This window comes from Rhinichthys klamathensis, unplaced genomic scaffold, assembly GCF_029890125.1.
Source record: "Rhinichthys klamathensis goyatoka isolate OS25496 unplaced genomic scaffold, OSU_Roscu_1.1 h1tg000665l_1, whole genome shotgun sequence".
Classification (NCBI taxonomy): Eukaryota; Metazoa; Chordata; class Actinopteri; order Cypriniformes; family Leuciscidae; genus Rhinichthys; species Rhinichthys klamathensis.
Window position 1 is genome coordinate 41,726 of NW_026607104.1, and position 71,629 is coordinate 113,354.

Sequence of the window (71,629 nt, forward strand, 5' to 3'; positions counted from 1 at the left end):
CCAGGCTTAATAGGACTACCAAATAGCCTATCACAATTTTTGGGAAAGATGCAAGTAAATCACGTGACATGTTCCTGTTGGATCCATTCCATCGCGCGACCAAGATCAGAATAAAGAAGCAGTTTTTGTGCTCATTCAAACTGCTTTAAGGTAAAGTTAAGTATCTAGTAAAATATACTATCAGATATTATTCACTGAATGTCATTATAGGAAGATTACTACAGAAGATTAGCTTAAATAGCTAGAACTTGAATTTACTTACTAGCTAAAAAGTGACGTGCACTGTCTAGTAATGCGTGGATCGCAGTTATATCCATGGGCGCGGGCGCTGTGGATAATCCGCGGGCGGGTGGGCTAAGGTTAACGGTGTTGTGCCGAATTTCGACCCCCTGCCAAATTATTACCCCCCAAGTCAGTACCTGATTGCCTAATCGTAACCCCTCCCCTAATCCTAACCCCTCCCCATAGCTAATCCTGAACCTACCAATGCTAGTGGGGGGGGGGGGGGGGGTCGAAATTCCAGTAGCACCTCAATGCAGTACATAAGATCCACGGGGAGGAGTCGGATCAAGATCCAAGGGGTGGAGATGGGTAGGATTAGGGGTGGGTTTAGGGATTAGGGGTGTGTTTAAGGATCAGGGGGCGGAGATGGGTAGGTTTAGGTATATGTAAGGTGGGAGGAGTTGGATCTGGATCCGACTCCTCCCCGTGGATTTCATGTTCTGCAGTGAGGACCATCTCCGAAATTCGGCACAACAACTGTTCGTTAGGCCTAATAAAAAAATAACATTCTGATGGGTCCGCGGGTGGATGGGATAAATCATTAATGATGGCAATATTAAAACAACGTGTAGGCCTAACGTTACATGTAGGATATGCGGCGTGTTGCTGAAATCTGAGCAGTTGATGAACTGCTGTTTGGGGAACTGCCAGAAACTCAAAATTGTGTAAAAATTCCCACCTTGAAGAATATTCAAGTAAACACAGTCGGTCGTGTCTTAAACTGCACAAAATATACAGACAGACTGAATGAATTCGCCACCTAGTGGCAGGCGTGATCTTTCATTAGAACCGTTCGCTCTCACGTGTGAGAGAAGTTCATTCTTGCTGTCTCGCCAATAATCCCTGTTAAAAGCGCATCTTTTTGTGTATTTTCAAATTCAAATTACTTGTATTTTAATTAAATAACTTTTTCACAGCTGTATTTTGTATTTAATTTAAATACATTTGATGAGTAAGTATTTGTAATTTGTAAATAAATACTTTTTGATGTATTTGTCCCCATCTCTGCTAGTTACAAATAATTTGCATTGAAGTTCATATTCCTGCTCAGCCAAACACTAGAGAAATTACAAGTACAGTCCTGTTGCTGTGTTACACTGAAGTCATGGTTATTATCTTCTATTTAATATCTGTACTTATGTCAATTTTTATTTATTTTTTGCCTATAAAGACAAAACTCTTACTGACCCCAAACTTTTGAACGTTAGTGTCAAGCCATTCTTACTCCCAAGGCGTCAAAAACTGAAGCAAGGTCATGTGCCGTTCGCGTCACAATTAGGACGCTAAAGGACCCCTAGGAACAGGGAACTCTCAATGAGAACCTTTGGCGTCATACATGGGAATGTTATATTGTCATTATTAAACTGTATATATGGTCATAATTTTCCTAATATGAAATGTTGGGTTGTGACTCCCAATTTAATCCACCAGCATAATTTTATTTACACTATTTAGACATGTTTGAACACTGAAGGATTACAAATTTATTAAAATGTTTAATTTAGGATCCAATACAATAGTATATCAACCGAGAAACGTTCTGTACATTGAATTTAGCATTTAAGGTTAGGATGGTGATTATATCCGGCCAATCCTGTTTTTCTGTAGTTGTCAGATTACTGAAACTCTTAAATGGCTCTTTCCTGGCAGTCCTGTTCTCTCTATTGTAAGTTAAATGAGTCAAATTACTGAGACTCAAAACTGAGACATATGAAATGTTGGGTTGTGACTCCCAATTTAGTCCGCCAGCATAATTTTATTTACACTATTTAGACATGTTTGAACACGTTACCCAACCCCACCCCTAAAACGACCCATTTGCCGATTATATGACATAAAACACAGGATATAACAGGCAGATACAACTACATGCACAATCTATTTAAAAAGAATAAATATTCAAAGTGTTTAGTGAGTTGAAACGAGTGAGTCATGAGATACACTTACAGTACAGTTCAGTAAAATGTTTTTGTTTGTTTTTTTAAACAGAGAAAGAATTGAGAAAGTTAGTGATGTTTCTCAAACATCAGACTTCACTACATAAATAGATGTTGTTGTTTTTTAAATGGTTTTTAACAGCAGAAAAACTGCATATTCGAGGAGCCAACAGGAGTAGAGAAGGAAAAATGAAAACTAACACCAGAAACATCAGGCTGAAATGGCCATGAATCAGAGTGGTAATAACTGGAGACTCACTGTCTGTCGGCTCGGACTCGAGCGCATCTGTGCCGGCTGTCGGCTCTACACTGGATGTGTGTGGATGAACCTGTGATGACTCCTGCTCAGACACAAAGGGACACACTTCGGTTTTGAGGGTTTGGAGGCAACGTTTCACAGCCTTCAATCCTCTCCTGAAGATGTTCCTCCCTTTTGCCTGTTTTTCTGCAAACAACAAATATTGATTAGAAACATTGTTTTATTAGCACAGATAACAGCTGAATGATTCACTAGTTCATGTTCCAAGAACACTAGAGAAACGGGCTAGTTGCATATGGCCGCCATGTTGGATTTCCGATCTAGCGAGTTTGTCCAGACGCCAGTGCGGAGAGCCGGAGAAACCAGAGAATGATCTTTAATAGTTGTTTATACATTATGATACATCACTTAAAAGAATACTAAGATCTACATGAGTACATGACATTTAAATGCACGCATGTTTAAATCCGGTGAATGAAATACACTTTCATTAAATACACTCTGTCCATGAAGAGTAAATGGACTCTTACTCATGGTGCGTGAACATACGCATGTCTTTTTTCCCGACCCATTATGCTTACTGTAAATATTAAAATATGTAAATATAACTACATTTAAAAAATAAACTATAGCACAGAAATATATTAAAGGGCATATTGCAGGTTAGAGGACCCAACGAGTCAATGTATAGAAAAACAATGTAGTAATTAGATTTTCGTTAAAATATACTTATAAATACGTTACATTGGCTTCTGGAGTCGTTTTTGTGAGAGAATTTTACTTCCGCATCTGAAAATGGGCGTGACGGGCGTGACGTAACGGGCGGGAGAGCGGTCGATTCAAACCATTCAAACAACAGGAAAACAATGGATCGCAATGACATTTCGGACTTACTCGTATGACAGACCACAGACGACAGCCTTACAATTATGAGCCTGCTATGCTGCCGAGAGAGCAGGGACAGGCCAGGATTAATGTTAGACAGAACAACGGTCAGAGGAGACACACATTATTGCAAAAGTATTATTATAAAAAAACTTGTGTGGAGTGAGTGTACGCAGCCGCAGTTTATTGCATCACTTAATCGCGCATATTTTTGATTAGCCTAGCTGTCAGATACTGAGTAAACGTTAAAAGAACAGGCCTATTCAATCTTCCCTGGATGTTTTTTTAACGAAGAAATTAAATAATAGCAATCAGGACAGGAGAATGGAAGCAGCAATAAAAAATGAGGACTGTAGTGCTGTTGGCAAAACATTATTGCAATAAAAACTGCACTGCAACAAAAAGGTAAGGCATATGTGTTTTTATATTTAATGCTGTTCACTGTGAGTTTTAATTAATAGTGTAATAGTTAATAGTGCATCGTTCATTCTGTTTGGTAAAATGTGAGGTGTATATCGATTATTACCATCGTATATCAGTTAATAGCAAAGCTATTATTGGTCATCTAGGAGTATTGGAATTTACCAATAACAGAATAAACTATATTGATCAGGCGCGTACGTCATGCTCATTAGCCTAATATCCGTCCAGACACGTTACGTGATATAACTTAGCGGTTTCTCATCGAGAGACAGATAGATATTTTTATTCCTGATATACACGTTTTTGTTCCTCAGATCTGGTGTACGCTACACACGATCGCGTTTTTCGAAGCCGATGCGGAAGAGAAATCCTGTCTCTACAGCTGCACAAACCGCACACAGGCACGAAAGATATACAGCACCGTCCCTTGTTAGGAAACCTGTGGACTCGATGTCCTGACAGGCCGGAGTTTTTGCAACCTCCACAAACACAATAATTTACCATGATGACGATGATAAATTAAAATACAAAAACTACCGAAAACACTGATTCACGACCGCTCTTACTGACTTTTTTTTTAAATTCGATGCCACAAGAACATGTACATATTCACAATATCACATTAACATTAGCTGCCAGGAAATAAAAAATACAAAAAAAGTTTGGAATAAAATCCAGTGCTTTCAAAGCATTACATGTTTTCATTGCTTTTTTGTTTTTGTTTGTTCCAAAAGATGTACATATAATGTGAAGTCATTTATAAAACGTGAAAAAAATAAAAATTAAAAATTCTTTTTATGTATATGGTATTTTCCTAATAAAACAAATAACTGTATAATATGTTGTTCTTTACATTCCAAATTGTCATTCTGAGTATAAAGCACATTTACCCGCTTGTACTGAATACAAACCTATCTGCGCTGCTGATGCTCCCTCCCTCTGGTGACGTAAAATGACGCGATGTTGAAAAAAAAAACGGTTTTTACGAGCAGTCAAAGAAACGCTCACTTTATCTACTAAATTTGTGCCCTTATGTCGTTTTAAAACATTTTAAATCCTCCATTACCTTTTCATATGGTATTTTCATACAAGGTTATATATTCATTTAGATATTTTTTTTACCTGCAATATGCTCTTTAAACAAAAATTAAATATCCATTTAAAGAATCCTAAAAGACTTCAATCTTTTGATTTCTGATCTGCTGCAAATCAGCTGCAAGAAGTTACTTTACGTGATGTCAGAGTGTCAGAATTATAGCCTAGTAGAAAAGTAGAAAATAACAGATGGCTGAATATCATGAAACAAAGGTAATAATGACTCACTGTCATCCAGATCACAACTGGAGGGATCTGGCACAGGCGGCAGCTCAGGATCGACAGGATCTGCATGCTGTGTTTTCTTAATCTTGGATGGACCTGGCACACACAGATCTTCACAGACCTGGCCTGGCAGGCACATCATCATCTCATGATCCACAGGATTTGTGTCCGGCGTTTGCTCAATCTCGGAGGGACCTGCCATAAAAGAGGATGTGTTTTTATCTCAGAATATCTTAAAGAATAGTGGAGTATTGCAATACGTCATCATCACATCATCATCATCACATCATCATCATCACTCATCACTCATCTTAAAATGGTATGATTTTCAGCAGTTTTGAAAGGATGACAACAAAGCTTGTCTCTTATTTAATAAAAATGTACAAAAAGCAGGGACTGATTAAAGCACGGGCATCCCGTTTAATATTTTATAAAACAGTTTAATATTTTAATCATCATTAAAACGTCTCTGGTTACTTGCGTAACCTATGTTCTCTGAATAGGGAACGAGACGCTGCGGAAAGCGCAGTGGGATATTCTCTGAATGTGCCGATTGTCTGAAGCCTTATAGAATCACGCCAATTCATTGGCTGATGGCGTCCGCGCGATATGGCTCCGCCCCGACGCTCTTACGTCACACCATTACATATTCGCGCGCGCGCCATCTGCTCCTCAGATTTCTCTGCCGAAAAGAAACTGTCAGCAGCGCGAGGAGCTTGGCCGCTAACGCAGCGTCTCGTTCCCTATTCAGAGAACATAGGTTACGCAAGTAACCAGAGACGTTCTCTTTCATAGGTTCACTCAACGCTGCGGAAAGCGCAGTGGGAACGGACTACCAAACTCGCCAAGCTAGAGCGCTTTTATAACTGGTAGATAAAAGAGACAACGACCGAAATGAGTTCAAACAGAAAGAACCTGGGAACCCGGGGTCATGTCAAGATCCAAGCTATAGAACCTTACAAAAGTGTGCGGAGAGGACCAGCCTGCCGCAACACAAATATCCTCCAAAAGTGCTCCTCTGAAAAGAGCTTGAGAAGATGCTACACTTCTGGTGGAATGTGCTTTAATGCTAAGAGGTGAAGGCAAGCCACGCACCCCGTAAGCCAACGAGATAGCCTCTGTGACCCAGTGAGAAATCCTCTGCTGTGATGCAGCAAGCCCACGTCGGCTAGCACCGAAGCAAACCAGAAGCTGGTTAGATTTCCTCCAACCGCCTGAGCGGTCTACATATATCTTAAGAGAACGAACTGGGCAGAGCAAGTTAAGCTTCCTATCTTCCTCAGACGAAAATGGAGGAGGGTGGAAAGCGTTAAGGTTAACTACCTGTGAGCGGAAAGTTGAGGAAAGAACCTTGGGGACATACCCTGGTCTCGGCCTCAAGGAAACTTTGACCAGGCCAGGGGCAAAGTCCAAGCAAGACTCGCTAACAGAAAGAGCTTGTAAGTCTCCCACCCGCTTTAATGAGGACAAAGCTAACAAAAGAGAAACCTTGAGAGTCAGAATCCTCTCCGGAGCTGACTCCAAGGGCTCAAAGGGGGCTTTCGTCAAACCCTCTAAGACAACAGAAAGATCCCATGGGGGAACTCTAGGGGAGCGAGCCGGTTTCAGGCGCTTCACCCCACGCATGAAGGCAGAAACTAACCTTAATTTGCCCAGGGGAATCTCATCCGATTCCCTATGCGCTGCAATAGCCGCGACATAAACTCTGAGAGTGGTAGCGGCTGCTCCAGCAGCAAACTTCTCCTGCAGGAATTCCAGTACTGAACCAGCAGGGCAGTTAACTGGGCTCCTATCATGTGCTAAGCACCAAGTCTCAAACACCCTCCATTTGGAAGAATATAATCTCCTTGTAGAAGGGGCTCTAGCACTCGCAATGGTCTCCTGAACGTTAGTTGGGAGACCAGAGCTTAATGCCGACGGCCTCTGATCGGCCAAACATACAGCTTCCACATGTCTGGGCGAGGATGCCATATCCTGCCCTGTAGCTGGGACAGAAGATCTTCCCTGACCGGGATCCTCCAGGGGGAAGATTCCAGTAGAGGAATTAGCTCCGAAAACCATGGCTGAGATGGCCAGAACGGAGCTACCAGGAGGAGGCGGACTCCGCTCTCTCTCACTCTGGCCAAGACCGCCTGGATCAGTTTGATGGGCGGGAAGGCATAGAGTTTCTGCGTTGGCCAAGGGTGAGCGAACGCATCTATCCCCAATGGGGCCGGGGGACTCAGGGAGAACCAAAGCGGGCATTGGGATGACTCTTGAGATGCAAAGAGGTCCACCTCCGCCTCTCCAAAAACCTCCCAGATCAGGGCCATCGTCTGGCGGTTCAACATCCATTCCCCCGATCTCGGTTTCTGTCTCGACAGAAAATCTGCCGCGAGGTTCAGAACCCCTGGGACATAAACCGCTCTTAGAGATAGGAATCTGCTCTGAGACCACAGGAGAAGGTGACGCGCATGCCTGTCTAGGGTGCGCGACCGAGAACCTCCCTGCCGGTTCACATGAGACACCACTGCCATGTTGTCTGTTCTGACAATGACATGGTGACCCTCCAGAAGAGGGAGGAAATGATGCAGAGCCAGAAAAACGGCTCTTAACTCCAGGCAATTTATGTGCCAAGAGAGAGCCTCTCCGGTCCAGACCCCACACGCTGGTCTGCCCTCGAAAACCGCTCCCCAGCCGGTGAGAGAGGCATCCATCGTAATCATCTGGCGACGAGATACCGCACCCATGCTGACCCCTTTCCGAAGAAAAAGAGGGTCCCGCCAAACTGACAGGGCTCGAAAGCAACTGCGCGATACCTTCAGTAAGCGAAGGGTTGACCCGGAGGGTCGAACCCCTGAGAGTTTCACCCACCACATGAAGGGTCTCATGTGGAGTAGGCCCAGCGGTAGCACGGAGGAGGCCGCGGCCATAAGGCCCAGCATCCTGCGGCAGGTGCCCACAGACACATGATGGCCTAGCAAAAAACGAGCCAAGCATGTCATCAGGCTGGAAATCCGTGCAGGGGCCAAGCGGGCCTGCATGAGAACGGAATCCATGTGCACCCCCAAGAAAACGGTGCTTTGAGCCGGAGCAAGAACACTCTTCTCCGAGTTCAACCTCAAACCGAGAGACTGGATATGACTCAGAACGATGTCTCTGTGGTGGGCCACTAGGTTCCTGGACTGGGCTAAAATGAGCCAATCGTCTAGGTAATTTAGAACACGGATGCCCTGGAGCCGCAATGGGGCCAGAGCTGCATCCATGCACTTTGTAAATGTCCTCGGGGCCAGAGATAGGCCGAAGGGAAGGACCCTGTACTGGAACGCCCTTCCTCCAACGGTGAACCTGAGGAACTGCCTGTGTCGCTGTACAACCTGGATGTGAAAATAAGCATCCTTTAGGTCTATCGTCACGAACCAATCCCCTGGCCGAATCTGAGATATGATAGCTTTCAGCGTCAATATTTTGAATTTCCCTTTGTAAAGGGCGAAGTTCAGTCGGCGGAGGTCCAGTATGGGACGCAAACCGCCGCCCTTCTTCGGGACCAGGAAGTAACGGCTGTAAAAGCCCCGCTCGGTTTCCCCTGGAATAATCTCCTCTATTGCTCCTTTGAGAAGGAGGGAAGAGATTTCCTGCTGAAGTACAGAAGCCTGAGTGGCGCTGTCTACTACAGTAGGAAACACCCCGTTGAAACAGGGGGGATTGCGGCAAAACTGAAGAGTGTAGCCGAGCCGAATTGTGCGAAGAACCCAAGACGATACCCCTGGTAAGCGCTCCCACTCTGGAAGGAAATGTGATAGAGGAGGAGGGATGTTGTAATGCAGACGACATACCTGAGTGAGGGTGCCGTGCTGACGCTCCTGGAGTAAAGAGGTTGACTGTCCAGGAGGGCCATCGGCGTCCTGGCACGTGATGGGAGGCATCAATGCTGGGGTCATGGTGACCAGATCCGCCTGCTCCGGAGGAAAACGGAAAGTGCCTCCGAGGATGCGGCCGGTAGTTATAGAGAGTGTGGGGGGTGAGGGGAGAAAGCAGAAAGCGTCTCCTTCCTCCCGCACCAGACTGAGTAGAGAAGGTGAAATATGACCTGCACTTTGAGACACTCAGAGTGGCGAAGGTGACAGGGCAAGGAAAGGAGAGCTGGGAGGTGGGCAGAAACGCTTGTGCGGTCTGACCCAACCTTGAGGAAGCAGAGGAGCTCTCCTTTTTCTGACCGGAAGGTCAGGAACGGCTCTGGGCCGCCGGAGCATTCGGTTTGTAGGACCGCCTCAACTGGAGGCGCTTGTGAGGCCGTTGACGGGGAAACGGGCGACCGCGGGCTCCCCAAACCGTGGTAGGTGGGAGATGCCCTGGTTCGCTTCTTCTGGAAGAGAAATCCGGTCTATGAGAGGGACGTTCTCTGGGTCGCACCGGGGCGGGAGCAGAAGGTTCCCTAGCCCTCCTGGGCATGAACTGTCTGAACGCGGCCGATTGGGATTTGGAGGAGCGGAATTTCTCAACCACTGTGTTGACCGCCTCACCAAACAACCCCGTTTGAGAAATGGGGGCGTCCAAGAGGAAAACCTTCTCTTTGTCACGGATCTCCGTGAGATTAAGCCACAAGTGGCGCTCCACCGCAACAGAACCAGCCATAGAGCGACCTATAGCGCGTGCGGTATGCTTGGTGGCTCTTAAGGCTAAATCCGTAGCCTTACGAAGCTCCTTGACCACTTCAGGAGTCACGCCGTCGCCCTCGTCCATTTCCTTCAGGACGTCCGCCTGGTAGGCCTGGAGAATGGCCATAGTGTGCAGGGTCATGCCTGCCTGCCCAGCCGCCATGAATTAGGAATTAAGAATTAGGGCCACTGAGAAGCCTTTCGTCGAGTTTCGACGACTGAGACTCACGTGGCTCGTCGGGCCAATCAATAGTGAGCTTCTCCGTAGCGCGCGAAAGCACGTCAACGAGCTCCGCATAGGCCGCAGTAGGCCGCGCTTCCTGGCCGCTCGGCGGGATAACCTCGTCGGCGAGAGTAGGCCCGAAATCCTCGGAGTCGGAAGCCTCGGTAAAAAGTATATCCTCCAGCCCGAAAGAAACCGCGTCGCGTGCTCCCGGGCTGGGGCGCAAATAATCGTGTGAAAATTCGACTGGCATGCCTCGCGCGTGCCGAGGGGAGGGAGGGAGGGAGAGAAAGAGCGGGGCTCGTCTGCTCGAACTCCACATCCTCAAGCTCTACATCCAAACCCCATGTCGCGGATCCTCAAGAGGCCTCGGGAGCGCGACAGGGGGAGACGAATGATTCCCTCTCAAAGACCGCGAGCCGCGATTTGAGGGTTTTGAGCAACAAATTTTCACAGAATTTGCATTTAGACGATCCTATAACTGCCTCACGTGCATGTGAAAAACCCAAACACTTAACGCACTTACTGTGTGGGTCGTCGTTAGCGATGTAACGAGCACATGGCGGAGTACAGCGTCTGTAATCCATGGCAACTTCACCGTAAGGAGAAACAGAGTTCCGCTTGAACAGTCGCAGAAGCGCCGAGAATAATCCAGATGTATTTGTAGCTCAGAAAAATCACGAGCGAAGGGCAACGTGACCGCTTCGCTCTGAAGGTAGAGAAATCTGAGGAGCAGATGGCGCGTGCGCGAATATGTAATGATGCGACATAAGAGCGTCGGGGCGGAGCCATATCGCGCGGACGCCATCAGCCAATGAATTGGCGTGATTCTATAAGGCTTCAGACAATCGGCACATTCAGAGAATATCCCACTGCGCTTTCCGCAGCGTTGAGTGAACCTATGAAAGAGAACTGTATTTGAATGCAAGGATTTGAAAAACTCACGGCAAATACTGTCCAGTTTTTTTTTTTTTTTTATTACGCAAATGAGAGGTTTTACAACCATTCTATGAATGTTCTTCTGAAGGGAACTGACTGCCTTGAGAAAAGTTTTGATGGCATTTTCTCTTCATCTTCCCTCCGTGTAACGTGTAGTCAATGTCATCAAAACGAGTTTTACCCAATAATAGTGACGATATTCAGCAGACACTCCTAGTGTTTGCTGGGTAGCAAAGCCAGGATTGAACACAAAATCATACATAAACCTCTAAAAAAACGACACAATAATGAGTGTGATGTGAACGAGTGCAAACTCTATGACTGAAATGAGTAAAGCGTGATCGCAAATCAATCGCCCTCTGCCTTATCCAGAAATCAGAGCTTTGTCAATAATAGCCTATCAAATAAATACTTGAAAATACTACATCCTGCACATTTTCAACAATTCGTTTGTCAAGAGCCTAATCTCAACTATAAGCTACTGAATCATACAAATTCACACTACTTGAATTGTCTATTTGAATGTTTTAAACCTTGCACTATACAGTATGATAGTATATGTTTGATGTCACAGTCTCTCCCAGAGCTGGCAAACGTTACGGCCTATTCATTTATATTCATTTGTTGTTTTATTTAACATGTAGTAGGCTATTATTGTTTTAAGTGGAAGATATTTTAATATATTTTGTTTTGTTATTAGGAGGGGTTTTTTTTCTTAGTTTTTGTTATTTCACACCATAAGACACATTTACGATACAGATCAGTAAAAATGTAAAGGTGCCCTAGAATGGTCTCCACTTTGGCCGGAGTTTTTAGAAATAATCGTTTTCTGTGATAAAAACGGGGTTTTCGTGTAAATGAGAGGCCAAACCGCAGGGAAATATCTGCGTTCTCTTACGAGAGGTTCTCTCGTATTGCGTAAGCTAGCTTACGCTACGGGAAAGATTCATCTTTTCTGAGAAATTGAAGCCAAAAATTATCCTATAATTTTGTATCTATTCACAATGCAGTTCAGCTGCAGCAGAGCATGAGCAGGCTAGCTAGCAGCTCATTGGCTCGCTCACAGGGAACTGCTTAAGCCTATGAGGAGACACGAATGAACTCTCTGCCAATGAGAGTCTGACCTGCTCTCATTGCGTCAGAGCCCGCCGAAACGGGCGTGGCCAGAGAGTATAAATTCGCCTCTCAGGCTGTAAATTCTGATTTTTCATATCTTCAGCGAGGCTACACGCATCTGCTGATCCTGAGAGAAGCCGCCGTCGTGGAAAAGGCACCTTCTAGCGAGCATCTGGGAGTCTGAGGAAGCCGGCTGTCTTCGCCACCTTCAGCCGTCCTGCAAGCTAGCGCCATCTGACGGATTCATATCCTTTACCAAAAAAGCTTCTTGTATTGTGTGTGTGTATCTAAAAGAGCAGCGAGCGTATTTTTTAAGATGCCTCGCACACCTGCGGCTCATACCGCGTCCCTCTCAGCGCCAGAGCCCGCCTTCTTCTGCGCTCTCTGCCTGGGACTGGGACACGCAGAGTTTTCTCTCGCCAACGGCGGATGTTTCCTCTGCGATTGGGCTTCTGTTGTTGACCCTGCGGGCTCGACTCGAAGCGTTACGCCGCCTCCCCCTCTCACCGCCTACGAGCGCTGAATGGGGGACGAGCCGCTTACAGCTGTGCCAACCGCGGCTAGCTTTCTTTACTTTACAAGAGAGCTAGCCCGGCCCCATGCATACACCGGCAAGTGGGTTTATAGTGCGTTAGTTCCGTCGAGGCCGAACTAGTCGCTGCTATCACACCCTCTTATCTGCTCGCGCTATTAAGCCTGTGTCTTCCCCCTAGCTCAGTGGTGGAACACAAAGCTTTTCGCGCCAGAGACCCGTGTTCGATTCCGGCTCTCGCAGATAATTTTTTAAGCAGCTCTGAGCTCTCGGCTAGCTTTCTTACGTTACAGAAAGCGGCCGCGCTCTCCCGCCTGCATATAACGCCGCTACATAAAGGGTTTATAGTGTATCAGTTCCGCTGAGGCCGAACCTGTTTCTGCTATCACGCCCTCTTATCTGCTCGCGCTGTTATGTTTGTGTCTTTACCCCTGGCTCAGTGGTGGAACACAAAGCTTTTCGCGCCAGAGATCCGTGTTCGATTCCGGCTCTCGCAGATAATCTTTATGCAGCTCTGAGCTCGCGCCCAGCTCTCTTACGTGACAGAAAGCGGCCGCGCTCTCCCGCGCTCATGAGAAACGTTCTCATTTCCGAGCATAAAGCTGGACAAATGGGTTATAGTGTGTTAGTTCCGCTGAGGCCGAACCTGTTACTGCTATCACGCCCTCTTATCTGCTCGCGCTACTGTGCTTGTGTCATTACCCCTGTGGCTCAGTGGTGTATCACAAAGCTTTTCGCGCCAGAGACCCGCGTTCGATTCCGGCTCTCGCAGATAATTTTTATGCCGTCACAAGTCCAGCCTCTGTAGGCTAAAAATAGTCTCGTGCCCGCTTGCAGCGCTCACGTTTCTAACACGCACTTGCACGCGACGCGCGTCACAAGTGCAGCCGATTTCAGGCTATATATATATCCCGCTGCAGGCCGCTCACGTGACCAGCCTCAGCTGAGAAAAGGACGGCTATTTCTCACCATGGCTAAACCGCCATCAAGGTTTCGCCCTCTGTCAGTCCCCGTTCACACGGCTACTGCAGCAGTGTACACCGCCATCAACAAGCCGGTCTCTTTTCCCGCTTGCATGTGCACAAACGCCGTTTTCACCGCGTCCCAGTGAAATCCAAAAAAAAAAAAAAAAAAAAAAAAGTGCATAAAAGCCTCTTGGGTAGAAAATTAGCCCACAACACTGTGTTCACTCATACACAAAACACTGCATGTGCACAAACACCGTTTTCACGGCGACCCAGAGATATCTCAAAAAGAGCATAAAAACCTATTGTGTAGATAATGTGCCCACAACACTGTGTTCACTCATACACAAAAGCTTTTCAGTTCCCGTTTGTCTCACAGAGCCCACTCTCATAAAGCGGTTCCAACCCGCTCGAGTTTCAGAGTGCATAAGCGCGCACACGGGCTCCCACCTCTGCTCACTCTGTTACACGGCCCTTAAACTCCTCTCTGAGTGTAAGTCCCGCTGTCATAAACACTATGAGCGCGCCCGCGCGGCCCGCTGTGTGCAGCAACGGGGACCATGTAGCCATTCACCCCTTAGCGTTACGCTTCAAGCGTGGGAAGCTATTCCGGGAATTTCCCAGTGGGTGCTAAACACAATAAGGCTAGGCTATCGCTTACAGTTCCACCGCCGCCCTCCAGGTTTCCGAACGCGGCTAGAAACTATTGTGAACCCAGAAGCAGTGACTCTGCTCCGTTCAGAGATAGCAAAACTATTGTGCAAAAGGGCTATAGAGAGAGTTCCTCTATCTATGAGCGAGTCGGGGTTTTACGTCCGTTATTTTCTGGTTCCAAAGAAAGACGGCGGCCTCAGACCAATCTTAGACCTCAGATTTCTGAACAAAGTTCTCATGAAGAGACCGTTCAAAATGCTCACTATCAGAAAACTCCTCGCGCATGTGCGCCAGGGGGACTGGTTCATTTCACTAGATCTGAAAGATGCCTACTTTCAGATTCAGATAAATCCCCTTCACAGGCCATTCGTACGTTTCGCCTTCGAAGGCCAGGTTTATCAATACACCGTCCTCCCGTTCGGCCTATCCCTAGCACCCCGCACGTTTACGAGGTGCATGGATGCGACGCTCGCCCCCCTGCGGAGTCAGGGGCTGCGAATACTGAACTATTTGGACGACTGGCTGATTTTGGCACAATCACAGAGGGAGCTACTGTCTCATCGTACAGTTCTCCTCGACCATCTGAAAAGTTTGGGCCTCTCTGTCAACTGGACAAAGAGCGCACTTCAACCCAGTCAGACTATCTCCTTCTTGGGTATAGAGCTAGACTCGGTCTCAATGACGGCTTGTCTGTCTACACAGCGCGCGCGCCGTGTGCAGCGTCTCGCCGCATCTTTTCAGATGAACAGACTCACACCTCTGAAAACTTTTCATAACTACATAAACATAACTACACGTAGCTAAAAGTTAAAATAACAATTATACATGCCACTGTAGACATGTACAAATGTATCTGAATGCATTTTTAGGAAATGTTCTGTGTTACATATTTTTACCGATTTATGACGTCTGGCCGCAACTATTTTTGGCCAGGGACACGACGTTGCCGTCGGACCAATGTTTGCTGGGGTTAGACTTATTTTTATTGCGCTGATAGTGGGATCTTTATTTGTAAAGGACAGCACATCAGAACAGAGCAGCCAAACAAACTCCCTCGTCTGAAAAGTGGGACGGGAGCAGCAGCTCATTAGCATTTAAAGGGAAACACTAAAATGGTGCGTTTTTGCACAAGCCAAAATTTGGCAATTTTAAAATGCTATAAAAAATTATCTGTGGGGTATTTTGAGCTAAGACTTCCCATACACACTCTGGGGACATCAAATAATTGTTTCACATCTTGTGAAAAGGGGCATAATAGGTAGCCTGGTCCCACCAGACTCTCGTACATTTCATTTCATTTGTACATAGAGTCTGGCACCGCTCCATTGACAATCGTTAACTTCCTTGTAGGCGGGTACTCTATTGAAGTCTAAAACTATGGATCTACTCAGAGTCACTCTGGATCTGCCATAACCAATCACTAACGTTTGGTCGTGACGTATGTCATCCGAACATCATGGCCATCAACAAAACTAAGCAAAGACTGTTCTTGCTCCGGCTTTAACTTCTTGATATTCGGCAGCGTTGCCACAACGGACCGAATGACTTCGCTCGCATCTTTCTCCGCTGCCATTACTGAACTACAACTCAAAATAACCCACAACGTCATCGTTCTCAGCCACTCCCTCTGTTTGCTGATTGGCCCGGTAAAAAATTAATCGGAGAAAACCAAAGTCTACAGCAGAATCCCAGACGTAGTACTGAAGGAAAATGAAAATTGAGCGGAAGTACGTAGGAGGGCGGAGTTAGGCTACACAATAGGTCCCCTGTAAGACTAACACCAGAAACATCAGGCTGAAGTGGCCATGAAGTGGTAATAACTGGAGACTCACTGTCTGTCGGCTCTACGCTGGATGTGTGTGGATGAACCTGTGATGACTCCTGCTCAGACACAAAGGGACACACTTTGGTTTTGAGGGTTTGGAAGGGACGTTTCACAGCCGTCAATCCTCTCCTGAAGATGCTCCTCCCTTTCGCCTGTTTTTCTGCAAACAACAAATATTGATTAGAAACATTGTTTTATTAGCACAGATTACAGCTGAATGATTCTCTTGCAAAAAATTGGCGAACTTGACCTTTAAAAATAAGACAGCATAATTTTGTCCATTTAACTGAACATGACTTTAAAGTCCTGACTTGTAGCTATTGCCATATGGACAATTCTTTGTTGTGTCACAGTTTGAGTCACAGTTACTTCTGGCAGATTAAAGGATATTTTGCGATTGTAACCTTGAACATGCATTTTCTGTAAAGCTGCTTTGAAACGATATGTATTGTGAAAAGCACTAGATCTATGAGTAAAACTGAATACATGTTATTTTTTTGTTCCAACCATGATTCAACTATAGTTATAGGCTATTGCAGTAAACCTAAAAGCAGTGGCGGCTTGTCCATAGGGGGCGCTGGGGCGCCGCCCCCATCAACATTTCAGAAATTAACATGTGTAAAAACATTATATATATAAAAATAGTTTACTCATGTGTCGGCTCGTAGTAAGAGCCTCAGAATTTAATAAAAACTGTGTTTAATTGATTAAATATTTACTATGTTTTTCAATACGTTTCATGGGCGAGGGATGCCGGACACATGGGTGTCTATGTGAGAACACAAATTCTCGGGCAGCATGTGACCTGAAGCTGGTCTCTGATTGGTTTCTTAAAGATCCTCCTCGGGGCGCAAGTCGTTGCGTCCCTGGCCAATCATAATTGGATACATGTTATTTTATCCAATCTGATTGGTTCTCGTCACCTGTCATTCAACCATGGGCGTAGATTACGCGGGGGACGCCCACTTTTTATAAAATGTAAATTCGTCCCCCGCACTTTTTCATAGGGCAAGTGTGTATACAACAAGCTGAGGTTTTCGCGGGTGTGTGTAGCCTACATCGAGATTTAAAATCCAAAGAGTCAAGGATAGTCTATCTACATACGTGACTTTCACGTTTCCATGGTAATCATTCACTCGTGCATTAGCCTACGACACGCCCATGCTCGCGCGCCGAATCCATCAGTATCAGTTCAAAACGGCAAAAACTCTTCACTCGTTTTTCACGAAAAAGTCAAGCACTGTAAGTTGTCATGTGGTATCCGAATTGTGTTGCACAATGATGAATAACTCTGCCTATTTCTCTTGTTGAATTAAGAAGTTTTGTTGTAAATTGAAAATATTCACTACCCGCAAAAATGTGCACTATTTTCAATCTTTTTATATTCGTAATGTCTTTTATGTTCACAGATATGTTATCAAAGCCCTTCAAATTAGAATAAACATGGTGATTGTTAATGCTGAATTTGTATTTTCCTGCAATAACAGCCACGATCTGCTTGAATCAGGCAGCGTTGTAACATTTACATGATGTTTACCATAATTCGGTAACACTTTACATTTAGATAAAAAAGTTATAGACAAACTTTAAGTTCTCTTGAAAAAGCCTAATAGAAAGTTTTAAGTAGTTTTAAAAGCTTGAAGCTACTAGGCTGATCACTTTTTATTACGCAATGGCAGCAGTTAATCCAAATTCTGTTATTTATTTACAAAAAACCCTTTCTCAAGACTTTCGCTTGAAGAAAAAAATAAAGATTAAGGATCTCGGACCGGAACAACCAGATTTACACATCCAGCAGCAGGCAAGTGACAGAGGACGAAGCTACAAACGGAGCTTTACCCGTGCTTGTTACGAGAAACGGAGCTGGGAACATCTATTTAAGGGAACATCTAAAACAGAACAAGCTTCTGGACTGTATGTTATCTGTTACAAGAGAAGAAATAATCAAAGAAGTCCAGACAAGTAGTTTTTTTATCAATCCAGGCAGATGAAACCACAGATATTGCCACACTGGCCCAGCTTGTGCTTGTTTTGCGCTACATCGACGACAAAAATAACGTGCAGGAAAGATTTTTTGAGTTCATCCCTCTGCAGTCAGCTACAGCTGAGTCCATTGCTACTGCACTAAAAGAGCGTCTTGCTTCTATCCTCCCCGAGGATCAGAAAAGTAAGCTCATCTGCCAGGCATATGATGGAGCCAGCGTGATGAGGGGTGCCACTGCAGGTGTACAGAGAAAAGTACAAGATGTGTATCCAAATGCCCACTATATCCACTGCTACGCTCATCAGCTCAACCTGATTATGCAGCAGGCCACGTCTCACATATCCAAGACGAGAATTTTTTTTTCTAACATTGGTGGATTTGCCAGCTTTTTTTCTAAGTCACCCAAGCGGACATGTTTTCTGGATAAAGTGGTTGCCCATAGACTGCCAAGATCCAGCAATGTCAGATGGAACTTTCATAGCCGTGCCATTAATACAGTTTGAGCACAGAGAGGATCTCATTCACTGTTTTGAGAGCATACAAGACTCCGGTGACTTTGACCCCAATACTGTCAGAGAAGCAGGTGCCCTGGCCATGCTACTGGAGGATGATGATTTTAAGTTCTTTCTGGAACTTTATCACCACATCATGCCACATGTAGACTTCCTCTATGCCAAGCTCCAGAAGAAGAACATTGATTCGGTCCATATCAAAGTGAGCATCCAACAGTTCCAACAGGAAATACAAAAGATCAGGTAACTGTATTCCTGTAATATGATTATTATTTGGTTTCTCTTTCATTATTAACTCTCTCTCTTTTGCCAATATTATAATAAATTAGCTTTGTCCTTTGCAGAAACTCTCTCCACTCCATTGGTGAACATAACAGTGGTTCTCAGCCAACAAAGAGACGCCGGGTGCTCAGTCCGGAAGAACGTGAAAGGATTGCAGCAGAGGTGAGTTTGTTATAGAAATCAGTCAAAATACTATTTTACGATATTGTTGTGCTGCAGAAATGTCCTGCCTGCATATCATATTCTACAGACTCAAGAAAACTATTTTAGTTTGGTATAAATCCTTACAAAAATCATCATTTTAATATTATACAACAGCATCCCAAAAATTATAAATTGGCAACATAAATATAAATGATCAAATTAGGGATGCAAGTTATCGATTAATTCATTAATCTTTAGTTGATTGACCTTATCGATCGATTAACGATTAACTGATAAGTGGCTGTTTTCCTGAGAATGTAAATTTCTCACGGTATCAATCTTCTAAATATCTTCCTTTCTGTTTAGCAGAAGAAATTAATTCATACAGGTTTGAAAAAAACATGAGGGTGAGTATATGATGCCTGGCTACTACCTTACATTTATATATTGTTTAATTATCTCTATAGGTCTGTGACACAATCCTGGGACACACTAGGGAGCGTTTCTCCTTCACAGACCACCTTGTCTGTGCCACCTTGTTGCAGGGGGACAGGTTTGACGAGTACAAGGATACCTTTCCTGCCGATGCATTGAGCAGCACCATCAGAGCGTACCCGATGCTCAATGGAAGCAAGCTCAAGACAGAGCTCAGTCTTATCTACAGCAAGCAAGAGTTCTGTGCCTGCCGTGGTGCTGTGGACCTATTCCAGCTGTTTATGGAGAATAATCTCGAAGAAGTCTTTTCCGAAACCGTGACTCTCCTAAAAGTTATCAAACCACACCCATGACCACGACTGAAGCTGAGAGGTGCTTTTCAACCTTGAAAAGAATTAAAACCTTTCTCAGAAACACCATGACCCAGGAGAGGCTGAATGCACTGGCATTGCTGTCCATGGAAAAGAGACTTGTCACAGCGATGACTGACTTTAATCAGAGAGTAGGCTAATTGAGAAATTTGCTGGCCAGAAAGAGAGAAGAGCTAAATTTATGTTCAAGTAGGAAAGATGCTTTTTGGTCCTGATTTGTTGATCTGAAATGTATATAAAGAAGAGCATTGTTTTATGTTCAAGTAGGAAACATGCTTTTTGTTGCTGCTTTGTTGGTCTGAAATGTACAGACCCTTTCGTCGGAGATAACGAGAATTCACTTAAAGGGATAGTTCACTTTGAAATAATTTTTGATATGTTTTAGCTTACCTCCAGTGCATCCAAGATGTAGGTGTCTTTGTTTCCACAGTATCTTCAATTTTGATAATTTTAGGTAAAACCGTTGTTGTCTGTCAGTCATACAATGGAGGTGAAGGGGGTCCTCCTCAAAGAGCAGTCCAAATTAAACATTATTTAATGACTCGTAAATGTAAGTACACATTGATGCCCTAAGACACGAAACGAGTGGTTTTTGTGAGAAAACGAACAGTATTTATATTGTTTTTACCTCTTGTAACCACAGCCATGCCCAAGTTATCTGAGGGCGCGGACGCTTCCGTGTGTGACGTGTACGCAGACTGGTGCATAGATATATATACCCTAGATGTCGCCTTGGCTAAGGTTTCGTTCCATTGAACTGCCGTCGCCAAGGCGACGTCTAGTTTATCTATGCACCAGTCTGCGTACACGTCACACACGGAAGCGTCCGCGCCCTCAGATCACTTGGACGTGGCTGTGTTTACAAGAGGTAAAAACTATATAAATACTGTTCGTTTTCTCACAAAAACCGCTCGTTTCGTGTCTTAGGGCATCAATGTGTACTTACATTTACGAGTCATTAAATAATGTTTAATTTTGACTGCTCTTTGAGGAGGACCCCCTTCACCTCCATTGTATGACTGACAGACAACAACGGTTTTACCTAAAATTATCAAAATTGAAGATACTGTGGAAACAAAGACACCTACATCTTGGATGCACTGGAGGTAAGCTAAAACATATCAAAAATTAATTTCAAAGTGAACTATCCCTTTAAGAGACCTACAGACCCTTTCCAAAAAAATAGAATATCAGGGAAAAGTTAACTGTTTCAGGAATTCAACTTCAAATGTGAAACTAATATATTATATAGGCTCATTGCTTGCAAAGTGAGAGATTTCAAGCCTTTATTTGTTATAATTTTGATGATTATGGCTTACAGCTTATGAAACCCACAAAATCTAAATGTCATAAAGCTTTCCCAGATAGCACACGTACATCGCGGAGACGTCTGTGAAAGATCGTGGCATCTGGTAAACATCGCATTCGAACGACCGTTTTTAATAGTTAATGAGCCGTCTTCCTTACCTCTATACGATGTCTATACGATGATTCTTCAACATTTGAAATTGCATGCTGCCAGATCAGATCAGCCGACACGGCCGCGATGGGTCTCGTGGCTTCCGCATTGTGCATGATCGCATTCAGTGTAAACGAAAATATATACATATCTTTTTAAATAATTATATCAAATAAATACATTGATTCCTAATTGTTCGTAGTTGATCAGCACACAATTTGACAAGCATTTAAACCCATTGTTGCATTTTTCCCTTACCAGTAGGCCTACATGTGAAAAAAAAACAGTAGTTTTACCTTCATTAAGAGATTTTGCATTGGTTAATACAGTTTCACTGATCCATTTTGTCTGACTACATCAGTGTTTCTCAACCTCTCCTGCAGGGACCCCCTGACAGGCCATGTTTCTGTTTTAACCCTGAAATGGCACACCTGATTCAAGTCATTAAAGGCTTAATGAGTAGTTGACTAATTGATTAATTGAACTATTCCTACTCTAATTACTCATTAAGCCTTTAATTACTTGAATCAGGTGTGCCATTTCAGAGTTAAAACAAAAACATGGCCTGTCAGGGGGTCCCTGCAGGAGAGGTTGAGAAACACTGGACTACATTAATATTTACTCGGGACATATTCATTTTTTTTTTTTTTTTGCTTTCAGTACAGAATAAAATATTAGCATAAATATAACACATGGATTTATTTAAAAAATGCTTTCAATGACTTAAGGGCAACTTGATCCTCTTACTGGATACAAATCAGAATATATTAATAAAAATAATGTTAAAAAAACAACACATGAACACTTTCTGGAACCCATCATGCACAACAGCCTTTAAATTTGCTAGTTTGCTTGATCCCTCCATTGAAAAAAAATACATGCAAGGAGGTTTACCTCAAATGTACAACTTGGCTGCATTTTTTGCAAGTCAACTGGAAGTCTACCTGCTGATTATAGGTGTGGTTCATAATTTCTTCTTGCATCTTGCAGAAAGCATAAATTAGACCCTTCTAGACTACCATGCTTGGCTGCTGCTTAGAATGGAAAGTGTAGAACAAGCTTGATAATTTGATTAACAATTTAATTTATTCCATGATCCACGGCTTTGTCATTCACGGACATTTCTTAATGTCTTGTTTTTTCTTTCATGTGTCAGGTGGTTCTTTGACTACGCCATGCACAGAAATAGTTTAACACACACCAAGCCATTTTCATATTTTGTTCCAAATAATGATGCTTACAAACTCCCAATGAGCAAGGCAACGGGCAATGGTAAAGAAAACCCTTGTAGATGTATAAGGAAGAAGCCTTAGGAGGAAACAATATAAAAATGTTAATTTGATTCATATTACCACAAAGATTTAATACCATTTACTTTCCAGAGAATTGATTCAACTTTAAAACCATCTTTAAATATATATTTTTTTTAAATGACAATTTAATGTAGTAACTGCTGAGAGCATAAAGGTGAATATATAGTCACAAATAAGGTCCCGTAACAACTCTGGCTTCCGCGGATGACCTGGTGCTGATCGGAGGATCTTGGAGCAATATGACCCACAACTCACTCCCGCTGGACGAGTTCTGTCAGAACACCGGCCTACACGACAGCTCCCTTCCCTAGGAAGTGTTGCAGCTACCATAATACCAGTCTCATAGATTATAATGAGCTTTAATAGAACAATCCAACACATTTGCAATGAACAGATCGTGCATGGCAGACACTGGTTATGGACTGCATATTTATTATTTTATTGCATATTTTAAAATTTAATGAAGACATTGATGGCCAGGTGGGTGTGGGAATGAAGGTGGACTAGAGGTAGATCTGTGCATCTTAGGATGAACCATCTCCAAAGCTGTTAGGTGGAGAAAAGAAATTTAAAAAAGATATTAGAGCATTCTATAAGGAAAGTTACTGTGGGTTAAAATACTTATTTCTCACAAACAATATTGGGCAGTGAACACCATGTAAAATGTAGAAACATGAACACAATACTGTCAACAACCTCCTTGAAAGATACTACACTGTCGCATTGAAATCAGATTGAACGTGCACTCAAAAAAATGAAATATGGCTGTTGTTGATCCAAATAATGTAACTGTTCAAATTAAATAATGCTTTTATGTGCATTAAAACTAAAATAGTTGTGTTGACAGAATTAGAAAAAGTAATTTCTCAAATTTACACAACTCACTTAAGTTAAATGAACGAAATGCAGTTGTGTTAAACTGCAGTACCGCACTTTGGTCAACACGCGTCGCTCATCTTTTAGCACTCGTTCTCCCATTTTGTGGGAATCAAACCATGCTCAAAAGGAGGATGCAATATCTATCTGGACAAACAGGTGAGTTATTTTACTTCACATATTTAATGAGCATATTGCAGGTAAAATTTTTTTTTTCTAAATTAATATATAACCTTGTATGAAAATACCATATGAAAAGTTAATGCAGGATTTCAAATGTTTTAAAACGACATAAGGGCACCAATTTATTTATTATTTATTTCTCGCCTTAAACTTCATTGAGAATTTTTTCTTGAAAACTGTGAATGCTAGATGAAGCAAATGACAAATGAAGCAAATGACATCATTAAGAACAAAGTTTGGAGTTTGTAATGGGAATTAGAAATAGCTTGCCAAAGCGAACATTTCGGAAAAATTCACTCTGGCTGGTAAACACTTTCAAACTATTGGTCCATGGCAATTACGTAACAGGTTGGTGTGATATGTGGCTCCGCCTTCTTTGACAGGGGAATCTTCTCTGGTTCATTTCTTCTGTTTAGTCGAGGTCAGATACTAGTAAAAAATGAACACACTGGAGAGATGTAGAAATTGAAGTTGCACTTCTAAGTAAAAGTGACACTGACACTATTTTTTGTGTTTAACACGGTAAAGCTGCTTACTTAAAAGCAATATTGTATAAAATGCTATATAAATAAACGTGACATGACTTGACTGGTGCAAACCTGCTTGCCAAACTGGTGCAAACATATCCTCGTCGCTGTGATCAGATGCTTTCTTACCTGCTGTTTTCACACCACTGTCATTTTTGTTGTGTTTTTGTTATTTAGAGGAAAGCGTGTAGCACATATTTACATAAAAATACCTCTGCCTCGATTGTACCTGTACATCAATGCGGGGTGCAGATTGGTGTATGGGGACAGAAGCCAGTGAAATGGCAGCATTCTGTGCAAAAAGATGGTAGAGACATCTGATTATTACCTAAAACGTAATACCTGCTCTCTTTGAATGCATTATTCACATGACTATCTTTTGTTACTTTGTTTTCTTTTGTATGATACTTAATTACAGGTAATCTTTGTGGAAATGAAGATTTCACCTTGTGACAAGCCATATTTGGTCCACAGGTTCTTCTTGGGCATCTGTAGGTTGGGACTGTCTGGATAGTACCCGTACATCAATGCGGGTTGAGCATTGGTGTGTGGCGACAGGGAGTTCTGATGCTGGGGAGGCCCGTCTGGTCCTTGGGTGCTGATGTTTGCTTAGGTAAATTAATAATTAAAATATATAAACCAGTTGTGGAGATTGACATTTTTCAATTCAATCCGTTGCTCTGGGTCAGTTTGCAGGCAAGAGCAAAGTAGTTCGCAGCATTCTGTGTAGAAAGATGGGAGAGATGTCTGATAATTACTTTAACTTGCTTTTAATTTTTTGTTCTCTTTTGTTTGATTTAGAATTACAAGTGTCCTTTACTGAATGAAGATCTCACCTTGTGACAAGCCATCTTTGGTCCAGATGTTATCATTCAGCTTCTCCAAGTCTTCTGACTCCGGAAATTTCCCGCACAGTAGTGTGAACAAGAGTATCCCGAGTGACCAAACTGTTGCTGGTTCCCCGTGATACTCGCCATTTATATCGTACTCTGGGGGGCAGTACTCTCTTGTGCCTGGAAGAAAGACATTTTGTCCTGTTAACGGCCCCTAACTCATCACCAAAGTTTGCGACCCACCTTACAGCGTTGAGGGATAATACATACCACTAAAGGACGTGTATCCCTCGTTGATAAGGATTTCGCCGCACCCAAAGTCAATCAGTTTGACTTCCAGTGTGTTCGGGTTAATCAGCAGGTTTTCCAGTTTTATGTCACGGTGCAGCACTCCACGTTGGCAGCATGTTTGAGCTGCGAGTGTTGCCTGCTGCATGATAACCGATGCTACGTCCTCTTCAATAGTGCCTTTGTGGCGGTCTAGAAATCCAATCAAGTCCTCACAGGGTACAGGCCGCTCTAGAACCATGATGTATTGTTCAGGCTCCTCTTCCCAGTCTAGAAGCTGGATGATCTGGGGAACTCTGGGGCCTTTGTTGGCAAGAATTAGTAGACCAATCTCCGTTGGAACAGGTTCAGGACACCCCTCCTAGAAGAAAGATGATGAGAAAGGATGTAGACCAGTCATATTTGACCAGTCCTAAACTACGGACAATAGCAGTTTGTCTTTTGAAAACATTGACTTAGAGGAGAAACAGAGTACTTACAATGTCGAGCCATTCTATTCCCATGTTGTCAGCGAATTTCAGCGCCACCTGATAAAAAAAAAAAAAAAGGATTTGTGTTAGAATTATTTACAATTATTAAGTGTGCAGAGTTTATATCATTTCAGTCATTAACCTTGGACAGATATGTTCAGTTTCATTTATTTAAATTCTACGCATATCTTACAATTTAAACTGGTCTGAGAGGTCAAGTGCTCTAAATAGATACACTAAGGAAAATGAGAAAAGTGTAAGACAGACCAAGAACAATTTGCTCAAAAGATTTTGTAAGTAAAATAAGTGATACCTTAAGGCCATCTGTCATGCGAATTCCCGCATAAACATTTCCGAAGCTTCCTTCACCGAGCTTCCTGCCGATTTCATAGCTGCATGAATTGATGTCTGTTAAAGGAAAAATAGGAGTTGACACGAGTAAAGACAGATAATATATCAAAAGTTTGTCTGTATTGTGGTATGTTGTCAATGACATGACAGTCAACTTACCAATAATCTCATAATCATCCAGTTGACTCTGAGGTGATACAGTGTCCTCTGTCAGTCTGACTGATTCATGGTGGATGTCAACTCTACAGTCTGACGAGGCACAGACTAGAACTTGAGAGACATCGCTACAACAGTCAACCACATCAAAGCCTGGAGCTGATGTGGTACTGACAGGGACTTGGGGGACGTCCACACTGCAGTCAGCCTCAACACGGACTGGTACTCGAGGGAGATTGGCTCTATAGTAGGCCACATCACGGATCAGAACTCGAGGGAAATTGGCTCTATAGTCGGCCACATCACGGACTGGTACTCTATAGTCGGATGTAGCAAAGACTGTAGCTTGGGGAATGTCAACACTCAAGTCAGTCGCAACACAGACTGGAGGTTGGAGGGTGTTGTCATTAAAGTCGGAGAAAACACAGCTCAAAGCGTTGAGGACATCGGCACTCCATTCAGACAAATCTCCGACTAAATCCTGGAGGACGTCATCACTCCACTCGTCATTGACTTCGGCATGACCAGGTTCCTCTGCAACGGGGAGGACTTCAGGCTCACTGGTGACATGCTGAGAAGTCCGATCTAAAGAGGGAAATATCAACCAAAAGAGGATACTAATGAAATACTACTAATAAATAATTGCATAACTATATATTACTGAATATTCATATTACTGCAACTAAGCTTGCTGTATATTATGAAGCAAGTTTTTGGGGGCATTCACAAAGGTCCAATTTGTGCATTTTGCTTTCTCAGTTGTTGGTCAGTGCACATGCAGGAATGCTTTTAAATGTCACATTAAAAATAGTTAATCAATGTTTTTAAATTGTTTATGTGGTGTTTCTAGTATGCTTTAAGACAAACCGTGTAAATTCATAAGTCAGCACCATTGCAGAGTATTTTCTCCTTAAAACTGCAGTGAACCAAAGACAGTCACAAACATACATTCAATAAAAATGTTGAGGTAATACATTTAAATGTCTGTATAAATGCATTTTTTTAACTGTCATTTAAGGTGTGTAGTGTCAAGAATATTATGTTTCTGAATTCTATAGTAAAAAAAATTAAATTCATGGTTGTACATTATTAGGGGCCAAGCACTGAAAGTGCAGAGGCACCTCTTGAAATCGTTGGCGTTCTTATTATTATTATTCCTTCGAATAGAAGTCTATGGCAGCCCATAGAACCGGAAATTTGGCACACTGATAGAGGACAGTCTGAACAGTCACCATAGCAAATGTGGAGTCTCTAACTCAAAAAAACATTAAACATTAGACCGATCGAGACGAAACCCCTTAGGAAGTTCGGAAACGGTTGGCTAGACTCCGCTCCGCGTCGTGCCTAACAACGCCCCTTAGCTGTTCTAAATCCACTGTAAAACACGGCTTCGCGGGGCTTATTGCTTTAGTCTATAACTCCAAAACAAAATTAGATATTTTCACCAAATTTGACACACATGAATATGAAATCGGCTCACTCTGAGGACACATAAACAAATTGGTGGGATTGTGTCTCTTGATGGCGCTATAGAACAAAACAAGAAAATGTCTATTTATTACAATATAATGATATTAAATGTTACACTTTACAAATGCATTGGTCTACCATGCCTTGAAGGTACTCAAAGAGTTTCAGGGCAGCGCCACCTATGGTAAAAAAAGTTATAACAAAATTTCCAAACAGGCTAATAACTTTTAAATACATTTGCCTATTGTAATGAAATTGGTCTTAATAGATTCCTTGGGTTATGCCAAAAACATAGATACCAATGTTCCCATAATCAGTTCCCATAAACTTCCTGTTCGCCATTTTGATTTCATTCAATACATACTTTTTCGAACTTCTAGACCGTTTGTCCGATTTTCACAAAAAATGAATCGTATCATCTACAGAACGTGCCAACAAAATGTTGTGGATTTCGTGTCGATAGACGAAATCATTATCGTATACTGCAGCAGCATATTTGATGCATGATGCCAAAATTACTATTCAGGCTTTATCTCTGTCATTATCGCCTCACTCTGACCACACCCAGAGCCGGATTATCCATAAGGGCACTTGGGCCAGTGCCCAGGGGCACCAACCATTCACAACCACTAGGGGGGCACCACATGAGTCAAGCTTTAAAAATATTTTTCGTAAATTGTTATATTATTAACTTGAAATTCTTGACAGACCATAAATAAATCGTTTATGAACACTAATTTAACAATAATAATAACAATAATGATTTAATAATAAATTATAAATAAATAAAGATTACATGACCACTATCACTCCCCCCTCCCCAATCTGTCAGAGTTGCGTTGGTCCACAACAAATACGTGCAAATGTGTCATTTTTTTAACGGCCACAAAAAAATGAATTAAAATCAAAACTGGACAGCAGCAATTGAGTGGTTTTGCAAAAAGAAAGTTAAAGAAAGACAAGGACGCTAGACGTAGCTACAATTTACAATGTTCCAGGTATCGAAAGATTTTTTGTGAGAACATCACGGGAATTGCGATCAGTAGCACCGCTGAGTCTGACGAAGCCGGAGCTAACTGTGGAGACGGTAACAAAGAAATGGACTTTGGGGATGTAGTTGACACCTTTGCTTGCGCAAAATCAAGGAAGGAGCAGTTCTGCTAAACTTAATACATGAAAACGTTTTACCAGATTTAGTGCTACACTTATTGTCTCTTATTTGTTCCTCACTAAATAAGGTTTTTTTTTTCACTAAATGTTCGATTTTATACAATTATTGTGCACTTGTGATTTTTCTAGACTAAATTTTACTGCTGAGTTACCCACTAATCTAGTTTATATAATAGAATTTTTGTCATAGGTTATGACTTATGATCATATTTTTTTTTATTTGTTGTTTTTCTTTATAATGAAGTTGTCTGTATTAAGTAGATTATGTTTAACAGAAAATAGTGATTATCAGTTCAACACACAGAGTTATAGAAATTCTACTTGATTTTTTTTTTTTTTTTAACTGCGCTGGTATCGGATCGGTATAATTCAATACTAAGAATTTTTGGTATCGGATTGGATCGGTTCAGAAGAAATGGTATCGGGACATCCCTAATATTTTCTGGTAGGCTATATCTAAGTTACCCAGGAGCTCTGTTGACATAGGCTTAGCTAACGTTAGCTACAGCTTGATGAATTGAGTTGAACACAGCAGGAGAGAACGCAACATTAGCCAGCTAGCTAAAGCTCTGGTGGGAAATTATTAGCTAACGCTACGGAGGCCATAATATTTTTGACTCATGGCTGAAGTTAAGTTTCTCCAACTCTCCCCAGGTTGGCAAAAAAAAATGCATCTCAAAATGCATCAGATTGATGCTATAAAATATGGAATATTTAAAAAAATTCTTCCGGGGGGGCATGCCCCCGGACCCCCCTAGAGGGGTAATATCCTTCTCACCTTTTTCACCCCTGACCCCTTTTCATGCCTGTAGAGGTAAGACACCTGATAGATTTATTATTATTTTTGGGCAAACGTGAATTGACGCTGTCAATTAATTTATGTACATTTTTAATTGACACATTTGAATATAGGGGGCCTTTTGAGGTATAGTGCCCAGGGGCACCACACTGTCTTAATACGGCCCTGACCACACCACATCAATTTCGTAACTGCGTCACCTATTGGTCATAAGTGAAAAAACATTAAATCATATTATTAGTGACTATATATGATTATTCAGCTATTTTGCCTCAAATCATCTTAAAATGTCTTTAATTGCTGCTTGCTGCAGTTGGTCTGACACTCCCAGCCATGTTGGCATGTCTTATCGTCTTGGGCTTGGCCCTGAAAATTGCTGCTTGCAGCTATAATTTAATAATAGAATGATAGAAAAATTGAATCTATTAATAAATGTATTAATGCACAACCAGACTTTAAAAAACTGAGCTTTCATGGCAGAAAAAGAAGATGATATAGGATAAAAAAATTTTTTTCCAGTTGTTACATTAACATGTACATGTCTGGTCCTCTTTCTCACCTTGACTTGAGCTGGTTTTATTATTTTTTTCCTTCCTTTTGCCTTTCTCTTTTTTCCTCTCTTTCTCTTTTTTCCTCCCTTTCTCTTTTTTCGCACCTACATCCCTCCCTCCATCTGAATGTAGATGATCTTCCACTCTATTACTGCTTGATTGTGATGGTGTACAGTCGTGTAAATTGTACACACTGTCAGAAACATCTACACATTTCATACAAGAAATGTGTAAACCCATTTTCAAATGCTAACTATGCTGCAAAAAAATGCCAGTAGAAAACTTTCAGCAAAGTAATGAATGTGCAGCAAGGTGTGCGATTGTGACGTCGTGTTCTATGATGCATTCCAATGTTGTCATCGTGAGTGGTCAGACTCACTGTGTGGGCGGGGCTTCTGCGCAGGCGCTGAACTCGTAGCATCGTGTTATTATTTGCTGCCCTTTTAGGAGCAGAATAAATATTTATTCAGGAAATCATCAAACCGTGCTGTATATGAATTAAAAAATCAATGCATTTGTCATTCATATCAGATGTATGTCGTTCACAGGTAAGAATGTTCTAAGCATTGGCGTATTATTGTCTTAAAAATAGTACCGTGGGGTTTTTTTATGCTTAATGATGAAGCTTAAAATTATTGTAACTCCATAGGCAATATCGAAGAGATTTTATGACTACAGAGCAGCATCAAAGCGTGAAAGTTGTCGTGGCAACCAGATACATAGCACATTTGAGTTAGCGGTTATTGCTACTGGAATTTTTTAACTTCTGCATAATAGTTTTGTCAATTGTGTGCTTATCTTCATCCATGAGAGTGGTATATTTAAAATACATGTGTCAATTTAAAGCATTCTGTTTTCTATATCTTCGAAGTAGCGCCGTATTTCGTTTATAAATCGATCATGTGCGTGAAAAGGTTTGAGTTATAGATTTTCCGTGGCTTTCAAAATATGATTTGGGACAAAATCGACATTGGCACAAAACTAAGTGGTGGGGAAATGTTTCAATATTATTGTTGATAATTTATAGAGAGGAGGGCGTTTGATTAATTTTGAAAAAGAGCAGGGGTTAGAGTACAGAACATTAGAAAAAGAGTAACGGCTAATACTTTTACACATAGAAAACAGTTATTTTAATTTGTAATAATATTTCGCAATATTACTGTTTTTACCGTTTTTTATTAAATAAATGCAGCCTTGGTGAGCAGAAAAAACGTCTTTCAAAAACATGAAGAGAAGTGTTTCCAAACTTTTGACAGGTATGATTTTGTAGAGGTGAGTCTCAGTCTAACGTCACTCAGTGTCGGCGTTGCTTCATGTTACTAAAAAATAATTTTGTCCCCAAATGTGCTTGAATTTTACTCTCACCATATATTGTGACATTTCGAGCAGGATTGCTCATTGTTATTTTGACTGAACTTCAGATGTTCTTCGTGTAGTGACTGCGCGGTCTAGTCTCGAGATCCTCCCCTCCTGTAGACGGCAGTGTGTGAAAGGAGAGACGTTTGTTACTTTAAAACCACCATCGAGGAAGAAATAGCGACTTTATTTTGAAAATGGCGTCGGACGTGAGCCGTGATGGTTCTGAAAATAAGCGCAAACTAGACGAAGATGAAGGCGAATGGGTCGGTCCTCTGCCCAACGAGGCAACACAAACAAAAAAGAAAAAAGGTACGTTAAAGTGACTTGTTTTATACAAAACGGAAGCGTCTATTACTGTCCCTAACCCTAGTGAGCTGCCCACACAAGAGTCCAGACAGCACATCAAAGTCGCCTGTATTATGTCTAGATTAAGTTTTGATATATAAACTATGCTAGACAGCCGTTTCTATAACAGCTTGTATGTCTTGTGTTTTCATAGCAGCTAATTTTACAGTTTTGAGATGTTTTATTAATGGAGCAAATGTCTTCTTTTGCAGTTCTTGAGTTTGAAAGATTGTACCTGGACAATTTACCCTCCGCCTCCATGTATGAAAGAAGTTACATGCATAGAGATGTTATAACACACATTGTTTGCTCCAAGTAAGTTTTCTCCAACTTGCCACCACAGAATATTTGACTAGTAAATCAAAAATATATTAGCAAGGTTTTTTTTTTCTGTAATGTTTATATATACATTATAATTATATACTTCTGACATTATTATTATAAAAAAATTGGTAAATTATTTAATGTTTATTTAAAAAGATATATAAAAATATCATTATTATTTGAACACACACTATTTTTATGGCTGGAAATTCTATGGTTATTATTATACAGTAAACTCCAAAACTAAAAAAAAAAGAAGTAGTCAGCCTGCTAGATAATTTTACCTAACTGACAAGTTTTAAAAAATCTAGCAAGGAGAATATACTACCTTTATGTAGCAGAAACCCCAAATGTTTAAGTTCACAAGCCATACAATGCATTTACACAATTGAAAAATAAATAAATAGTATGATATAGTGCTGACCGATTGGCACTGGTCAAGCTGGCATCCTTATTGCTGAGTCCTGGAGCTTACATGTAAATCAACACTCAAGTGCATTTATTTGACTCCAGATGTACGGATTATAATTTTTATACCATTCTAGAACAGATTTTATCATAACAGCAAGTCAAGATGGGCATGTGAAATTCTGGAAGAAGAAGGAGGATGAGGGAGTGGAGTTTGTCAAGCACTTCCGCAGCCATTTGGGTAGGTGTCTGTTACTACACGCCTCACGTCTAGCATTGTGGCAGTGGGTTTTTCCTTCAGAAACTGTGCAAATAATCTGTCTGTGTTTGTCTCTGGTGCGCAGGTGTGATCGAGAGTATCTCCGTCAGTGCGGAGGGTGCGCTCTTCTGCTCTGTGGGTGATGATCAGGCCATGAAGGTTTTTGATGTCGTCAACTTCGACATGATCAACATGCTCAAACTCGGGTAAAATCGCGTGTGTTTGAGTGAGTGTGTTTAACACTCTGGTATTCCTCATTTGTTTCAATGTTTATTCTTTAATATGTTGTATTTTGAGGGAATTTCATGGTACTAGACAATATTCACATCTAAATGATGCATTATTTTATATAGAAATAATGCATAATTTAGATGTAAACATTGTCTAGTACCATGTTTATACAGTTATAGTTATTAGAAGAAATATTTCATATCAACCTTATTATTTTCAATTAATACAGTTTAAAAAATATAGCGAATGTATTTAAATCCAATGTATCAAAGGAGGATTGGTGTCATTTGGTGGAAGAAATAAAGTAAATCCTTTGTGTGTGTTTTATATATATATATATATATATATATATATATATATATATATATATATATATATATATATATACACACACACACACTCAAACACACACACACATACTTCGTTACTGATTTGTAAGTTGTGTCCTAAAAATTGCTGTGTATTATTTGTATTTCTCATTCATTTCCAAATCTCACAAGTCACTATTTTTTAAGACTATTATTCTTTTAGAATCATGACCACAATTTTTTTTGTGTGTATTTATATGTGACCCTGGATCACAAAACCAGTCATAAGTCGCACGGGAAAATTTGTGGCTATAGCCACATGGGTCAAAATTATAGATTTTTCTTTTATGCCAAAAATCTTTAGGATATTAAGTAAAGATCATCTTCCATGAAGATATTTTGTACATTTCCTACCGCAAATATATAAAACATTTATTTTTGTGAGGGAATGCAGCATAACCACGAATATAAATGGACAACTTAAAAGCGATTTTCTCAATGTTTTGATTTTTTTGCACCCTCAGATTCCAGATTTTCAAATAGTTGTATCTCGGGCAAATAGATCATAACCATACGTCAATGGAAAGCTATTTCCAATTTTTTTTTTTTTTTTTTTTTTATATATATATAAATACACATATGACTGGTTTTGTCGTCAAGGGTCACATATAGCAAGTTCTACAAAAAAAATCATATCATTCCAATGAAGTAAAAAATAAATTTTTGTATTTCAGTTTAATTGACCAAAGACCACCAGAGAGTTTTTATTTATTTCTCTTTGGGGGTTTTTCAGCTTCCATCCAGGCCAGTGCGAGTGGATCTATAACCCGGGCGATGCCATCTCCACCGTAGCCTGCTCTGAGAAATCCACCGGGAAGATTTTTGTATACGACGGGCGTGGAAGTAATCAACCCCTGCACAAGTTTGAAAAGATGCACAGCGCACCACTGTCTCAGATCCGCCTGAATCCAAAATATCGCGTCATAGTGTCGGCTGATAAAGCGGGCATGTTGGAATACTGGACAGGCCTCCCGAGCGAGTTCAAATTCCCACGGCAGGTGGAGTGGGAGTTCAAGACTGACACGGACTTGTACGAGTTTGCCAAATGCAGAACGTATCCCACCAGCCTGATGTTCTCTCAAGACGGCAAGAAAATGGCCACCATCGCCGTTGACCGCAAAGTGAGGATTTTCCGCTTCCTCACTGGGAAGCTGATGAGAGTCTTTGACGAATCATTAACCGTAAGTTAGTGTTTGATAATTATAATGATTATATAATCACAGAGTTCAAGGGTTGACAAATGCACACTGGAAGAGTTTAAGAGTGTGTGTGGTGTCTGTGCGGCGGCAGATGTTCACGGAGCTCCAGCAGATGAGGCAGCAGCTCCCCGATATGGAGTTCGGCCGGAGAATGGCGGTGGAGCGAGAGCTGGAGAAGGTGGACGGCATCCGACTGACCAACGTCATCTTCGATGAGACCGGACACTTTGTGCTGTACGGCACCATGCTGGGCATTAAAGTCATAAACGTGGAGACTAACAGGTAGAGAATACACCACACACCACCACAATTTAATATTTGTAAAGTATTTTTATGTTGAAAAACATTTTAAAGCTTAAAGGTGCATTGTGCAAGTCTCTGAGTTTTTGCAGAACTACGCCTCCTCTGGCGACAAGCGAAACTGCAACCAGAGGTGTGCACGCTCATGGACCACACGCACACACACGCTTGCACACACGCGCTTGCACGAGCAGTGTTGAGCATGTTACTTAAAAAAAGTAATTAGTTATAGTTACTAGTTACTTCTCACAAATAGTAACTGAGTTAGTAACTGAGTTACATCATTATAAAAGTAACTAATTTCCAGAGAAAGTAACTATTGCGTTACTTAAAAAAAAAAAAAAAATCAAATAGGCCTATGTCAAATAGTTTGGATGCCCCCAGTATTAAATATGTTAAATTAATGAAATGGACACTTAATAGTGTAGATTAGTGTTCAATGTTTTATAATAATAATTTATTCTATTTTAATGTTGCTGTGGGACAATGTGAGAGACGCCTATTAAATTCAATATATTATTCTAAATATTAGCATTACTATAGTAGAACAATAAAACATTATAGATGGTTTACTTAATATCGCACAGACCCCAACTGGCCAACAAATAAGTTTAAAAATAAATTATGCTTCTTAAGAAATGTACCAAAAATGAATAAATAATAATAAAAAATATACATAGTCTTTGTGCATATTAAAATGATAAAACTGTTACACAACTTCACAACTAGTAGACATACTGTAGCCTGAGTATTTTCTTCCTAACAAAAGTAAACAGTTTAACAAGTGCTCTCTCAATATAATACTGAACAATTTACCAAAAAAAAAATATAATACTAAAATATAATATTTTGGGGGTTTATTTTTATAAACTATAGCGAACGTCATCATCAGAGATTATTTAAGCCAAATTCTAGACGTGTTTGCCGCACGTGTTTACAACCGGTCAAACAAAGATGTTTTCTGTGAATGTTCCCTGCAGGTTATTTTCGGGTTTATTTTATAACCTTAACAGAACGTTACCTGACGGTAATTTTTTATTTTTTTATTTGTATAACCATGTAAATTAATTAACGTTGCAGATATGTGTCATTTATTTATAAACAAACTATATAATGCTCGGACACCCTCGGTCTCTCTTGCGCAACTGTTGAGCGCGCTCTCGGACTAGGGATGGGCACGGGTACTCGAGTACTCTACGTGACAGCGACGATCGATCATGAAAACAATGATCGCCCCCCCCCCCCCCCCCCCCCAAAAAAAATTCTCTCTTTCTCTGATTGGTCATTGTGGCATTTGGGGCGGTTCCTGCAGTCTGATTTGTTAGCGTTAGACAACAGCACGCCTTCCAGACCGGCGAAATAAAGTGAAACTGGATTTGAAAACGCGCACTGTGATGCCTGGAATCACTTTGATCATGAAATACAGTTAAGTGCAAGATGTGCAGCGCCAATCTATGCATAACATAACAATGAGAACACGATTGTAATAGGATGTTGTAAATTCTCTGTGCTTTCGTTTTTCAACGCGCTGTCCACAACATCAGACTAGCACGGTCAAGTTCATGTGCACATTCGCGTCTTTTTGGTGCAGATATAAGTTGTAAGATTACTTTTATGTTGTCTATATCTGATTAATCTCAAATAAGAAGCGTTTGGTTGAGTTTAATAACCAGCTAGAAAAAACGCGGCAGTTTACCGACCGTTCACTCACTCATCAGTTTCAGCTCAAATGGAATGTCCGACATTATTGACTATAATCAGGTTATTTCTTATATTCCTTTCAGTCATATTCCTTTTAGATAGGCTTGATGGGCAAAAATCATTGATGATATTAATAATGCTGCAGTGTTATTTTGTTCTAATTTTTTAAACAGTAAACCTATGTTTTATTTAAAGTTGTTTCTAGTTATGGCTTCGAAAACGTGCAGTGATGACTGTAGCCTAATCACTTTCTATCATAAAAATTAAGTGCAAGATGTGCAGCGCCAATATGCCATATTCAGCATTATAATGAGAACAGGATTGTGATAGAATGTTGTAAATTCTCTGTGCTTTAGTTGCCCGTGTATCAGCGCGCTGTTAAGAGAAGAGCGCATCCAGAGTTTCACTTTCAAACCAGACAACTAGTTCACATGTGCATGCGTGTCCTTTTTTGCAGATCGTTGTAATATTAGCTACGTTTATGTTATATATCTAGGATATCTGATTATTAATCTCATAGGATGTGTGTCATAGAACGGGCTTCAGTTTACTGGAGATCATTTACTCTTTAGCTTTACCTCAAGCAGCTTCCCTTTAGATGTTTCTTTTTCGATAACATTGATGCATCATATTATCATAATCTAGCTGTTTTTTTTCTATTCATACGTTCATGTTTTCATAGACATATTTTGATGTCATATTTTTATTTGTCAACATACATTTTCATAAATGTCTTAAAATATTTTCATTTTCACGACGGACACACCCCGCCCCCCGCACATGCCCCGCCCCCCGAGTACTCGAGTAAAAATTTTGAGCCCTGTCAATGATCGAAATGAGAAATTAACAAAAATGCCCATCCCTATCTCGGACACATTCGGTCTCTCTCGCGCAATGAGCGCGCTCGCGCCAATCGCTTCGCTTTTGTCCACTCCAGCGCCTCATAAACACACACACACCAGAGAAAAAAACTTTGCAGGTCCTATGGCGGAGAGAGAGCCTACTCGGATGAAAGCCGCTTCAGTGAGTTCAATTATAGTAACGCCACATTTTTTTTGTCAGTAACGGTAACTGCGTTGTAACGGGGGAAACAGTAATTCGTTTGATTACTCGTTACTGAAAAAGATAATGCCGTTAGTAACGCCGTTTATTTATAACGCCGTTATTCCCATCACTGTGCACGAGCACAAGCTGTTCATAACCAAAGGAGCATCAGCCGCACAAATCTTTTGTTTACAGTCATAATGTCTTCAGAGGTAATAAAGTTATAAATCTGCAAGTCATTTTAAATATATGAAAGGCATTTGAGTAAATTACACACTTATGTGTGAGGGGAAAACGGGGGTAGTAGAAAACTTCGGTTTTTGTTTCCATCTATCTCCATGTTGAACTGTTTTATGTGTTTACTGTATCCACTTATGATTGTATTATTATGGAAACACGTTCATGAACAATTTTCTTTGTCTTACGTGGAGTTTGCGTTGGGGTTTGGAATGAACTACAAGCTGGTCTCTTTGAATCCATCTTCTACTTTTGTCGAAAGTTGACTAAAGTTTTGTCGCTCGAGTTGTCTTTGCTGATACGGAGACTGGCGGCGAATACACAAACCTGCCAGATAGCCAGGGGAGAGTGAACGCGCATGACGACACGCCCAGTCTCAAATTCCGTCCCGAATCCCTCTTATTTATTTTACTGTACAGGAATATAGAGGCAATCGCAGTGATCAGAGAAGGGCTCATTCAGCCCATCAGGCAATTGTTTAAGCATGTATGGGTTAGAAAAACTTGTATTTTTAACATGAAATGTTGCGCAATGCACCTTTAATTGAAAATATTAATAATTATGGTCTTGGATGCTCCTATTTATCATTGACCAAAATATCTTGCTTCATTCTGAAATTTGTCACATTACAGAAGCATAATGGGTTGTTATTATTTCATGTGAAATTAATTTTTGAAAACTTAAGCTAAGATAACAGCATTGGCCTAAATCAAATCAATACATGAGCCATTCTGAAAGTCTTTTTATTCTGTGTCTGTGAACTGTTTTCTCTGTCAAGGTGTGTGCGGATCCTGGGCAAGCTGGAGAACGTTCGTGTGGCGCAGTTGAGTCTGTTTCAGGGAGTAGCCAAGACCATGCATGCGGCACCAACCATTGAGATGAAGGCCTCCGACAACCCAGCGCTGCAGAGCTCCAATCCAGACCCCACCATCTTCTGCACCGCCTTTAAGAAGAACCGCTTCTACATGGTGCCGTTACAAAAACCCTTAACATTTACAACGCTATCCTGAAGCTTTGGTTTCTGAATATGTTACTAATACTATAACAATTATAGTGATTTCTGTTTAGGGCTTTCCACACTTAACTTACCTCTGTTAAGTTATCTCTGGTTCTTTCTAAACCCCGGGTTAACCGAATCCTGGGTTATCTTGTGCTGAGTTCACGCCATGTTGTAATGGACCATTTGCAAAGACCCGCCCCCTTTAGTTACTAAACCCTGGGTTAACATCCTTATTTGCATATTTGTGTCAGTGTCATTGATTGGACGAATGAAGCACCTACCTGCGTATTTACGTAAAGGCATCCTCGGATTATGTATTATGACTGTACTATCAAATTTATCCTGAATGGACTTTTCAGACTATAAGGTTAAGAATTAAACGGTCTATTCTTTACTCCAATTGATGTTTTCCATCACCAACGATGATAACCCGGGGTTAAGTGCAGTGTGACAAGCTCTTATATTACTTTCCATTGGTGTCCAGAAGAATCTGACACTCTAGACTCTTAATACTGTATTTTGTTTTTGAACAGTTTACAAAGAGAGAGCCGGAGGACACCAAGAGTGCTGATTCTGACCGTGACGTCTTTAATGAGAAGCCGTCTAAAGAGGAAGTGATGGCAGCCACACAGGCAGAAGGGCCGAAAAGAGTGTCGGACAGCGCCATCATTCACACCACAATGGGCGACATTCACATCAAACTCTTTCCTGTGGAGTATGTGTTTGTGTCATTTGGCAGCAGTTTGGTCTGAGACGGCAGTACGTTAACTTATTTATTTGTGCTTCTCAGGTGCCCCAAAACAGTGGAGAACTTCTGCGTCCACAGCAGGAACAGTTATTACAACGGACACATATTCCATCGTGTCATCAAGGTATGAGCACAGTAGTGTTTAGATGTGTGCCTAAGGATTTGTGGATGAGAGTTGAACAGGTGGCTTCTCGTGTGTGTGTGTGTGCGCAGGGCTTCATGATCCAGACCGGAGACCCGACGGGCACAGGGATGGGTGGAGAAAGCATCTGGGGTGGAGAGTTTGAGGACGAGTTTCATGCCACACTGAGGCACGACAGACCCTACACCCTCAGCATGGCCAACGCAGGCCCGGGTACCAACGGGTCGCAGTTTTTCATCACTGTCGTCCCAACTGTAAGACCATCATCACTTTTTTCCCCATTTTTGGGTTGCTTGGGTTGTCTTTTTTTAATGAAACTTTTAGATTTCAAGATACATTTCTGAATTCGACTACACTGGTTGCACTGTTTTTCATAGGACAGTTTTTCAAGAACAGTTCATAAATTAATTAATTAAAAAAAATCTATATTTTTCCCAGCCCTAATTATTCAATCAAGTCAATGTAGTCATAAATGTCACACTGCCGTCACTTCTTGAATGTCATGTCAGTTACTATGACTTCAGGGAAAATCATCTCAAGTCATTCATTTTGAGCTGCCAGTTTGGCTAATAGTTAATTCAATTAATTGTTTTGTCATTCTCTCTTCAATTAGCCCTGGCTGGATAACAAGCACACAGTCTTTGGGAGGACCACTAAAGGTATGGAGGTCGTCCAGCGGATCTCCAACTTAAAAGTCAACCCCAAAACCGACAAGCCATATGAAGACATCAGCATCATAAACATCACTGTCAAATAGATTTGCGGCCTCAGCTCTACTCTTCTGATTTTGTAAAATAAAGTACCCTTTTTTAAATAATACTAATTTTCATTAGTGATGCATCTTTCAGCTTGGTTTTTAATAGCGTAACATTATGAATGGTTATACAAAAAGCCATGGTCGTATCAACAACGAATGTGGGTGAGCAGTGTGCTTCTCGAGAGGCGTCCAAAACTCACATTCACGATAACTTCAGATCCTCCTGCAATAGGGCACAGGGAAAGTCTTCACACATGCTTTTATCTAAGTACAGTTATTCAACATTACATGGCAATGAGGATCAATGTTTCAAAACAAAGGATGGTTCCTAATGCGGATAATGCCAAGTAATGGAGCATTTACATACGGCCACAGTTGCGTTATACATGAAGTATATCAATGAATGTAAATGTAATGTTTTTGCTTTTAAGATGCTAAGAAATACTTGTTCCAACAAATCAAGATACAGCCAGATATTAATAAGCAGTGGACTGATGAACTGGAAACTGGTTTATACTTTTTTTTTTTTCTCCATGACAACTACAATTCTCCTTTAAATATAAATAATCAGTAACATTGTTTTTTGCCACAAACACATCCATCTCTTCATACATTGTGAAAATACACCTACACCCATGCATCAGTCATAAGACCACAAAGGACATTTCAATAAATATTTACAGGCTCATTTTAAAGCTCCAAAAAACTCACAACAGCCATACAAACAGCTGGAGATGTTAAGAATAATGGTATGTCTTTAGGTGAATCTCACAACAACAGCGAAAAAACATGTGGGTCACATTTCAAGGGTCCCAAAATTGCAATTTTGCATAACGAAAAAAAAAATATTTCTACCATTCAGAATTTAAACATTGACATTTTCATAACAATTAAGCACATTATATTTCTCACAGATGTGTTTAAATCCCAGTGACGATTTTAATATTTATTTGAATAAATATCCATAAAGGCAATAATACCTTAAATGTCTAAATACTTAATTGTCTAAAACAATTTAACATTATATTACAGTAATGAGAATATAAGGGTAGAATGTGCTTGATTGTATTGAACAATGCTATAATGCAAGAATTTAATGTTCCTAGAACAAGTTTAATTTTAGAAATTAATGCGAAATAAATTGTATATATTAAAGGGAAGCATGACCTATACATGTTGACATGTTTTGTGAAATTCACCCAATTACTTGCATGTAACGTTTGATCTATGGCGATGGATTTGATCACATGACCTTTCCGATGATTTCAGTAACTGGTTAATCTGACACAACAGGCACTTCACATTGCAGTAACCATTAATCTGGTGATGGAGCCTCGTTTCAAACTTATCTAAGGGGCTTTACCTACGATTAAAACATTTAATAGATCTATATATAAACCTTGTGCTGTTTGCACACATGATACTACAGGTGTTTTAAATGGGTGGCTGTACAAAAATGACCAGTATATTTAGCTTAAGCACATCTAGAAATATCTCCAGGCATTAGTTACTATTAGGCGAATGAGCAAACTGACCTTGAAAAGACAAGCATCATAAACCAAATGTATTTTGGTTTTAACAGAAGGGACAGTAAGTTTAGTTAGTTATGTTCGTTAACTTCTTTTCAAAGGAATAGTTCATGTTAATCAACTTTATGGACAGCATCGGCAAATATAGTTTTGTTTACCACACATATTTTTGTTTACAACACAATTTCAACTCACTTTGTAATAATAAACAAAAATCTTTTCTTTTTTTTTTATACAGTAAAGCATTTCCAATGGAAGTCTATGAAGCACACTTGCCCATAGGCTTTCATAATAAGTTTCAAAACTTTGTTTTTATTTAGAAACTGAGTGATGAGCTGAAATTATGTTTGTTGATAACCTGCAGGATATGTTGCCTTGTATTTAACCTGGAGTCCTATATGAGCTCCATTAATGAACACCATTGAACCACAAGCGCACACAGCAGCAAGTCTACTGATGTATGATGGTATGACATGGGTAAACATGAGCAGGGTGACTGTGCAAATGACACGGACAGGCTTGAGTTGTAAGTCACAAGTCTATTAAGAGTGGGTAAGCGTCCCTCAGGCCACATCCAAAACTCCTGCGGCCACCAGCTGGCGTGAGAGCCAGTCCAGGCCCTCGTGAAGCCCCATGCCACTGCGGGCGTCACAGCCCTGGATGTGCCAGCTGCGCCCGCAGCACAGTTTGTGTAAGCTCAGGAGCTCCGTCATCTCCTCCACGGACACCGCGCCGGGGACGTCCTACAGAGACACACGAGTCTTGGTCAAGAGTTCATAGCGGACATACACATACTTCATGAAGCTAGAATAAAATGGCTTTTGTCTAAAAGCAGAGGCTCTGTTCTTTCTTTTGATAAATTGCATGTTCAGATATTCATACAACAAAATATTCTGGGGGACAATATTATTGATTTTTTTAATGCCATGTTCAAAACAATCATTTGTTCACATCTCTCACCTGTTTGTTGGCGAAGATGAGCAGCAGAGCATCTCTGAGCTCTTTCTCGGTCAGCAGTTTGGCCAGTTCACTGTGAGACTCCATCAGCCGGTCTCTATGACAGCTGTCAATCACAAACACCACCGCTGGGAGACAGAACAAACAACCAGCTTCAGTCATACACACTCATTAAAGTGCAAGTAATGTGTTTGTGTGAATTTCATTATGAACGAAGAAGCCACAGTGAAGTGAATTTTTAACTCCAGAAGTAGCAGAGTTACCTTGTGTGTTCAGATAGTAGTGTTTCCAGAGTGGGCGGAGTTTATGCTTGCCACCCACATCCCAAATGGTGAATTTCAGGTTTTTGTATTCAACAGTTTCAACATTAAAACCTAAAACAGAAAGAGAATTCTTTATTATCTGAACACAGTTGCATGTTTGCATTTCTGTACATGTATTTCCGTTGCACAAGGATACCTATGGTCGGTATGGGCTGCATAAACTCATCTTGCTTCAGTTTGAAGAGAATAGTAGTTTTGCCAGCTCCATCTAAGCCTAAAGTCACAACCCGGATCTCCATCTTTGGACCAATGTGCACACGGTTGTCCTGGAAAAAAAGACGGACACGTCTGTTTAATACGGATATCAAACGCATCATCACTACACAAAACTCAGTTCAAGTACAGCAGTTCCTTTCTTAGCACACTAATAACACAACCAGACAAGGCAAAGTTAGTTCATGTTGTAAAATGTCATACCAGTGCTTCATTAGTAAAATCCAAGATCCCAGAATAAATAGGGGTAACATATCCGGCAAGTTAGTGGGGTAGGGAAAGGTAACTGAGCACACATATATATATATATATAAGTATATATAAAGGTTTTCCATCCAACTATTTTTGATGCACATTTTGAAAATAAAGTTAATGCAAATAAACTCTCAGAATCAATTAATACAGAAATTGAATGCACTAAATGCAGATTATCTTGAATTTTGTGTTTGTTGAATAGTTCACATCAAAATGAATGTTCTGGAACACAAAGGAAGATATTTTGAAGGATGTAAATAACTAAACAGTTGATGGACCCCCTTTCTATACTAGGAAAAAACATACTATGCAAGTCACTGGGGTCCATCAACAGTTTAGTTATTTACATTCTTCAAAATATCTTCTTTTGTGTTCAGCAGAAGAAAGAAATTCATACAGGTTTGAAACACCTAGAGGGTGAGTCAATGATGACAGATTCTTCATTTTGAGGTGAAGTATTCCTTTAAGATAATGGAACGGTTTATTTGCATGATACTGATGACGTGTTGTGACCATTTGTGCATGTAAAACACCATGGTATTACGCATTAGGCCCAACAAGAATCTTCCAACATATCCCTTGGCATTCGTATGGAATTCTGAAGTTTAAACTCTAGCCATATCATTTTGCACGCAGACAATGGCCATTAGCGGCCGGTTAAGCCCCCATAAGCCAAAAATAAACGTATAACATTGCATTACAATGTTTGATCTATGTGCAGTACACTGCTGGAGGCATCTGTTTGTTTGACGAAAGGGACGGTCACACTACACTACACTGACTTCCATTCATATGCATGCAAATGCAGGAGACTGGATATGCAAACTCATGGAAAGTTTGCAGTGCACCAAAGTCAAGTTTGGTGAACTCTGATTTGAGAATGAATGTTTACTCCCATATGGAGTGGAGATGTGTGACCAATAGAAGATCGAAACATCACGGCGTGACCTCTTAAATAAACTCAAAGATCACAAACTTTATTTGCATGTGTTAAGTGTTAAATGGACAGTTCACCCAAAATATGTCTGTCATTAATTACTCGCGACATTCGTCATGTCGTCATTCACCTTCAAGGTCATTCTCCTACGCTGTTGACGTAGTGTAAACCATGTCGCACGTCTTGGTTCTACGCAGGCCCGGATTGGCTAATCGGGAGCACCGGGAGAATTCCCGGTGGGCCGGTCTGTTTTATTGGCCAGGAGGGCCGGTGTTGTCATGGCACTGGGTTTAATGCTTTATATAGGCTCCAGTCACAGCTTTCTGAGTGTATAATGAACGTTGTGAAATAATTGCCTAATATTAACTCTAATTTGGTGCTGCAATGATTTGCATATCGCGACGATAACCGACCTCATAATCTGAGCTGCTTCAGTATTCAAACACCGCTCGTCGGCAATGGCAAAATGTTTGAGATGACCGATCAAAGCAAGCGGGATTTATGTTCACAGAAGCGCGAGCCGCGGCCGCGCGCGAATCACAACGCGACGCTTCACGAGATAAGATGCATGTGGCTAAACTAAACAGCTGTTTTAATTACGAAAGAAGTTTTAAACGACCGAAAGAAATAATCAGTTTGTGAAGACTGTATCAATAAAAACTCAGCTTCGGGAAGGGGAGATTTACAGGTAACCTAAGATAAAGAGACTGAGAGAAGAAGAATGAGAAAAGATGGAGATGAGAAATGAGAGCAGGTAGAGGAATAGCCTATTGCATAGGCTACTGTGCCCAGAATGAGAATAACTTTATTACAATGATGATCATCAGTGTAAAAATAAGCTCAATTTAACAACACAATCCCCTATATATATATAGGCTAATATATTGCCATTGTAATTGTATAAATACAGATATTTGTATACCTCGAATGTGTTTATATTTCCCCATATCAACACTGGGACTTTTCACTGTTTGTATTACTTCACTTGTCTGGGTGGGCATATGCCCCCGAACCCCCAGCAAGATCACTTTTTGGACCTCTGTATTTATAAAACCCTGTATACGGCTATTGCACTGAATAGAAATTTATATATTTTTTTTTAATACAATGAAAAACAAGGCTGTACAGAACACTGCACTATTGCAGACTTATAGCTATACTGAGGTTTCAATTACATTATTTTAATATAGTCAGACGGGAACTAAAATGGGCCGGTCTAAGACATGAAACTCCAGGGCTGAAAATTAGTCCCACTCCGGCCCTGGTTCTACGTCAGAACACCACCTCACTATTGGCAACCCCCCTTAGTCAGCATCACACACATGTGTCGTGGTGCTCACGTGAACAGCGTTGGCCAATAGTGATGCGGCGTTTTGACGTAGATCCAGAAGCGCTGCACTGTTTACACTACGTTAACAGTGTAGAATAATGATGTGGAGGAGAAGAGATTGTTGAATAAAGTCGCTATTTTTGGGGGGTTAATTCATAACATTAAAGTTGAACGACTGTAGTCACATGGACTATTTTATCGATGTCTTTTTTACCTTTCTGGGCCTTGAAAGTTGTTGTTGCATTTCGGTCTATTGAGGGGTCAGAAAGCTCTCGGATTTCATCAAAAAGATCTTAATTTGTGTTCCAAAGATGAATGAAGGTCTTACGGGTTCGGTGAACTAACCCTTTAATGTTATGTTTTTTATGAAAGTCATATCTCATCCGTCGCTGTGTCCTTACTGTGCAAACAAGGCGATGTGAAGTACCTTAGTGAAAGTAACAGGGATGCCAGCGTCCAGCTGAATGTGGTCGGCCAGCTCTGTAAACTGCTGCTGCTGTTTCTGCAGCGTCTCTAGCAGTCGGTTGATCTCCTGTTTCGACAAAACCACCCTGCAATCATCCTGGCAAAAAAACCACAACAAACCAACTGAAATTCCTGAACTGCTTCTGATGCAGCTGAGTGTGTGACGTGACGGAGTGTGTACCTGCTGCAGTGTTTTCTCGCAGTGCAGACAGGCAGTGGACACCTGTGACAGCAGTATGGTCATGTCCTCCTGCTGCTGTCGAAGCCAGATCAGCCTCTCTCGCACGTGTGCGTCCACCACGCTCAGAGCCATCTCCTCCTGACGGCACAGGGTCTCGTGTAGATCGGCAAAGTAGGCACGCACGCAAGACCGGGCGCTCTCCGCTGTTCCTGGAACCTGAGCAGAAACCAAGAATCTTACACTGATGCAAATGCTTTAGGCGATCACAATCACCCAAGAACACTCTCATACATGTTCAGTGTGAGCCATGCCCATGCTGTCCTCCACGATCTGCTCTCCTCCTTCAATCTGCTGCACAATGCCCACTAGTTTCCTGGAGTACTCCGACACTTCCTCTGTGAACGTACGGATGCAGTGTGCCATGTCCAGGATGGACCCTCGAATCTGGTTGGCTTCACCCTCTAGAACAGCATGCTGGTAAAACATTTTCATGAAAAGAGATCAGGGAACAAGTGATTGAAAACGGGAACAAAACATCAAATTTAAATCCAATTATTGTTTGAATAATCCAATAACAATTCTTAAAATACAAAATAACCTTTTTAATCCATGCTTTGTTTGATGGATGCATTAAAAATGTTGCTATACATTATTTGTAGCAGATCTCCCATTCTGCAGTTTCTGCTGCACTTCCACACAACGGAAACTCAGGAGGGTAAGAAGTGTTTAGTTGACAGCAAATTGATTTGATTCTATATTTATACATTTTGTATTTGTTAAGTAAACTGAGAACAATTCAATTTTATTCAATACAGTGAACATAACTCGTAATGAATCTTAGGCAAGTTTAAAAAAAACTACATGCAATTTTAAATATAAAAATGTTCAGCTTTCATTTTGGGTAAAATTTTGTGATTTTTCAGGGAATTTTTTTTAAAAGATAACATTTATACATGTTTTTTTTTTTTTTTTTTTTAGTTTATTTTAGTACTTTAAATGTCGCCTTGGCAAATACATGAAAGAATTTTCTGTACATTTTATTTTCATTTTAGTTCATGTTTATTTTTAAGTAAGAGATGTTTTTAATGGTTTTAGTTATTGATTATAACCCTGCTTCAGACTTTTTATTGCACCAGAAGCAACACCAAAATAAATTAGTAATTATTTTAAAGTGAAAAATTAAGATATTTCTTGAATATTTCAATTCCGTTGCATCAGACTTTTAAACAATGCATCTAAAAAAAACAAGCATTGTTTTTACATTCCGAAAACTTTGAAGAAATTAGAAAATGTACAAGAATCGATATGGGCCCGAAAGAGAATCAAGCCAAGCCATATTCTATGCCTAAAGCGAGTGCCTAACAAGTGGTTTTGAGCTGAGTTGTATTGTATTTCTGCACCTTGTGCCCTTGGTGCTTTCCGTACTCCTTGCACACGCAGCACATGAGCGGCCCGGGCAGGCAGCCGTCCTCCAGGCACACGAACTCGATGGCGTGCACCTGGTGCTGCGGGCAGAGCATCTTCTCATGGGGCTTGTCTGCCAGGGGCACGCGCCGGTGCTTGGCCAGCGTCCGGGTGGAGTGTGTGAGCTGGCAGCACTCGGCACACAGGTGCGTGGCACACACCGTGCAGTACATGGAAGCAGTGTGAGTCTCATCCTCATCACAGCGGATTACGCACTAATGGAGACATGGCAAAAATTCACAATAAAATCACTGTATCACACATCCTAATTTATTGCTTTGATAAAAATGAGTCAGCAGCAATATAAGTGTTCAATAAATAACACAAATATTCTTAAGACAAAAATATAATATATTTAACAGTAATAAACATCAAAATAAATAATAATCATAATAATTATTATATAAATTATTATTATTTATTGTTAATATAAAGACATTTTAAAACTGAAATTGCATATTTCGAACCTCGCCCATCTCCCGAAGTGAATCCTCTGACATGCCTGACTGATTGGATGCCCCATTCTGTAGCCGTTCAAGCAATTCTAGCAGGGCAAAGTTCTTCTTTAGGCCCCACACACCCGAGTCTCCTGCAGAGCACAATGAGAAAGTTTTTCTTTCTACAAGAGAAATACTAGAGAATTATACTGTTATTATGAAGAACAGCAAAGTTAAGCTCACCCAGCTCGGTGACCTGTCTGTCGAAGGGGCAGCGGACTGCCCTGCCGTGGAGAGGCAGACGGGTCAAGCAGTCGTGACACACCGTGTGTCCGCACAGCAGCAGCCGCGGGACCTTGTCCCCCTGTAGAGAAAACACATCCTCACACACACCACACTCCAACACCTTCACAATCACATGCATACGCAGGATTAAAATTTGTGACTGACAAATGTTAGCATTTTACACACACACATACATACATACACACACAATATATATACACACACACACTGCATATACTGTATGTGTGTGTATAATTGAATGCTTAATTTAATATTTAGAAGCAGTAATTACTACATTATATGCCTACAAAGTCAAATATTACCATGCATGCATAGACATTGTATGTATTTATAAGAATAAGCTTTGAGTACAATATATGAAAACTACCATAACTTCTTAACTATATCTCCATCACTCCTCAAATTACCCTATAATTTGAGTATTTTGATGCACTGTCCCCTTTCTAGTGTTCTGTCCGGTTGGTCATTTAGCTAGCCAGCTAACCTATTCAGCACCACTGCTGTCATAACTGTACATCTATCAATATAACACACTACTTCATAACAACTTATTTTCAATCGAGCTTTTAAAAGAGTGTGCAACAGTGTGTTTATATAAAACCGCAGTGACAGTTTTGAATGATGCTATCATTAGCGTGTTACCGCCCTGCAGAATCTCACTGAACTCCAACGGGACCCCCCAAAAAACACCCCTCTCATGATTTTATAAGCCAAACATCTAGTGTTTTCGTTATTTTTGTCATGTATGTCGTACCTTCACCGCATTTGAAGTGTTTCCGCGGCCGTGTCGCGCACACGGCTCCATCGACGCCTGTTTATTTACACCGACAGCAGCGGCCATCCTCGGACTGAACCATCTAATGACACGTCGAGGTGAACAAGACATACTGCTTTTGGACTAATTCAAGCTACTATGTAAAAAAAATTTTTTTTTTGCAAAACTAATGTGTTCACTTATTCCTATTATAATAAAAAAGTATTAGATTGTTGTATGTCTGAATAAAAAATACCATTATTGTCACATAGGCATCCCTCTATGACAATGGATCAGTCCGTCAGCTGTTTCTCGTGATCGCGAGACCCGCGTTACCGGAGAGACCGTGCTCGGTTACTAACGTAACCTCGGTTCTCTCTAGAGAGGGAACGAGTACTGCGTAATAGCTTTACGCTAGGGGAAAAACTCTTTTCCACGAGATATTGAAGCCAAAAATTATCCTTAATTTTTTATTAATGTAAAACGCTTTGCAGCAGCAAGCAGACATAGGCGAAACAGCTCGCGCGCCTATTGGTTGCTCTTGCGGCAAATGCAGCAGCCTATCGAGAGAGATTCTGCGTGACGTAATGACCAATGGGGGCAATTCGCGCCCATATCGTCACGTTCCGCCAGAATGGGGCGTGGTCTCACCTTATAAATATGCTCGTTAGGCTGGTACAAGCTGGTTTTCATCGCCGAAGCGAACCAGAGCATATTCCAAGCACGGCAAGATACGCAGTACTCGTTCCCTCTCTAGAGAGAACCGAGATTACGTTAGTAACCGAGTACGTTCTCTTACGAGAGTATCTCTCAGACTGCGTAATAGCTTTACGCTAGGGCAGGGGTGCCCATGCTTTTCTGAATGGTGATCTACCTTTTAAGTGACTGGGTCAGAATGATCTACTACTCACATTACATTACGTGTGTCTTTTTTACATTTATTATTTTTTATGTATCAAAACAAACACACAGTGCCATATTGGCTGCTATTTTGCTTTAATGTTTCACACTTAAATCATTATTAATTTATGACTGAGTTTAATTTCCCTACCAACACTAAAAACACAGTAACAACAGTAACATAGTCCACAATAGAAGCTAATCAACATGCATGTGATTTCATACACAGTGGCACTGGCACTTACATTACCCGTACAATTCAGTGCATTTACAGTACATCAAAATCCACACATTGGAATGCAACTTTACCCATTCAGGTAGCACACACACACACACACACACACACACACACACACACACACACACACACACACACACACACACACACACACTCTCTGAAATGTAACTTTTTTTTAACACTAGGATTTTCTTTTAACATACATATACAGGCATTTGGCCTACATTACACACTATATCACACTACAATTCACTGTTCAAACATTGAAACTTTCGGCGTAGCCACGGGTGTGCCAGGGTGTGCTGGTGCCACCCACAGTGGCAGCTGGCACACCTAAAAGTAGATGCAGAATTATTTTTTAAAGTCGTAATAAAAATGTTTTTCTAAACTTGGACTATTGTTGTTTACTTACAAGTTAAAATGTAATTTAATTGTTGAATTATTATCGTTAACATTCGGACTGCCAACCAATCCGCAAACAGCCTCTTGACTGTCTGATGGTAACGGTTGCGCTGTAGAGGCTCGCGCAGCCTCATGAGGAGAAATGAAAACAAATGAGCGCAGTTCACACACAATGAACATACATTGGTTAAAAAAAATGTATGTAATGTGGAGTTTTTTATATTTAGGCTATAATATGATACAGTTAAGCAACATCACACGACCACGAGTGCTGAATACCATCAAGATTGAAAATGTGACACTGATTTCATATGACAGTTCAATAAAAAAGTAATTAATATTAAGTCACTTACATTTTAGACAAAAATATTTTTGTTCTCTTTGAGCAGCGAAAATAGTTCCAATCAAAGATCACAGCAGAACCACAGCGCATATCATCGGAACACATAACCGCATTAGCCTACTGAATGATTCAACGCTTTAACCGAATCGGTTAGATCAAAGATTCAATGGCCCATTAAACCATAGACATCATATGATGTCTATGCATTAAACAACTGCCTCATTCCTGAACAATTCAGTCGTTTGAACGAATCATTTGAATAAATGACTCAATAACTCACTCATTAAGACGGTCACCTGCCGCCCCCTACTGGTGGTTTAGTTTTGTGTTTAAAAGGCTATCATTCTTTTCCATATTTCATATTTGTATATTCAAAAAATATTTACAACAATCTCATAACATTATTTAATGCAGTTGTAATTGTTCAGTGTAAATTAATTAATTTGATTGCAACAGCCATATAGTGTCTTGTTATTCCAATTGAATTTATTGATCAAATTAAAGAATTTAAAATGAAAGATGAAACATATAGCCTATTTAAAACGATTAGGGAAAAATGCTCATACATATAAAAAAATTATACATATGCAGATTTAAATATGTAAAAGCTGACTGAACACTGATGAGAATATTGCTTCAGAATAAATTATAATTTACAACACACAAAACATTTTTTTTCTTCTGAATAAGCATTTTTTTAACTTGGACAAGTGAATGACCGATTTACTTGTTCGAAGGACAAGCACATGAAAAGCCTTAATGTTGAGCCCTGAGTTATATTGTAGGTGCTATATAGGCCTAGTATTATGTGGCGAGCCTGAGTAGTCTTACACTTCAGCCCAGTCTATTCTGTAAAGTTAGTGATATGCCGGGTCAGGTTTTTTGTTGCATATTAATCTGACAATAAATGAATGTGGCACACCCAGTTTTTCTTATGCACACCCAGATATGATTTTCTGGCTACACTGCTGTTTCAGACAATGAATTAACTTTATGTACAATAAGTTGCATGTAGTCATTTTCTTGCATACACATGGCATGTTCACATCAGTGGTCAGTACCTTATTCAGATGATGACTTGCATTGGATGGAGTCCACCAGGGATGCATAGTGCGGGCAATAGCTACTGATAGCCAGTCTAAGACAGGCCTCCAAATGATCGTCGGTCAGGGTGGAGCGGTATTTGGATTTGATAAATTTCATATGTGAAAAGGTCGATTCGCACAAGTAAGTAGACCCAAACATTGCAGTCAGTGATGTTGCACATTTTCTCATGTTGGGATACTTTTCTTCTGTGAGTAAACTCCAGAATTGTTCATGGGCCCTAGACTTCAAGTTAATATCCGCTTGTAGTGTCAAGATCTCATCTTCAACTTCAGCAGAACTGAGCTGAAACATTGTTGCGATTTTGGAAGCGAGGACATCGACCTCAGCATTCTCCAGAAAAGGGAAGCACATAAACGTGGCAACTGGCTCGAGTAGGGCGAAGTCTTGAAATCTCCTGTCAAAGTCTGACAGGACGGTGTCAATCTGTTCTGCATAACATGCACTGTCAATCTCTGTTAAGTCCTTCCCTTGATTATTCAGCTCAGATGCAAGGTTTCTAAAGTTCCCCAGATCATGGCGTTGGATCTTTGAAGAAAGCAGTTTAAGTTTTCCCTTGAAGGCGTTCACTGTGCTTATCATATCGATCACGATTTTGTCTTTGCCCTGTAATTCCACGTTCAGCTCATTGAGCAAGTTCGCCAGATCAGTTAAAAACGCCAAATCAAGCACCCAACGATCATCATTAAGTTGCGTGTATTCCGCATGTGTGTTGTCATGTAGGAACTGCTTTACCTCAGGAAGGAGATCGCGGAATCGTTGCAGGAATTTCCCCCTACTCAACCACCTTACGTCCGTGTGAAGCAGTAGGTCTGAGTGGTCGCTGCCAGCCTCCTCAAGATGCAAGCGGAACAGTCGTCTTTGAAGAGATCTAGCACGGATAGAGCAGGCTACTTTGTTTGCTACGTCCATAATTTCTTTCATGTTCAACATTTCGCACACAACGCTTGTTGGTGTATGATACAATGATAACTTAAAAAATCCGGAAACGCCTCATCCTCTCGGCATTTGGCAACAAATCCATTAGAGCGGCCGATCATGGAAGGCGCACCGTCGGTGGTGATTGACACCAGTTTGCACACTGGCATCTTATTCTTGTCGATAAAGTGTTTGAATATCTCAAAGGTATCACCCCCTCATGTGTGAGCGTTCATATGCAGAACTGCTAAAAGTTCCTCTTTTACAGTCATGTCGTGGAAGACCATTCGAATAAAAATGCACAATTGGGCTTTGTCTGTGATGTCCGTAGACTCGTCCATCTGTAGCGAGAAGCACTCGCAACAGTCAATGTCCTTAGCAAGCTGCTGCATTAAGTTGTCGCCCATCATTTCGCATCGCCTGGTCACTGTATTTCTTGTCAACTGAACAGCTTTGACTGCAGACATTATTTCTGTTTTGTTCGTAAAGTCTTTAAACAAAGAATCCGCAGCCTCAATGAAGGCTTCCTTCACCATTACTCCATCCTGGAAAGACTTTTTGTGCCTAACGATCGTCCGACTCACCCGGAACGATGCCTCTGTTGCGGCCTTCGCTTTCGCTGTTGGCCGAGTGAAAAGAGACTGCTGTCCAAGAAGCTGAGACTTCAACTCCCTCACCTTTCTCTTTCTCAATTCACTGCTTGGAGGAAAGTCTGTATCAAAGGTTCGATGAACCATTCTAAAGTGTCTCTCTACATTCCCCTTCTTTGGAAGTGCAATGCTGGATCGACAGATCAGACAGACACACTTTGAGTATGACATCGTGAATAAGTAGTCATCTTCCCATTCCTGATGGAAATGGTAAGTCTTTGCTTTTTAAAATTCTTTTACTCCCTCATTCATTGTGGTATAATTTTTGTTTGTCTACAGATAATAAACGAGCAATAGCGAAAAGCAACGGTAAAACGAAAGCAATGGCGCATTTCTGTAGTCGACTGTCGAGATATGTTTATGGTTGTTATGGTAACGTAGTGTAAAAAAACGTTCTAGCAACCAGCAGACTGGCCTGTCTACACGTCAATCAGCGGGCACATGGTAATATAATGACATGATAGGATGGATTGCTTTTCTGAAAAGGCGCGGTGTTTTTTTTTTGTTTTTTTTTTGTTCTGTGAGCTACCGTCATTGGCTATGCGATCGACCAGTCGATCGCGATCGACGTATTGGGCACCCATGCGCTAGGGGAACACAATGCAACACGCCGTGCGTACAGGGATCCAACACCAAAGTCCCAAGGGCCGAAGCCCAGGGCTCATGTAGTGCATAATCACCATAAACTCACATAGATTGGAGGAAGAGAGGCTGGAGCCATCATTCCCTATAAAAAAGCACCCAGCGGGGCTATCATATGACAATAAAACGCGCAGCCAGGGTGAAAGCTTTCAGCCTGATCTGGGTGGCCATACGTGTGTCAACACTCATGGGGCTGCAGTAAACTCAGCATCTGGGCCGCACAGCTGGGCAGATCGCACTGAATTTTAGACCGCCAAAAGCTTAGCTTGTAAGGCGGGTACCTCCAGGTTATAGTATTTTATAAATGTAGACGGCGAGGCCCAGCCCGCGGCCGTACAGATATCTTGCAGGGAAACCCCGCTCGACCATGCCCACGAAGAGGCCACGCCTCTCGTGGAGTGTGCTCTGACACCCAAGGGGCACTGTAGGCCCTTTGCAGTGTAAGCGAGCGCAATGGCATCCACTATCCATCTGGATAGGCTCTGTTTTGAGGCGGCAAGTCCCTTGGAACGCCCGCCAAACAAAACGAAAAGCTGCTCCGTCTGTCTGAAAACAGACGAGCGCGACACATAAGCTCTCAATGCCCTGACGGGGCAAAGGAGACTCGCGTCCTCCTCCTCACTGAGAACCGGAAGGGCGGACAGGGAAATTACCTGGGCCCTAAACGGTGTATTGAGGGATTTCGGGACATACCCGTGCTTAGGTTTGAGAATGACCTTCGAGTCATTAGAACCAAACTCCATGCACGACGCGCTTACTGAAAGCGCCTGCAAGTCCCCTATGCGCTTCACTGAAGCGAGAGCCATGAGAAACACTGTTTTGAACGACAGGTGTTTCATGTCCACCAGCTGGATTGGCTCGAACGGGGGCGCCTTTCATGGCCTCCAGGACCGTGGAAAGGTCCCACTTCGGGACTGAAGGGGGCCTGGGAGGGTTCAGCCTCCGAGCTCCCCTAAGGAAACGCACGACTAAGTCGTTTTTCCCCAGCGACTGGCCAGACACCGGTTTTGCAAACGTTGCTATGGCCGCCACATTTACTTTGAGCGTGGATGGGGTCCTGCCCTTATCCAGTAGCTCTTGAAGGAAGGAAAGCACTTCCGAAACCCCGCATTCCACAGGTGAAAAGCTCTGGGCTTGACACCACGCAGAGAAAACAGACCATTTCGAGGAGTAGAGCCGCCTGGTAGACGGAGCTCTAGCCTGCGCGATCGTGTTTAACACTCCTTCTGGGAGGCTAGCGGGTACCCGTTGATGGCCCATGCATGAAGGGACCACAACTCCGGGCGAGGGTGCCAAATTGAGCCCTCCGCCTGAGAGAGGAGGTCTCTCCTCAATGGTACAGGCCATGGGGCAGTGCTGGTCAGCTGCATCAGGGCAGGGAACCACGTCTGGTTTGTCCAGAGCGGAGCTACGAGCAGCACTGGGCATCCGTTCTCCCTGATTCGTTCCAACACCTGAGGCAGGAGCGAGACAGGAGGAAAAGCATATAGGGGGCAGCGGGGCCAAACATGAGCCAGCGCGTCCTTGCTTTTCGAGAAAAACTCCGGGCAATGAGCGTTTTCGTGGAACGCGAATAGGTCCACCTGCGCTCTGCCGAACGTTTTCCACAGCAGCTGGACCGTCTGCGGATGCAGCGACCATTCCCCTGCTGGAACATTGTTCCTGGACAGTCTGTCTGGTCCCACATTCAGGTGACCAGGCACGTGCGCTGCTCTCAGTGAGAGCAGGTTGTGCTGAGCCCAGACCAGGAGGCGTTCCGTCAGCCTGTGAAGGTTTCGTGACCTGACGCCGCCCTGGCGATTTATGTACGCCACCACTGACATGTTGTCCGACCGGACCAAGACATGGTGGCCTGTTACCTGGGGACAAAAACGCCGTATCGCTTTGTCGACTGCTATCATCTCCAAGCAGTTTATGTGAAGGAGCTTTTTCCGTCCTGACCATAGGCCAGCTAGCGGTCTGCCCTCGAGCAGTGCTCTAATAAGTGTCTCTCAGCCACGGTGAGAGAGGCCATATTCCGTCCTATGGCCTGTGCAGCGGCTTTAGCAGCGCGAAGAGCGAGGTCTGTAGCGCTTCTCAGGTCCGCCACGCAGATCGCTTCGGGTCCTTCCTCGTCCAGTTTAAAGTAACACCAGGTTACTTTTGCTCTCGGGGTGGGGTCCCCCTACAGTTGGGAAACAGTATTGCCCTCTAGACCTCTACTACTGTCGTAAACTCTGTCATCCTACATGCACGTGCAATTGTTGACAACCACGATAGCCCTGAACACTGTAGGAGGAGGTCACATGCAGGTGTTCTGCTTGCGTCGCGTGTGAAATGTCTTCATCCCAGGTACAGTGGCATATATTTCAGCATGTCATATGAATATAATTTCATGGGTTTTATTTTTTTTTCTAACGACAAATGATCGCGATGATCACGTTTACAAGCCAGCGTCATTATAGTAGCCTAGTCTATTGGTTACCGTTTTACTGAATCTATATGATACTTCAATGCAATGTTTGAGTGGTAGATAATAACCATATATCGTCAAAATTATAATATCAAGCTACCATAAATGAATCTGCAAATTTTACAAATCGATTTGCATTATAGCTTGAGGCAAGACAAATAAACAAATATCACAGACATGTTAGGTATCCTAAAATATGATTTTGTACATCTTATATATTTACTTGCAAGAATGTAGCCCCTACCAAACTTGTGCACGCCGTTTAGACATAGGCTTTCATTTGATTTTTTTTTTTTTTTTTTTTTTGCCAAGTCCGCATCGGTCGGGCACCCCTCCTCCTCCTTCAGCTCACGCCAGCGAGAAAATGCTGGCCCAATGTTAATCCTCGTTCTGCCTTTAACGCGATCACTTTCTCTTTTTCTCTTTTTGCTTTGCTCCGATAAAACCTTTGCTTTCTTGTTTTTCTGTGCTGCTTCGGCCTTGACTATAACATTTGGCTCGCACGTCCGATTTTAAGGAAGTGGGGGTGGTGGTGGAAGTGACGTATAAGCCGTAAAGCAGTCGAATTTTGTAGTTCCCTTTGTTCGCCGGTTACTACCCGAAACCCGAAGTTTAAAAGTACGATTAAAAACGCTACAGACCCCGTCAGGCTATGGCAGACGTGTCATTCAAACCGGCGAGCTTTGGCGGGCTGGAGAAAGCTCGGGAGCGCGCTGGGCGCGGCGCTTCCTGCGGCGCGGCACCACGGCGGGCTGCGGTGAAGGCTCGGAGAATGATGCCAGGCGAGTCCTCAGAGTCACAATAGGCAAAAGCTCGCAATGAGGGCATCCGCCGTCAGCGAGCGCGAGGGCCGCGTGATCCTCACCCAGGCAGGAAACACAGATGACATGACGGTCTCCGTCGCTGAGCGGGGCGCGGCACGAGCCACAGGATGGCATCTTTAAAAAGATGCAGCTCTTTTGTGAAGAGAAGTGTGAGTCGCGTCAAGTAAGCGAGCAAACACTCTCAGCAGAGTAAAAGATACACAGAGTATAAAAGGATATAGAACGCCGGAAAGCGCAGCAGGTATGGCAGTTGAAGGCGGCGAGGCCAGCGACTCCAGAGCTCGTCCCGCTGAAAGGCTTGCTTCGACGGCGCGGCTTCTCACTCCGGATCCAGCGATGCCTGTGCGTCGCTGAAGAGATGAAAATCAGCTTGTCATTCCTTGATCCGCTCTAGCTGATCATCATCGTTCATCACCAGCTGCAGCTCATCTCCCTCACTGCTTAAATACTCACCGTTATCTCATTCCCTTTGTCAGATCGTTGTTTGATGTCTTGGGTGTCGGTGTTGAGTCTTGTTCCTGGTTTTCCCGTCATCGTGTTCCTGTGGATTCGTCGTCTCGGTGTTGGATTGTTTCGTCTCGTCTTGGCACTTCACTTCACGAGGATTCACCGCACTCTGACCATCGAAGTCCCTGCGTTACCTGTCCACACCCGTGTCTTATCCTGAGCCTGTATCTTCCTAATAAACTCTGAGTACTGCATTTGCTTCCTGTTCTCTTTACCGATCATGACAGAACGATCTGACCTAACCATGGAAGCAGCAGGAGAGACACCTACCTCGCTGGATGAGTTCGTCCACCACAGCGTCATAAGAATGGACTCTTACGAGAGGAACATCAACGGCACGGGTCGTGCGATTCAAGCTTTGGTAACGCAGGTGTCCGAGCTCACCCAGCAGGTCCAACTTCTTCGTGCTCCCACTGCGCCGCCCACACCAGCCGTTCCCCCCACACCACCGGACTTCCTCGCGCCATGTGAGCCACGCCTACCGGTTCCGGAGCCCTATGCGGGTGAGTCTGCGTACTGTCGAGCGTTTTTGACAAGATGTGCCATGCATTTCGCCCTACAGCCCAGAACGTTCCAGAGTGAACAAGCCAAGGTGGCTTTTGTCATCACGTTGCTGACCGGAAAGACGGCGTTATGGGGAACGGCGGTGTGGGAGAATCAAGACCTTTGCTGCTCCTCGTTCCAATCTCTCTCCGCAGAGATGAGGCGAGTTTTTGACAGAGCCATCGCGGGGAGAGAGGCCGCCAGGGTGCTGGCCGACCTTCGTCAGGGAGAGAGGTCGGTCTCGGACTTTTCCATCGAGTTCCGAACCCTGGCGGCCGAATGTCATTGGAACGAGGAGGCGCAGTGGGACATGTTCCTGCATGGGTTGGCTGACCGCGTCCAACGGGAGATCTACGCCCTGGACCTCCCCACGTCATTGAACGGACTCATCGAGCTGGCCCTACGGGTAGATGCGCGACTTTCCCGAGTCGGAGGCAGAGTGGCATCTAACCGTCCTCCTGGAGGGGTTGAGGGGCAACGGTCCAGCGGCAGGGACGTGGTCAGCCCCGTCTTCGATCACGAACCCATGCAGGTGGGTCGAGCCCGGCTTTCCCGGGAGGAGAGGGAGAGGCGGAGGTCCCAGGGCCTTTGCCTATATTGTGGAGGTTCGGGACATTTCTCGTACAACTGCCCGGTAAAAGGCCAAGCCCGATAGTAAGTATGAGGCTACTATCGGGTGGGATCTCCGCCGAGAAGACCTCATCCACATCGACACTCCTCCCGGTAAGACTGAGATGGTCAACTCACCAGCACGACTGTCAAGCACTTCTGGACTCTGGGGCTGAAGGTAATTTCATGGACACTTACTCAGAAGATTGCTCTACACGCACTAAATGGCCAAGAACTTCCCATCATTGCATTCACCACTCAAGATATTACCCTCATCACTTCTGGCAATCACACTGAGACTTTTTTTTTATATATACTGGATTCACCGTTGGCACCCGTCATTCTTGGTCATCCCTGGCTCATCCGTCACAACCCCCGAGTGGACTGGCAGCACAAGGCTATACTGGAGTGGAGCAAGGAATGTCACAAGTCTTGTCTTGTGTCTGCTTGTCCGTCTGTGCCTGTTTATGTGTTTCAGGAGGAAGCAGGGGATCTGTCTAACTTGCTGGAGGAGTACCATGACCTGAAGGAAGTGTTCAGTAAGTCTAGGGCTGCTTCTCTCCCTCCTCATCGTCCCTATGACTGTGCCATAGAGTTAATGCCAGGTAAGTCTCCGCCTAAGGGCAAGTTATACTCGCTTTCTATTCCAGAAAGGGAGGCTATGGAGAAATATATTTCTGATTCTCTGGCAACCAAATTCATCCGGCCTTCCTCTTCACCAGCGGGGGCGGGGTTCTTTTTTGTGGGGAAGAAGGATGGATCTCTGCGACCTTGTATTGATTACTGAGGGTTGAATAACATCACGGTAAAGAATACTTATTCTTTGCCGTTGATGTCTTCAGCCTTCGAGAAGTTGCAGGGAGCATCCATCTTCACGAAATTGGACTTGCGTAATGCTTATCATTTGGTCCGCATCAGGGAGGGGGATGAATGGAAGACTGCGTTTAATACCCCCAGGGGACACTTTGAATATTTGGTTATGCCTTTCGGGCTGTCCAACTCCCCAGCAGTCTTCCAGGCACTTGTCAATGACGTGTTGGGAGACATGATAGATCAATTCATATATGTTTACCTGGATGACATATTGATATTTTCCTCGTCTCTCAAGGAACATGTGCAACACGTACGACAAGTGCTTCAGAGGTTGTTAGAGGTTCAGAGGCTCTTTGTCAAGGCGGAGAAATGCGATTTTCATGCACAGTCTGTTCCTTTTCTAGGACACATCATCTCGTCTGAGGGAATGCGTGTGGACCCTGACAAGGTTAAGGCTGTGATAGAATGGCCAAGTCCAGATTCCCGTAAGGCCCTACAGAGGTTTCTGGGATTCGCCAATTTCTATCGGCGGTTCATTCGCAACTTCAGCCAGCTAGCCACGCCTCTCCGTTCAGGTGGTCAAATACAGCCGAGGCTGTGTTTGCTAACCTCAAGAGCCGCTTTGTTTCAGCTCCTATCCTCGTTGCCCCTGACTATTCACGGCAGTTCGTGGTGGAGGTCGATGCGTCAGAGGTGGGGGTAGGAGCAGTTCTGTCCCAGCGCTCTCCCACAGACGACAAGATGCATCCTTGCGCGTTTTTTTCTCATCGTTTATCCCCAGCCGAACGCAATTACGACATTGGTAACAGGGAGTTGTTGGCAGTCAAGTTAGCGTTGGAAGAATGGCGACATTGGTTAGAGGGTTCGGGGGTACCTTTTATCATCTGGACCGACCACAAGAACCTTGAGTACATCAGAACCGCCAAAAGATTGAACTCCAGGCAGGCTCGGTGGGCACTTTTTTTCGGTCGTTTTGATTTTTCTCTCTCGTACCGCCCGGGTTCTAAAAACATCAAACCCGATTCTTTGTCTCGCATTTTTGATCGCTCCGAACGCCCGTCTACTCCCGAATGCATTTTACCGGAGACCCTATTTGTTTCCACACTCGTATGGGAGATCGAATCGAAGGTCAAGAAGGCCTTAGAAGGGGTAACGCCTCCGCCCGAATGTCCACCGAGTCGTTTATACGAGGGATTAAGGTCAGACGTCATCCGGTGGGGCCATTGTTTCAACATAGCTTGTCATCCAGGAGTTAATCGTACTAAATTTTTAGTTAAGCAACGATTCTGGTGGCCACTTATGGCTCGTGACATTCACAGTTTTGTTTTGGCTTGCTGGGTTTGTGCCAAGACTTCCAATCGACCCCCAGATGGGCTCCTCCAACCGCTGCCAGTCCCTTCGAGACCCTGGTCCCATATCGCTCTAGATTTTATCACCACCCTCCCAGGGTAACACTGTTGTTTTGACAGTGGTGGACCGGTTCTCGAAGGCGGCTCACTTTATTCCCTTACCCAAATTACCCTCAGCTAAGGAGACAGCGTTGGCAGTCGTTGACCACGTCTTTCGCTTACATGGCCTCCCGATGGACGTGGTCTCTGACAGAGGACCCTAATTTGTGTCCAAATTTTGGCAAGAATTTTGTAAATTACTGGGGGCGACGGTTAGTCTGTCTTCAGGGTTTCACCCTCAGAGCAATGGCCAGACCGAGAGAGCCAACCAAGATCTGGAGAGAGTGTTACGATGTTTGGTATCCAAGAATCCTTCCTCATGGGGCCAACAGCTGTCCATGGTGGAGTACGCCCACAATACCTTACCAGTGTCGGCCACGGGCCTCTCTCCGTTTGAGTGTAGTGTAGGTTACCAGCCACCAATTTTTCCCAGTCTGGAATCCGAGGTCGCGGTCCCCTCTGCTCACGCCTTTATCCAGAGGTGTCACCGCACTTGGACTAGAGCCCGTGAGACTTTACTCCAAGTGGGGGCGCGCACCAAGGCTAAGGCCGATCGCCACCGGTCGAAGCCTCCTGTATACGTCGTCGGTCAAAAAGTGTGGCTTTCTACTAAGAACATTCCTCTCCGCTCCGTCTCTAATAAGCTTGCTCCCAAATTTATTGGCCCGTTCACTGTCACCAAGATCATTAGTCCGGTGGCAGTCCGCCTTAGTTTACCTCCGGCGTACAGGAGAATTCACCCCGTATTTCACGTTTCCAAAATTAAGCCCGTGTTTCATGCTCACATTAATCCGCCTGTCCCGTGATGTAAAGTCGCGTGATGTAAAGTCGCAATTTCGTGTTATAAAGTCAGAATTGCGAGATATAAAGTCAGAATTGATTGATATAAAGTCGCAATTGACCGTTCGCAGGCCCCTCCCACAAAACGGCCATTGTCCAATCACACATCATAGCAACTGTTACTATGTGAGTGAGCAGGTCCGTCAAACATTGACTCCAAGCAAGATGGTGAAGCGCAACATGAGCGGTGCCTACAATGGATAAAACAGTGTGGACGGCCCCACTCTCAGTTACATGTGACACTAAAAAATAAGTGACACTAGTTGTCTTCGGGGTCCCTGGAGACCCCGCATAGTAAAAATAGCAAAAAGAGAACATGGTTAACTCGCGTGCAGCATGCGTGAGACCGAGACACTGATATTAGTCAAAGAAACATGGAGAAACCAGATCAAGAGGATCCACAAAGGAATTACGTTTTCTAAAGGGTTGTTGTTAACATGATATTTGTGGTATTTTGGAATAATAGTGTAAAAGAATGCTTGTATTTTGAAAATAAAAGGGCTGTTCCGGTTCTCGCCCGGATGTTATGTGCTGATGGCTAAATAAAGACACGAACCTCGTTGTGCGAACCTCTTTTGTTTCTTTACCAATAACTTGACATGGTGTCAGAAGTGGGCGACTTGTGAGCGGAGAAGGGAAAAGGAAAGGAACTAAGTGATCGTTTTGGCAAGAAATAGGAGACGAGCCGGCAGAGATGGCGCAATCTACACCAACTGCTACGTTCACAATACAACCTCCAGAGCCATTCGATTTTACCAAGCCTCAAGAATGGGAGCGTTGGATTAGGAGATTTGTATGCTTTCAGCTCGCAAGCAATTTAAACGCAACGTCGGAAGAAAACCAGGTAAACACGTTAGTGTATTGTATGGGTGATGAAGCCGAAGATGGGCTTAAGGGGCTAACGCTAACTGCAGAAGAGAGGAAGAAGTACACGGATGTTAAGGCGGGCTTTGATACATTTTTTGTGCCTAAAAAGAATGTAATATATGAAAGAGCCAAGTTCAATCAGCGTGTGCAGTTGCCGGGAGAAACTGTGGATTCCTTTATAACTGCTCTTTATGGATTAGCGGAACATTGCAAGTATGGACAGCTACAGAATGAGCTGATACATGGCAGGTTGGTGGTCGGGCTGAGAAACGTCTCATTGTCAGAAAGGTTACAGCTAGACAGAGATCTAACCCTTGAAACTGCTATAATCAAGACAAGGCAGTCTGAAAAAGTAAGACAACAGCAGTATGATTTAAGGGGAGAAAATGGCAGTGCTAGCAAGTGCTCTAATGTTGATGCTGTGCATGCAACAAGTTACAGAAAATCCAAATTTCCCTCAAAGCTTTAGCCATCTGCAGAAATTTTTCAGCCATCAGCACAATTTTTTCAGCCACAAGCACAAACATCAGGCAAATATAAATCTAATGCATGGCCACAGCAAGGTTCAAAAGCCTGTTATAGATGTGGGAAAATGCCCGAATATGGAAAATTAGAATGCCCTACAGATGCTGTGTCACAACTGTGGAAAAAACGGGACATTATGAGAAAGTGTGCAGAAACAGTGTGAAATCTTTGAATGCTGTCACTACAGAAGAAGAAGAGAGTTTATTCCTGGGCGCCGTGGATGCGGGAAAAGACCCTTGGACCGTGCAGCTGCAAGTGAGAGACAAAAAAGTGTGCTTTAAAATTGACACTGGTGCTGACCTTACCGCCCTGCCAGCCGAGGTGTATTATGACATTACAGGGGGACCTGATATGAAGCGCCTGGCAGTGTCGACCCGCCCATTGTTTGGGCCAGGTGGTAATGTATTATCTGTCCTAGGTGTAGCCAGAGAAACACTACGTAGAGGCGCACAGACACAGAGGACATTTATATAGTAAAAGACCTGCACACTGCACTTCTGGGAAGGCCGGCCATAAAACAGCTTCAGCTTGTGTGCAGGGTTGACAACATCACCATGGGATCGCTGAAACAACAGTATCCGAAGCTGTGCAGCGGCTTGGGTCTTGTACGGAGGCCATACTCAATTAAATTAAAGCCAGAGGCTGTGCCCTTCTCTCTACACGCACCATGCAGAGTCCCTCTTCCGCTTATGAGAAAAGTGAAGGAGGAGATAGGCCTATGGAGGAGATGGGCTTAATCACCAAGATTGAGGAGCCGACTGATTGGTGCGCCGGGATGGTGGTGGTCCGAAAAAAGTAGGTACTGTTCGCATTTGTGTGGATTTCACAAGGATGAATGAATCAGTATGCAGAGAGAAGTTTATCCTGCCTTCTGTCAAGCACACTCTGGGCATGCTAGCTGGCGCAACAGTATTCAGCAAATTAGATGCCAATATGGGCTTTTGGCAAATACCGTTGACAAAAGAGTCTGCCAAATACACCACCTTCATCACGCCTTTTGGACGCTACTATTTTAACCGGCTACCCTTTGGCATAGCTTCAGCCCCCGAGCACTTTCAAAGGATGATGATGACAGAAGTGAACTAGAGGGGGTACTGTGTCACATGGATGACATCCTGGTTTGGGGATAGACGCAGGCCGAGCATTATATACGGCTACAGGCGGTGCTTAAGAAGGAACAAAAGTGACATGGACAAATGTGAGCTTACACGCCATAAAGTCAGATTCCTAGGTCATGTGATTTCAGCAGATGGAGTAAAGCCAGATCCGGAGAAGACGAGAGCTGTGCAAGAGATGGACACACCCAAAAATGTCAGCGAACTAAGGAGTTTTCTGGGCATGGTCAATCAGTTGGGCCGCTTCTTGTCTAACCTGGCTGAAAAAGACAAAGTGCTAAGAGACCTGCTGTCTCAGAAGAATCACTGGTACTGGGGGACGGAGCAGCAGGCGGCCTTTGATCAGTTAAAAACAGAGCTGTCATCCACACCAGTGCTTGCACTATACAACCCGAACAGTGCATTAAAGATCTCTGCTGATGCCTCTTCCTTTGGCCTGGGGGCTGTCCTGCTGTAGAAGAATGATGCCAGGTGGTCACCGGTGGCATATGCGTCCAGGTCAATGACACCGACAGAGCAGCGCTATGCTCAAGTAGAGGAGAAGGCATTAGCTGCAATGTGGGCTTGTGAAAGATTCAGCTGTTTTATCCTGGGAAGACCATTCGAGCTGGAAACTAACCATAAGCCGTTGGTGAGTCTGCTGGGCGGGAAGGCTCTGGATGACCTCCCACCAAGAATCCAAAGATTTAGGATGCGACTCATGAGGTATAATTATACAGTCAATCATGTCCCTGGAAAAAGCCTGTGGACAGCCAACACCTTATCTTGTGTTCCCATAAGAACCGCAGAGGCACACACCGATACAAGCCTACTAGAGGACACCAACATCTATGTAGACTCTGTCATCTGCAATATTCCTGTCAGTGGAGATTATCTGAGCAGCTTACGCGAGCACCTGAGGGCAGACGGCACATGCTCTGCACTGATGAAGTACTGCACAGACGGCTGGCCTGACAAAAGCCAACTGCAGGGAGAGCTGAGACATTACTGGCCCGAGAGAACAGTGTTGACGGTGGATGATGGACTGCTGCTGCGGGGCACAAGGCTCGTCATTCCATCTGCCTTACAAGGTGATGTGCTACAGAGACTACATGAGGGGCACCTGGGGGTGACAAAGTGCAGGGGCCTGGTCAAACAGATGGTATGGTGGCCAGGGCTCAGCAGCCAGCTGAATGACATGGTACTGAAATGTAGAACCTGCATTCAAGAGAGAAGGAATGTCAAAGAGCCGCTAATGTCGACGGAGATGCCAGACAGGCCGTGGCAAACGGTGGGACCGGACCTATTCATGCTGAAAGGCAAGACATACCTACTCGTAGTAGATTACTTCTCAAGGTATGTGGAAATTGCGCTGTTGTCACCCACAAGGTCTACAAATGTGGTGGTGCACCTGAAATCCATTTTTTCTTGTCATGGAATTTGTGAAGTTCTTAGAAGTGACAATGGGCCCCAGTTCTCTGGTAGCCATTTTAAAGCCTTTGCAGCAGAGTATGGCTTTGTGCATATTACGAGCAGCCCCAAGTTTCCCCAGAGCAATAGGGAGGCGGAACGCGCGGTATCCGTGAAAACCCTACTAACAAAGGCATCAGACCCATATCTAGCATTGCTGGCTTACAGAGCAACCCCTCTACAGAATGGCTATAGTCCAGCGGAGCTGTTGATGGGGCGCAGCCTCCGCACTACTGTTCCTGCCCTTCCAACACTGCTGACTCCAGTGTTGCCTGACTACAACGCGCTGGAGGCTAAAGAAAGGGAGAAGAGGAGGAACGACGCAAAATACTTCAACAAGAGACACGGCGCGAGAAACCTGGAGCCGTTAGTCCCTGGAGAGGATGTGTGGATCACTGATTCAGGAGTTCAGGGCACAGTGATATCTACACACACCACCCCTCGCTCGTATATCGTCCAGGTGCCTCAGGGCACGCTGAGGAGGAACCAGCATCACTTGGTGTCACTGCAGACCAACAGTGGGGTGGTCGACATTGATAAGTCACCGAAGGAAGAAAATGCACCAGATGCACCAGAGCCAAAATCACCAGAACCAGCTCCACCAGTGACAATATCTCCCAGCAGAAAGGGTCCAGAGACTGTGCGGACCAGATGTGGGAGAGAGGTTAGAAAGCCGCAGAGACTTGATTTGTGATTTATTGACTGGTTGTTTAGAGAGGGACGGGTCTTCCAGCAAAGGGCAGAATAAACCCCTTAAGACCTGCAGAGACAAAGGTAGTCTACCCTTTGTTCTCAAAGAAAGGGAGATGTGGTATTTTGGAATAATTGCGTAAAAGAATGCTTGTATTTTGAAAATAAAAGGGCTATTCCAGTTCTCGCCCGGATGTGCTGATGGCTAAATAAAGACAAGCTCCAAGTACGTCGTTGTACGAACCTCTTTTGTTTCTTTACCAATAACTTGACAATATTCTCGGGGAAAATGAGCAGCAGTCAACAGTGCAGCACCCGTAGCTACAGTTTAGAGGAGTGTACGCTCGCAACGGGGAAAGCATGAAGCTTAACGTTACTTGACAACATCAGTTCATATATCGTAACGAATAGAAATAACCTTAAATAATGTATGGTTATCTGCATCTTTCTATCTCTTTTGTATAGTTACTTTTTAAACATGAAAATCGCATTCAGCATGACACGCAAGCGGTTGCCGTGGTAATGAACAACCTGTGTGTTAAAGCGAATAATCCTGTAACGTTATCTGAGGCAAAATTACTAAATAAGCAGCGCGAGTTATATATTTCTAACTCCAAACAATTAGCCACTGAACCAGCTTATAAAATCTTCTTCAAGGCTGTGCTGGTTGCATTTGAGGTACAGGTCATGGGATTTCTCAAATTTAGCTTGAGACCGGTAAAAGCATTCGCCTCGATAGTAGTCGTGTCTCCTTCATTGCGTATTTTTATATTTTGAATATATCCCTCTACTGCATACTGAAACCCCTTTTGCCTCTATCTGAAGGATATCGCTGAGGTATTGCTCCAAAAAAGGTCACTGACACGCACGGGTAACGTTAACTTATACCTCTTCCCGTCATGGGAATCTGTCGCGCTGGTCGTGTTTGACCATTTGTTTGACGGGCGTAGTAACAATAACTAGGGGGCGTGGCTTTTGCAAACGGTCAGATGTCCTTCAGGATGGCTGAGCTCGATCGGTTTCCGGGTCATAGGATGGAGGATGGAGGAGCGAGGAAACGAGGAGGGATATAAGCACCCATTGAGTCAACTAATACCTTCCTCGTTGACATTTAGAAAAATAGCAATAGTAATTTCTGTCAGCAGTTTACCCAACTTTGTGTTGTTTAACAATCTGTATGACTTTTTTTGCACTGTTAAAAATAAAAGGAGATATGCTGGGTTTTTCACAAACAGAATATAGAACTGTCATGCTCCAAAAATACAACAAAAGTATAAAATACAAATTATAATGAAGTAGTATGTCCCAAAGCTTGCCTTCTATTTTGTTACATACTCAAAAGTACCTACTTTTTCTTCATAAAACAGTACATACTTTTAAGGCATAGTAGAAGGCGAATTTGGATGCAGCATTTGTTATTTAAAGTGAATGAAATAGTCGTTTCTTTTCTTTCTTTATTTTTGTTATTTATTTTTGACCAGAGAAATGGATAATAACAGACAACAACTATCATGTCTGTTGTAGACACAGTGTAACAGATCACCCCAATATTAATCTTAAGCAAAAACACATTAAATAACAATTAATTTTAACATTTACTCTTTCTTAACCGTTGGAAGCAAAGCATGCTGGGAAATAGAAATCTGAAGTAAATTCTGTGGTGCGTTTCCCGTACAACAACGTAACTCGCTGCTTCACTACCATGCTTCGCATGCATCTTTGGTGAAATCAACTGCTAGTCACGACTGTTTCCCGAAACCGTGTTGTCGCAAAGTGGTCATTCAACGACCTTGGTTTATGAAGTCATGTGGAGTAATAACTTATTTTAATGAAACTGTTTGAGATCAAATTAATGATGTTTTGATATAAATTACAGACATGGCCATTTCTAATTTTTCTCAGTTATTTTGCTTTATTTCCAGACTCAATCATAGGCTCGTTCTTACATAGTAGAGCACGTACGCACATGCGCAGTCTTCAAAAACGGTACTTTAAATCTCGTGACAAACTTTAATTATATTTGTATGTATTGTAGAGACTTTAGGGATTAACCAAACACAAATTAATCTTTCTAATCTCTCATGGGATTCATTCAAATGTGATTCAGCATTCCGGATCTGAACACCACATTCCAAAGTCACAAGACTGGCTCCAAATTGTCTAGAAAACCCCCCAGAGAAGACTTTTATGGCCCCGCAGGCCCCAGAACGTGTCACTGTTTTCATCCTTAAGCAAGACAAAGCTGCTCAAAAATGGTGAAACGAGGCCTGACCACCAAGGGGCCTGACAACCTTTGACCTCCCTCAGCATCACCACTGCTGAGCAGGACAGCGATGTAAAACAGACCACGCTTTCATGGAACGTGAGAGACTTACACAGACTTTACATATCAAACCCATTAAAACTCACGCAGAACAATGCTCAGTGGACTTATAATCAAACATCATAATTCTTGTTGTTCCTACAATTCATGTTTGTATTATGCTTAGATCACATATAAATCATGTAATTGTGATATAACTGTGTGTATGGATGAAAGAGTATCGTGCTTCCAATCAAAAGAATCGTATGCCCTTAATTCAAAAGGTGGCTTGTTTGAAATCTGTGTAAAATGTTTTGTATGATTATAATAATCTATAATGTTTAAACTGGGGTCTCTTGTTCTCTGCTAAGTGCTGGAACCCAAGCAGATTCCAGATAACGATAAGTAGGAACTCGATCCACCTCCTAAAATGATGCCATTATTTTATTGGCCAGAATTCTCCAAAAGAGGTTGGACTAACTTTTAAGTTAAAGACCTGAACAAAGGAGTTAGAGACAAAAAAAGAAAAAGTTCGGTTCAGAGAGCAGTTCGGGGTTGCCGTTCGGTTTTGAGTTCGGTTCGGTATTGAATTAAGTTTGCGCCTCTCTCTAGCAACAGCAAGAGAGTGTTCCTGTTCGTGCTTCTCTCTGAAAACAACAAAGAGCGTGTTCGCACGCTTCTACATCGACCAGACCAAACTAGACCAGCAGACAAATAACCCATCGAGATCGGGGTTAAAACAGCTCATTCAAGCCATCTAACTCGTCTTACTTTCATTTCTTCCTTTATTTTCTTTTTCGTAAAAGTCTCGGTTCAAAGTTAAGTTGCTGCGAAGTCCGTTTAAACGTCTCTCCTGCAACGCGCTTCGAATTGTAAAGACTCTTATTCGCCTGCCAATCACACGTGACCGGCAGTTCAGAAACTTCCATCCAGGCACTTCAAAGACAACCAGCCACACGGACCCGCCGGGAAACCCCTTTCGACGAAGCACAGCAAAAAGGGAATTCCCTAAGCAACGCAAAGACAAGCAAGTACTCCAGACTCTAACTGAACTAGTGCGTTAATGTAAATTGAATAACCTGTCTAAGAAACGAAGGTTTAAATTAATGTTTGGTGGTTCGTTCAGGTCATGTCTTACAAAGTGCATCTCACTCTGAAAACTCACTCTTTCTCTCTCTTCCTCTGCGCCTTGTATGAATGTGTGTGTGTGATTGTGTTTAGACCTTAGTTTTATGTGTTTAGAATAGTTAATAAAGTCGTCAATATATTTGAAAAGATATTTGCCTTGTGTTGTGCTTGCACATTTAATGTCTTGTACTGTCGATCTAAAGTTACCTTGCTAATACATAGTGTTTCACTATAGATTGGATATTTATATCTGTTGCCAAGGTTATAATTACGGCCCGTTCAAATGAACTCTAAACGAGTCATTTGCTCGGTTCCATAGTGATTCGGTCAAGATTCATTGCAAATCGATGAATCATTCCTTTTGAGCTAAATTGGCCTTCCGGCCCCCCTTAAATACATTTTATGCAAGGGCGTAGGTTTAGGGGGGGACGCTAGGTACTAGTCCCAATCAATATTTTGAGATGACAAATTTGTCCCCACCAATATTTAGCAAGCTCCTTTGAACTGCTATTTTGATATATGCGCTGCATTTGGATCTTTGCGCTGCTATTTGGATCGATTCCAACGGCCAGGACG

The 71,629-nt window shown here is 42.6% G+C and overlaps 4 protein-coding genes across 5 annotated transcripts; 2 read left to right on the forward strand and 2 right to left on the reverse strand.

The window, feature by feature from the left end:
• The first annotated feature begins 17,933 nt into the window (after positions 1–17,933).
• LOC130076590 (uncharacterized) lies at positions 17,934–19,707 on the forward strand. Its single transcript, XM_056241730.1, has 3 exons — positions 17,934–18,736; positions 18,838–18,937; positions 19,387–19,707. Exons 1-3 carry the CDS (start codon positions 18,441–18,443, stop codon positions 19,705–19,707), a joined length of 717 nt encoding a protein of 238 aa, XP_056097705.1. The 5' UTR covers positions 17,934–18,440.
• Positions 19,708–24,701: 4,994 nt separating this feature from the next.
• LOC130076592 (serine/threonine-protein kinase pim-2-like) lies at positions 24,702–27,993 on the reverse strand. Its single transcript, XM_056241731.1, has 7 exons — positions 27,951–27,993; positions 26,185–26,766; positions 25,988–26,082; positions 25,684–25,731; positions 25,187–25,565; positions 24,920–25,096; positions 24,702–24,805 (listed from the first exon to the last, which is right to left on the reverse strand). The coding sequence occupies exons 1-7, from the start codon at positions 27,991–27,993 to the stop codon at positions 24,702–24,704; spliced, it is 1,428 nt and encodes a 475-aa protein (XP_056097706.1).
• A 3,706-nt stretch (positions 27,994–31,699) lies between these two features.
• On the forward strand, positions 31,700–40,665 carry LOC130076586 (peptidylprolyl isomerase domain and WD repeat-containing protein 1-like). The gene is made up of 11 exons (XM_056241728.1): positions 31,700–31,839; positions 32,088–32,190; positions 32,745–32,848; positions 32,952–33,072; positions 34,199–34,646; positions 34,756–34,946; positions 38,725–38,914; positions 39,480–39,661; positions 39,737–39,818; positions 39,908–40,090; positions 40,450–40,665. The coding sequence occupies exons 1-11, from the start codon at positions 31,725–31,727 to the stop codon at positions 40,591–40,593; spliced, it is 1,863 nt and encodes a 620-aa protein (XP_056097703.1). The 5' UTR covers positions 31,700–31,724; the 3' UTR covers positions 40,594–40,665.
• A 1,674-nt stretch (positions 40,666–42,339) lies between these two features.
• Positions 42,340–49,856, reverse strand: LOC130076583 (E3 ubiquitin-protein ligase TRIM23). Of its 2 annotated transcripts, XM_056241720.1 has the most exons (11): positions 49,745–49,856; positions 48,928–49,090; positions 48,715–48,836; positions 48,184–48,462; positions 47,075–47,257; positions 46,784–46,999; positions 46,565–46,699; positions 43,539–43,668; positions 43,343–43,453; positions 43,083–43,207; positions 42,340–42,865 (listed from the first exon to the last, which is right to left on the reverse strand). In XM_056241720.1, the coding sequence occupies exons 1-11, from the start codon at positions 49,829–49,831 to the stop codon at positions 42,686–42,688; spliced, it is 1,731 nt and encodes a 576-aa protein (XP_056097695.1). In that variant the 5' UTR covers positions 49,832–49,856; the 3' UTR covers positions 42,340–42,685. The 2 variants fall into 2 exon arrangements, with proteins under 2 accessions (XP_056097695.1, XP_056097696.1); XM_056241721.1 differs by lacking the exons at positions 48,715–48,836; positions 48,928–49,090; positions 49,745–49,856 and having other exon boundaries at positions 48,184–48,267; positions 48,336–48,446.
• Positions 49,857–71,629: the final 21,773 nt, after the last annotated feature.

Bases quoted from the DNA above. Each gene is read 5' to 3' on its own strand.
- LOC130076586 (XM_056241728.1), top strand. From the start codon at position 31,725: ATGGCGTCGGACGTGAGCCGTGATGGTTCTGAAAATAAGCGCAAACTA. The intron at 34,947-38,724 runs GTAGAGAATACA...TTCTCTGTCAAG, and splicing joins ATAAACGTGGAGACTAACAG to GTGTGTGCGGATCCTGGGCA. The intron at 39,819-39,907 runs GTATGAGCACAG...GTGTGTGCGCAG, and splicing joins TATTCCATCGTGTCATCAAG to GGCTTCATGATCCAGACCGG.
- LOC130076583 (XM_056241720.1), bottom strand. From the start codon at position 49,831: ATGGCCGCTGCTGTCGGTGTAAATAAACAGGCGTCGATGGAGCCGTGT. The intron at 48,837-48,927 runs GTGAGCTTAACT...TGTGCTCTGCAG, and splicing joins CAGACAGGTCACCGAGCTGG to GAGACTCGGGTGTGTGGGGC. The intron at 46,700-46,783 runs GTACACACTCCG...TTTTTTTGCCAG, and splicing joins GCGAGAAAACACTGCAGCAG to GATGATTGCAGGGTGGTTTT.
- LOC130076590 (XM_056241730.1), top strand. From the start codon at position 18,441: ATGTCAGATGGAACTTTCATAGCCGTGCCATTAATACAGTTTGAGCAC. The intron at 18,737-18,837 runs GTAACTGTATTC...TGTCCTTTGCAG, and splicing joins CAGGAAATACAAAAGATCAG to AAACTCTCTCCACTCCATTG. The intron at 18,938-19,386 runs GTGAGTTTGTTA...TTATCTCTATAG, and splicing joins GTGAAAGGATTGCAGCAGAG to GTCTGTGACACAATCCTGGG.
- LOC130076592 (XM_056241731.1), bottom strand. From the start codon at position 27,993: ATGGCGAACAGGAAGTTTATGGGAACTGATTATGGGAACATTG. The intron at 26,083-26,184 runs GTAAGTTGACTG...TTCCTTTAACAG, and splicing joins GGATGATTATGAGATTATTG to ACATCAATTCATGCAGCTAT. The intron at 24,806-24,919 runs GTGAGATCTTCA...CTTTCTACACAG, and splicing joins CAAAGATGGCTTGTCACAAG to AATGCTGCGAACTACTTTGC.